General features: G+C 37.0%; 3 protein-coding genes across 5 annotated transcripts; 1 reads left to right on the top strand and 2 right to left on the bottom strand.

The window, feature by feature from the left end:
• The first annotated feature begins 23,499 nt into the window (after window positions 1-23,499).
• Window positions 23,500-26,784, top strand: LOC107797098 (chitinase-like protein 1). The gene is made up of 4 exons (XM_016619962.2): window positions 23,500-23,635; window positions 23,749-24,160; window positions 25,509-25,668; window positions 26,074-26,784. Exons 2-4 carry the CDS (start codon window positions 23,758-23,760, stop codon window positions 26,486-26,488), a joined length of 978 nt encoding a protein of 325 aa, XP_016475448.1. The 5' UTR covers window positions 23,500-23,635; window positions 23,749-23,757; the 3' UTR covers window positions 26,489-26,784.
• Window positions 26,785-33,708: 6,924 nt separating this feature from the next.
• Window positions 33,709-52,258, bottom strand: LOC107797089 (uncharacterized). The gene is made up of 7 exons (XM_016619954.2): window positions 51,440-52,258; window positions 42,508-42,563; window positions 38,230-38,339; window positions 37,979-38,138; window positions 37,010-37,102; window positions 35,747-35,878; window positions 33,709-33,949 (listed from the first exon to the last, which is right to left on the bottom strand). Exons 1-7 carry the CDS (start codon window positions 52,227-52,229, stop codon window positions 33,899-33,901), a joined length of 1,392 nt encoding a protein of 463 aa, XP_016475440.2. The 5' UTR covers window positions 52,230-52,258; the 3' UTR covers window positions 33,709-33,898.
• Window positions 52,259-58,489: 6,231 nt separating this feature from the next.
• On the bottom strand, window positions 58,490-69,793 carry LOC107797067 (CMP-sialic acid transporter 3). 3 transcript variants are annotated; one of them, XM_016619923.2, is made up of 16 exons: window positions 69,458-69,793; window positions 68,208-68,415; window positions 67,824-67,940; window positions 67,667-67,723; window positions 65,683-65,760; window positions 64,733-64,777; window positions 62,978-63,037; window positions 62,716-62,838; window positions 62,523-62,600; window positions 62,116-62,185; window positions 61,210-61,317; window positions 60,910-61,043; window positions 60,751-60,830; window positions 59,725-59,773; window positions 59,576-59,639; window positions 58,490-58,932 (listed from the first exon to the last, which is right to left on the bottom strand). In XM_016619923.2, exons 2-15 carry the CDS (start codon window positions 68,373-68,375, stop codon window positions 59,589-59,591), a joined length of 1,218 nt encoding a protein of 405 aa, XP_016475409.1. In that variant the 5' UTR covers window positions 68,376-68,415; window positions 69,458-69,793; the 3' UTR covers window positions 58,490-58,932; window positions 59,576-59,588. The 3 variants fall into 3 exon arrangements, with proteins under 3 accessions (XP_016475409.1, XP_016475425.1, XP_016475418.1); XM_016619939.2 differs by lacking the exon at window positions 58,490-58,932 and adding an exon at window positions 59,291-59,499; XM_016619932.2 differs by lacking the exon at window positions 58,490-58,932 and adding an exon at window positions 59,291-59,446.
• Window positions 69,794-72,089: the final 2,296 nt, after the last annotated feature.

Below are 72,089 nucleotides of genomic sequence, written 5' to 3'. Positions count from 1 at the left end.
TGACGCTTTGTTCTCCACACCACACTGTATGAATTTTGTTTGTTCAATATTGGATGGTTTAGAAGGTATTGTGTTTGAAGGTTCATAGGGTTGTGGATTCATTCTAGAGGGGATCATACTGAAATTGTTGGATATACTTATAACTATATTTTAATTAATTTTAAAATAATAACTAATTTGCTAATCGCGGGGCGAGAACAATGAATGTGTACCTTATTGATGCAGCAGAAACCGTTGAAATCAACACCAAAAGAATTGCCCCAAATCGTATTCTGAATCTCCAGGAAAGAGAGTTTTTGTTCACAAACTAAATGCCTAAAGTTCACTATGTTCTTCCTTTCTTTAATTTTTTGCACACACGAATCTCTGTATTGAATAGAAGTATATAGAGAAGAGGAGATGGGGAGAACTACCGATGATTACTCCTACTCCATGTTCTCACGTCTCTCAAAAGAAAACATGTGGTAGTTTTTGGGAGTAAAAACCTACGTGTACCTCCTTAGGTTTTATCTCTTTTTTTATCTCTTTTTAAAACGGGTCGGGTCAGTCCACATGGGCGACCCACGACCCAAACCTTATATCCAACATCTCCCACTTCGCACAGGTGGTTCCAAACTAGTAACTACCGTGAAAGCAACACACATAATTCATACCGGCAAAGAGTTCGTGCGACCTGTGATCATTAAGAGCCATAATATTCTTAATCCCTTTACGATTGTTTAACAGCTCTATGTAGAAATACGATCACATGCAGAAGGGATTTACTACTACCATGAGTATCTTATTATTACTCGCAATACCCAGACATTGTTGGCTATTCTAGTAGCTAGTTATCCATCCCTCATCCTAAAAAAAGAGGCGAACTCGAGTTCATGTTTAACTTTGTACCCACAATTACACCCAATACCCTCATGGTAAGTGTAATGGTCGACCTATGAATACAGGTTAAATTATGAAATTTTAGTCGTCTTCCCTTTCTACTCGAATCTTTCCATTCCAAATCAACTGCTTTCCTAGACATGCACTGCATTGCCGAATCACTCATGGCTATTAGTGACATGCTAAAGTAGAAACACTGATTGGCACTTCAAGATACAGTAAAAGGTCAAAGGGTATTCTAATAAAAGTTGATATAACTTCTTTGGGATCTCACATAATGAAGAAGCAGGGATTCATTCTTCCATTATCCCATGGTCGATAGCACACGTGGTATGTGTCACACCTCTTTTTTACCTACACCCCCGGAAGAGGCGTATATAAGGGAGTTTTTTCCAATTAAAGGACAATCAAAACGAGATTATTTTTTTATTTGAAAATCAGAGTCGCCACTTGAGATAATTTTATGGTGTCCCAAGTCACCGGATGAATCCCGAATCGAGGAAAAACTTGACTCTGTTTAAAAGTCCGCGAATCAAAAATCCGGGTAAGGAATTCTGTTAACCCGGGAGAAGGTGTTAGGCACTCCTGAGTTTTGTAGTTCTAGCACGGTCGCTCAACTATTATATTCGGCTTAATTATCTGATTTTAGTACATGTTTTAGCCTATGGTTCCATAGCCGCTTTTCATTTTTAGGAAGGTTGCAACGTCATTTAAAATATGTCTCGAACCACGTCACATAAATGCACCCGTAGTTCGCAGCACATTTCATATAACATTGTTGAGATTTGGATTTGGGTCACATAAATGCGTACCCGAGTTTAGGGAAGTAATTTTTAAATAGAGCACTTAAAGCAACTATGCACTTTATGAATCATTTCCTAACTATATTTGAGGTGTATTGTAAGGCAAGGAATTATGGAACAATTAAGGAAAATGGGTCAGCTTTTTGTTCTTATCAAATTGGGCCTGACATAAATTATTGCGGCCCAACGCTTCAAACCAAAATGCAGCCAAGCATGTCTAATATAGCTACTCAGTACATGATCCAGAAACTCTTGCTTTAAAAATATTAACCCACATTGTCCAATTAACAAGCAATTTTCAAGTTTTAACTATAAGTAAAATAACTAACCATGATCACATATTCAGGAACTACACCATTAAAACAGAATCAAAATAATCGATAAATCCAACTAAAAGATGATCAAATGACAAAAATCTACAACGCAGTGAATAATTTCCACAAGTTTTATGCTTCAAATGATATATTCACATATATAGAACTCAAAAATTTAAATGAGAGTAGAAGGATGAACCTTTTTCCTTAAGTAGCAATTGTAGAAACAACAAGTAAGCTGTCTGGACCCCAAAATCTCAACGAGATTCAGCGGAAAAGAGGCAGGAATGCGAACTAACGCTCAACTTCAACAAACCTTGAATCGACAACCTCACTTTCACGACATCGATGATGAACTCTCTCGAAATTGCATTACAAACAAATACCAAATCTTCATCCACCTGCTGCGAACTCAAATCCGACGACCTTCGGACGGAACTCGAACCGGAAACCAATGATAGTACCTTGACGAACGACTGAAACGGAAACTCGGACAACGACCTCCGACGAACTCGAAGCTCGCCGGAAGATATGCTAAACGAGCTTGAGTTGATAAAACTTACTAGCTCTTCTGTTTCATGGGTGGCTATGGAGGGTGGTCGTTTGGCGTGATGTTTCTGTTACTGGCGGCGGGCAACGACTGGTGAAAGGCTGGGCGCTGGATTTTGGGTCTGTCCGTATGAGTTCCGACGAGTGGGTTCGCGACTGAAGTAAGGTTGTTGGGTTCGAGCGTGTTGCTGTGTGTTTTCAGTGTTTCATGGTGGTTTCAAGCCATGGCTTCTGGTTTACCAGACTCCGACGGAGGTGGGGGCTGTGTCGTTTGGACTGAACAACGTTGGCAGCGTGGTTGAGGAAGGGAGGTGGTCGTTGGTGCGTGTGTGCATTTTCAAGCGAGTTCGGGGGTGAAGGGAGGAGCTGGTCGGTGGTGAACAACGTCCGTGGAAGGGGGAGGTCGTCGAAGAAGACGACGTAAAGGGGGGTCATTTTTGTAGGGCTAGGGTCGTTTGGAGAAGATGATCCGAGGGGGCGGGGGAATCGTTCCTTGCGCAGCTTTTAGCTTTTTTGTTTGTTGTTTTTTATTTTATTTTTTTAAGCACTTATTTATAGGTAGAGTCTAGGTCTAGGTGTATCTTTGTGTATTTTGCCCATTAGTCCCTAGGTTTTGTGTTAAGTCCTTAGGGTCCTCTTTATTTGTTTTTTTATTCCAAAGAAGAGTCTAGAAGGGTCTCTAGGCTTAATGGACTAATCCGAATTGGGCAAAGAATTGAGTTTTAAAACTCTTAAAATTATGATCCAACACCTTAATTGACTCATTTTAAAGTAAAATAAAAATACTACCATATGCCAAAGCTAACATGAAACTATTATATATTTTTTATTTTTAAAATTATATAAAGATAAAAATAAGTACTATTTTTGTATATTTTTATTTAAATTTATTAAAGATACGTAAGCTAAAAATATATTTTTTGTAATTTTCCATTTTTATGATGAAAATAAAGTAAAGAAGTTAAAAATAGTTGAAATAGCTATATTAGGCCTAAATTAAATATTTACATGCTAAAATATAAAAAATCTTGGGGAAGGTCAAAAATCACATGTCTACAGCTGCCCCTCTTTGACTGGAAACGCGAAGCGTTTTCGGACAAAGAATGACTAGACAGGTTTTTGACTTGACCATTATTTGGAGAGACTAAAACTAAGAGAGAGAGGAATGTGACACAGCCCTGGTATCTGAGCTGCCTACATATCCTTGGCTATAAAGGAATCAGGCCATGTGTAATTCAGAAGTGAGTGAGATGATGGAGTATGCCGAGGTGGAGAGCCGATTGAGGTATCGTCGAGGTTTCGGTCCGCGGTCCCGCTATTACATCAAAATCAAAAATGAAAAAGACTAGCTAAGCCTACCAGCTAAGAGTTACAAGATTCCTATCTGTAAGTCTTCTGAAGCTTGATCTTGAGTTTTGAATGGTTCTTCATACAGACTTTGGATTTGAACCTTGATACTTGCTAGTTGCAGGTGCTAGTTCGTTCTTCTTCAGTTTTTCAGACCAAAACGGGACATGCAGAGCTTGTGACGTCAGCCCTGTTTTGAGTAGCTCATATCTTTCATTAACTTCTGTATTTGGATTCACTTCTTGTCTTTCTTTTTGTATTATTTTTTTTCCTTTTTATTCTGGATTGTGACTAACTTCTGTTGATCATCTCGGCTTGCTGACTCGCATTCTTGACGTGAGCTTCTTTTGTTGCTGATCTGAATTGCATTCTGAATTGAATTCTCTTATTTTCCCGGCGGGCACCTGATTACTGAACTTGAACTGTCTTATCTTGTTACTTGACACTATTTTTCTTTGCATTTTGAACCATTTTCCCTTGAAACTTGAACTATCTTCCTTCGAAACTGCTTTCCCTTGAAACTTGAGTTGTCTTCCCTTGTTTTCCAGGTGGGCGCCTGATTGCAACAAAATAGACAAAACAAAAGAAATTTTTTCTGCCCCAGTTTGCACTAGGAAGATTTGTGAGTTGTTAGCAAAATTGTAACTCACTTGTACTATTGATGCAAAGATGAGAGTAAACTAAAGAATAGACTACGAAAACTATAAACTAAGCTTGACTAAAATAAAGACTGACCCTATTCTCCAGGCGGGGCCCCTAATTTCAAGAAAACTAAAAATTGACCCTTTTTTTTAAAATCCAGACTTCCTTCTTTTTTCCCTTTTTTTTCATTTTTTTCATTTTTTTTTCAAATTCAGACTTCCTTTTTAAAAAAAAAATATTATCCTAGGAGAAAATTCAACGGACTAGGTTTTCATATCTTAGGAGAAGGATTCATCAGACTAAGATTTTGATCCTAGGAGAAAGTTCATCAGATTAGGTCCCTTTTCTTCTTTTTTTTTGGTATCTTAGGAGAAAGTTCATCAGACTAGGTTTTTGTATCTTAGGAGAAAGATTCATCAGACTAAGGTTTTTATCCTAGGAGAAAATTCATCAGACTAGATTTTCTATCTTAGGAGAAAAATTTATCAGACTAAGATTTTTATCCTAGGAGAAAGTTCATCAGACTAGGTCTTCTATCTTAGGAGAAAAATTCATCAGACTAAGACGGTAATCCTAGGAGAAAGTTCATTAGACTAGGTCTTCTATCGTAGGAGAAAAATTCATCAGACTAAGATGTTTATCCTAGGAGAAAGTTCATCAGACTAGGTTTTCATATCTTAGGAGAAAGATTCATCAGACTAAGATTTTGTATCCTAGGAGAAAATTCATCAGACTAGGTTTTCTATCTTAGGAGAAAGATTCATCAGACTAAGACGTTTATCCTAGGAGAAAGTTCATCAGACTAGGTCTTCTATCTTAGGAGAAAAATTCATCAGACTAAGATTTTGATCCTAGGAGGAAAAATGTGAAGATAAATGGCAAGATTTTATGTACAATAGCTAGACAAATAAAGGCAAAGATTTGAGAAACTTCCCTTTTTCGGCTCTTCTCGTCTTTTCTTTTTTCTTCTCTTTTTTTGTTTTTTTTCTTTTTTTTTCTTTTTCTTTTTGAATCACTTTCCTTGCACCGCTTTGTTCCTGTTTCATACAAAGAAAAATTTGTCAGTTTTGAAAATGGTGGTCGGTTTGTGGCCTTGAGTCTTGGGCAGCTTGGCTTCTGCTCAATCAACTTGAATCGGTCTCAAAAGACTTTTGTTCTGCACCAACTTTGATTATTTCACACCAGTACCATTTGTATTTGCAGCTCAAACAGCCTTATCCCAATTGGAGATCTTTGTTTAGGTAACCTTTTCCGACATCTTGAATGACTTCCTGCTTTTGAGCAATTTGTCTGTCGGAGAGAATCACCGGTTATCTTTGCTTGTGCCAAGTAGGCTGACAAGAGTCTTTAGGGGGGAGCCTTTGCATGAATCCTCAAGGCATGTTGACAGTAACAACTGAGTGTGCTGGCCAAATTCACTTTGTGCAACTGAAAAGCTAGTAGCAGTTTTGAAATCTTTTCTTGCTTGTTTTGACAAGGACTGACTCAGAGGGAAGGACACAAATGATGTAAGAAACAAGTATTAACAAGAAATGCCCCTATCGGAAGGACAAAAGGAAGAGTTTTTTTTTCTTTTTTTTCTTCTTTTTTTTCTCAATAACTAGCCTTAATGGTCATGACATACATTTTGGACTTAACAGCCTGATCTATCAAACTAATCCAATTTTCCCTTTTGTCATTCTTATGACCTTTGAAGTCGGGCTTGTTTATGCCAATTCTTCACACCAGCTTTATGACTCACTTTCGACTAGTGGTGCCCCGAGGAGTTTTCACCAACAAGTCTCTCTCATTTATTCATCTCTGCTTACCGTCGCCTTACAGTGCTCGTGAGGGTTTTCACCAGTAAGACTCTCTCATTTCTTCTCTATTTTTCTTTTTCTTTTGCTTTCTTGCGCGAGCATCCTGACAGTGTTCTATGTCGCGTGACCGCCATTGCTCATTACATGTTTCTCTTGGCATTCTTGAAGGCGTATCGGGAGGTTTTTATTTGGAAGGTTTTTGGATAGGGTTGGACAAAAAGGTCGGCATGAAGACTCAAAATAAACTCAGAATGAGGGATGTAGACTTACAACTCTTAGAATTGACTCTTTCAAAAAATGAAATAAAATCTTTGCCCCAGTTTTAGCTATTAGGGATTTTTTGAATTTTTCTTTTTCTTTTCTTTGAATTCTTATTTGGCTGGACCGAACCGTGAGGCTGCCTACGTATCCTTTTTTTAAGGAATCAGGTCTAACGTAGTTCAAACATCTGACCTAAACTACTTTTCATCTTTCTTTCTGTTTCTTTTTTTTTTCTCTTTTTTTCTTTTTTTATTCTTCTCTCTTTTTTCCTTTTATTTTTCCTTTTTATTTGCCCCAGCTTCTATTTTTGAGGGCATTGATCTTCGACAGTTCTTTTTTCTTCTTTTTTCTTCTTTTTTTTTCACTTGAACTTTCAAAGAGCTGCCCCAGTTTGTACTCTTGGGGCATGGACTTTTTTTTCTCTTCTCTTTTTTTTTGACTCTAAATTTGATTCCAAAAGAGGGTAATCAAAGAAAAAATAACACGGCTCAAAAGGGATGACAAATGGTATAAAGTGTTTGGATAGCAGAAAAAGGGCCTCCCAGCCTTGAGAATGCTAAACATAGTATCCTTTCACAATCACGGCATTGATGAACATGTCTGTCTTCTTGGTGTGCCGTGGTTACAAGACATTTCTCCATACCTTAGTGACAAACTTTCCAACAAACTTCAATTGATTAAACATCCTCAAGACCGATCTTCACAATAATTTGAAGGTGAATTTTACTCGACCTTAGTTCCAAAGTATTCCAACTCTTTATTCAGCCTCAAAAGTATTTTTTTTTAGTTATCAAATTCCAAATTAAATCAGTTCCTAAGATCTGGCCAAAATTTCTGCATGCATGTCATGTCATTAGGACTAGCGGGAAAAGAACTAAGCATGGAATGACACAAAAGGACAAACTGTATTTCATTGAGTAAACAACAAGACAAACAACCTAAATCCGAGTTACAACCCTAAATAACCCGGCTAATGAAAATAGCAACAGAACATAAAGACAAGACTCACACAAACAGAATAGAGGGATAAAAGGGTTTGACTCAATAAAACAAATAAAATCTGGATCACAACCCTGAAATAACCCAGATAATAGAAAAAACATCAAAACAAACTATCAAGATTCCTTCCTAGTGAGGAGGGAATGACTTTTCAATTGCTAAGCCTGACATTTAGCCACAAATTTGCTCATCAGGATCAGCAGAGCCTTCTCCAATTTCAAAATCATTAACTTCAGTTAGCAAATTCCCAAGAGGATTCTCATACTTCCTATCACCGCGCATCATCCCCACAAAGTGTGCATCATCATGTGCAGGTAAAGGATTCTGCCCGATATTATGGGCGCCACTGTCTTGGATCACAATCAGTTTTTCCTGGATCATCCTTTCTATTTCTCTTTTCAAATCCCGACAGCTTTCAACGTTGTGCCCCTGAGCATTAGAATGGTATTCACACCTTTTAGAAGGGTCAAAGCTTCTTGCACGTGGGTCCATATGATTTGGAGGAATAGGTGCAATCATGTCATGATGCTTTAACTTCTCAAACAAGCTTGCATAGGACTCTCCTATTGGCGTAAAATTATCTTTCAACCTTTGTTCCCTTCTATACCCCTGGCTTGGATGTGGGTTATAGGGCACTTAAAAATTTTGTAGAGGCTGGTGGAGATTTTTTGATGCTCGTGCTCGCCTTCTGGGGTGTTTTGGTGGTTGGATGACATACTGAGGTGGAGCAACAGGGTATTGTGAGTTCTGAGATGGATAGTAGTGCTCAGGGGAGTCATGGGAAATCTGATGAGGTTGCGCATACCTTTGAGGTGCTCTCCTATGACCTCTTCTCGACCCTGTTTTCATCATGATTTCTTCATCCTTCTCGTTTGTGTCACTAAAATTATCAAATTCAACCTGGACAGCCTGAGTTGCGGCTTTAAGAACTACTTGACTTATAATTTTGCCTGTCTTAAGACCATTCTCTACCATTTCTCCCATTTTGATTGCTTCCGAGAAGGATTTGCCAACTGTGGACATCATGTTTTGAAAGTAATCTGGCTCTTGCGCTTGAAGGAAGGCAGTGATTAGCTCTTGGTCATCCATGGGTGGCTTAACTCGAGCTGCTTGCTCTCTCCATTTAATGGCATATTCCTTTAAACCTTCACTTGGTTTCTTCTTCAGGTTTGAAAGGGAAATGCGGTCTGGGGCGATATCGATGTTGTATTGGAACTGTTTGACAAAGGCATGTGCCATGTCATCCCAGATATACCAACGAGATGTGTCTTGATCCATAAACCATTCGGATGCTACTCCCGTAAGGCTTTCCCCAAAATAAGCCCTCAACAATTCTTCATTTCTTCCCGCACCTCTTAGTTGATTGCAATACCTTTTTAGGTGGGCTATGGGATCTCCATGTCCATCATATTTTTCAAATTTGGGAGTCTTGAAACCAGGCGGCAAGTGGACATCGGGGAACATACATAGATCTTTGTAGGCAACACTCTTTTGACCTGCCAACCCTTGCATGTTTTTCAACCGTTGTTCTAAGCTTTCCACTCTTTGGGTCATTTCTTCCTATACCATCTTTTGGGCAGGCTTCTCAATGTTTGCAGGAAGATCAAACGAGTACGAGTGGTACTCAGGAGAGTGGTACTACTCTTGTTGTGTAGAAAATTGTGACTCATGACGAGGCTGTCCTTGACCACTGGCCCATGCTTGACACATTTCGGTCATTTGTTGTTTCAGTATTCTATTTTTCTCAAACACAGTAGACTCTTGTTGAACCCTCTGACCCTGAGTCTCTTGAGCACTTGTAACAGCTTCGATGTTAGTTATCATTTTCCTTGGATCTTATGTTTCCAGCTTACCACAAACCGACCACCTCAACTTTCTTCACAATTCAAAACAAAACATATTAGAATGGACTCAGTCGGTCCTTATTATTATCAATATTTTTTAATTTCCTCATTTTTCACTTCTTTTAAATGGTGATCGAACCTGATGTAGGTTTCCTACGTATCATGTGGGAACATAAATCAGATCTTGCGTAGTTCGGGAAGATCATGAATAAAGTAAATAAACTAAAAAAATTTTTGAATTGTTTTTATTTTATTTTTTCGAAAGAAAGACTTATAAAGAAGAAAGAGAATATTTTTGGATTTTGATTTTTCTTCAACATTTTTGCAAAGAAAGACTTCTAAAGAAGAAAGTTTTTTTTGAATATTTTTCTGGAATTTCGAAAGAAAAACTTCTAAAGAAGAAGAAAATATTTTTGGAATTTTATTTTGAATTCATGAAAGAAATGCTTCTAAAAAAAGAAAATATTTTTGAATTTTGAATTTTCTTTTCAATTTTGAAAGAAGAATAAAAATATTTTTGGATTTTTGGAAGAAATTAAAAGAAAATATTTTGTATTTATTTTTAAAAAAAAAACAATTATAGTCTAAAAGAAATGCTTTCTAAAGAAGCAAGTAATGGAAAATATTTTTGGATTTTTGAAAATTATGGGCCGTAATCGATGAGGTTTGCCTACGTATCTCACATCCAGTAAGAATCAGACCCGCGTAGTTTGCCAGTTTTGATGGAACAGGAAAACATAAGTTATTCTGAAATGACTTTTTCTCCTTTTTTTTTGAAAATTTTGGCAGAGTTTTAGGATAATTCAATTGCCTCTCACTCTCGTTTCTTCTTCTTCTTCTTTTCCTTTTTGATTTTTTTTTCTCTTTTTTCATTTTCTTTCACTATTCTAGAAGCCAGTCAACATGCAAGCCGAAGAGAGGGGTTTCGTAGCAGTTTATATATACAGTTCAGATAATATCAAAGCGGTAAAAAATAACATTTAGCACATTAGGCCCAAGCATATAATAAAATCAGATAACAGATAAAGCCAAATACAACAATTCATCTAAGCTCGAATTCTGAACCCTAAACCAGAGATTCTGGGTTCTTTTCCCCAGCAGAGTCGCCAGAGCTATCACACCTCCTTTTTACCTACACCCCCGGAAGAGGCGTATATAAGGGAGTTTTTTCCAATTAAAGGACAATCGAAACGGGATTATTTTTTTATTTGAAAATCAGAGTCGCCACTTGAGATAATTTTATGGTGTCCCAAGTCACCGGTTGAATCCCGAATCAAGGAAAAACTTGATTCTGTTTAACAGTCTGCAAACTAGAAATCCGGGTAAAGAATTCTGTTAACCCGAGAGAAGATGTTAGGCACTCCCGAGTTTCGTGCTTCTAGCACGGTCGCTCAACTGTTATATTCGGCTTACTTATCTGATTTTAGTACATGTTTTAGCCTTCGATTTTAACTTTATAGCCGCTTTTATTCATTTTTAGGAAGGTTGTAACGTCATTTAAAATATGTCTCGAACCACGTCACATAAATGCACCCGTAGTTCGCAACACATTTCATATAACATTGTTGAGATTTGGATTTGGGTCACATAAATGCGCACCCAAATTTAGGGAAGTAATTTTTAAATAGCGTACCTAAAGCAACTACGCACTTTATGAATCATTTCCTAACTATATTTGAGGTGTATTGTAAGGCAAGGAATTATTGAACAATTAAGAAAAATGGGTCAGCTTTTTGTTCTTATCAAATTGGTCCTGGCATAAATTATTGCGGCTCAACGCTTCAAACCAAAACGCAGCCAAGCGTGTCTAATATAGCTACTCAGTACATGATCCAGAAACTCTTGCTTTAAAAATATTAACCCACATTGTCCAATTAACAAGCAATTTTCAAGTTTTAACTACAAGTAAAATAACAAACCATGATCACATATCCAGGAACTACACCATTAAAATAGAATCAAAATAATCAATAAATCCAACTAAAAGATGATCAAATGACAAAAATCTACAACACAGTGAATAATTTCCACAAGTTTTATGCTTCAAATGATATATTCACATATATAGAACTCAAAAATTTAAACGAGAGTAGAAGGATGAACCTTTTTCCTTAAGTAGCAATAGAAACAACAAGTAAGCTGTCTCGACCCAAAAATCTCAACGAGATTCAGCGGCAAAGAGCAGGAACGCGAACTAACGCTCGACTTCAACAAACCTTGAATCGACAACCTCACTTTCACGACATCGATGATGAACTCTCTCGAAATTGCATTACAAACAAATACCAAAATCTTCGTCCACCTGCTGTGAACTCAAATCCGACGACCTTCAGACGGAACTCAAACCGAAAACCAACGATAGTACCTCGATGAATGACTGAAACAGAAACTCGGACAATGACCTCCGACGAACTCGAAGCTTGCCGGAAAGAGATGTTAAACGAGCTTGAGTTGATAAAACTTACTAGCTGTTCTATTTCATGGGTGGCTATGGAGGGTGGCCGTTTGGCGTGATGTTTCTGTTACTGGCAACGGGCAACGACTGGTGAAAGGCTGGGCGCTGGATTTTGGGTCTATCCGTATGAGTTCCGACGAGTGGGTTCGCGACTGAAGTAAGGTTGCTGGGTTCGAGCATGCTGTTGTGTGTTCTCGGTGTTTCATGGTGGTTTCAAGCCATGGTTGCTGGTTTACCAGACTCCGACAGAGGTAGGGGCTGTGTCATTTGGACTAAACAACGTCGGCAGCGTGGTTGAGGAAGGGAGGTGGTCGTTGGTGCGTGTGTGCATTTTCAGGCGAGTTCGGTGGTGAAAGGAGGAGCTGGTTGGTGGTGAACAATGTTCGTAGAAGGCGGAGGTCGTCGAAGAAGACGACGTAAATGGGGGGGTAGTTTTTGTAGGGCTAGGGTCGTTTGGAGAAGACGATCCGAGGGGAGCGGGGGAATCGTTCCTTGCGCAGCTTTTTAGCTTTTTTGTTTGTTGTTTTATTTTATTTTTTAAGCACTTATTTATAGGTAGAGTCTAGGTGTATCTTTGTGTATTTTGCCCATTAGTCCCTAGGTCTTTTGTGTTAAGTCCTTAGGGTCCTCTTTATTTGTTTTTTTATTCCAAAGAAGAGTCTAGAAGGGTCCTTAGGCTTAATGGACTAATCCGAATTGGGCCAAGAATTGGGTTCTAAAACTCTTAAAATTATGATCCAACACCTTAATTGACTCATTTTAAAGTAAGATAAAAATACTACCCCATGCCAAAGGCTAACATGAAACTATTATATATTTTTTATTTTTAAAATTATATAAAGATAAAAATAAGTACTATTTTTGTATATTTTTATTTAAATTTATGAAAGATACGTAAGCTAAAAATATATTTTTCGTAATTTTCCATTTTTATGATGAAAATAAAGTAAAGAAGTTAAAAATAGTTGAAATAGCTATATTAAGCCTAAATTAAATATTTACATGCTAAAATATAAAAAATCTTGGGGAGGGTCAAAAATCACATATCTACAGTATGAAACACATGTTATGGCGTTCTCACCTTATATTGGCGCGTGTGCCTAATTCTTTTAATCATTCAACACCGTATAGATCTTGGTCTAGACACCTCCAAATGTCTAACCCGAGTTTCTCACTTCAATAATCCTCAAACCATCTTCTTAGAAAAATATCCATCTGGCTTACAAAACAAGTCATAATCGAATAGTAAAATTTGTTAGTCTGATTAATTGTCAAGACCAACCTCTACAAGTAAATATAACCTCACATTATCCAAGGTTCCATAAGGTCTTATCTCTTCACGATTCTTAACGTAAGAGGTGATTGCTCGTGTGAGAGAGCCAATCTCGCGACTTGTTCGACACACTTTATCAACAAAACATCATCACATACATACGAGATATAAGCATAATTCAAGAGTTAAATATTGATGAGCATATTATAATACTTAAGTCATTTTATAATACATAAATATGTTCATATCCTTCTCAAACCTAGAGCCATAACATGTTTCTCAAACATGTCTCTAGATATTGCCTTTGTAAAAGGATCAACTATCATGCTTCGCGTAGGAATGTACTGTAAATTTATCTCTCCACTTGCTACCATGTCTCTTACAAAGTTATACTTGATGTCAATGTTTTTGGTCTTGCTGTGATACTTAGGATCTTTTGTATATGCAATAGCCGTTGACTATCACAATATAAAGTCATAGGACCTTGAGAGTTCTTTGTAATATCCAAATGCTCAAAGAATCTCTTCAACCAAATAGCTTCGTGTACTGCAGACGCACAAGCCACGAACTTAGCTTCCATTGTTGAAAGGGCTACAGGTTTGTTTCTTACTTTTCCATGATATAGCACCACCATTAAGTAAGAAGGCATAACTGGATGTTGACTTTCTATCATTCCGATCACCAGCCCAATCAGCATCTGTATATCCTCTCAAGTATAAATCATTTCCACTATAACATAGTGAATAATCTGCAGTTCCCTTCAGGTATCTGAAAATTCTCTTCACAGCTTTCCAATGATCTCTTCCAGGATTGGATTGATACATGCTAACCAGACCTACAGCATAACAAATATCTGGACGAGTACACATCATAGCGTACATCAAGCTCCCGACAGCACTTGAATACGAAACTTGAGACATGTCTTTCTTTTCATTTTCAGTCTTGGGACACATTTCATGGATTAAAGTTTCACCTCTCGCTATAGGAGTATCCATGGATTTGCAACCATTCATGCGAAAACGCTCCAAAAAAATTTTTATATAAGTTTCTTGAGATAGACTCAATAACCTTTTGGAACGGTCTGTTTGGATCTTAAATCTAAGGATATAATCTGCCTCGCCCATATCTTTCATGTCAAATGACTTTGAAAGCCATGACTTGATAGTTTTCAAATGCTCCAAATTATTTCCGGCCAATAAAATATCGTCCACATAAAGAGAAAGAATTACAAACATCCCATTGGACTTCTTCACATAAATGCAATGGCCTTCATTGATCATGGTGAAATCATATGAGATCACCTCCTTGTGAAATCTCAAATACCATTGCCTTGAATATTGCTTCAGGCCATAAATAGATCTTTTCAATTTACAGACCTTTTTTTCTTGGCCTTTAACAATGAAGCCTACAGGTTGTTCCATGTAGATCTCTTCGTTTAGTTCTCCATTGAGAAAAGCTGTCTTCAAGTCCATTTGATGTAATTCCAAATCCAAACGTGCAACAATAGCCAAAAGTAAGCGAATTGAGGTAAACTTCGCAACTGGTGAAAATGTTTCCTCATAATCTATTCCAGCTTCTTGAGTAAAGCCTTTTGCCACCAATCGTGCCTTGTATATTTCTATTGACCCAACCGCTTTGTGTTTAACTTTGAGAACCCATTTGTTCCCAATGGCTCTACGCCCAGGCGGAAGATCAACTAGATCCCAGACGTTGTTGGTTTTCATGGACTCTAATTCTTCTTTCATTGCTTTCATCCACTCATCTTTTCCAAGGCTCGATAAAGCCCCAGTCACAGACTTTGGCTCATCCATTTCTGTGGGATATACCAAGAAAATATAATCTTCAATTTCATAAGTACATTTGGGTATATTTTTCCTGGAACTCTTACGTAGTTGAAATTCAGGTTCGTCAGAAGGATTTCGGGATTGAGAGTTCCCACTCCCACTCACACTCGGATCAAGAATAAGATCTTGATCAATTTGATTATCAACTGTGTCAGAAGACACTTGCTGACTATCTGAGTTCAATATTTCATAAAGAGGCTCTCCATTATTCACTTTGCCCTTCTTTGGAAAATCGTTTTCCAAAAAAGTGACATCTCGCAATTCAATCTCAATAACACTTCCATCCTCTAATTTACCAATGAGCACATACCCTTTGGAGTGTTCTGAATATCTTATAAAGATACATTTCTTGCCTTTTGGACCTAATTTACCAAACTTGCTAAAAGAATCTTTTACATATGCAGCACAACCCCAAGGTCGTAAATCCTTTAAGTTTGGTTTATGACCAGTCCATAGCTCATAAGAAGTGGAAGAAACTGATTTAGAAGGCACTTTGTTCAATATATAAGTTGTAGTTAATAACGCATCTCCCCAAAAGGAGATAGGTAAATTTACTTGCGCCATCATGGACCTTATCATGTCCAGTAGTGTTCTATTCCTCCTTTCTGCTACAGCATTTTGTTGAGATGTGTATGGAATAGTTAACTGTCTGGTGATTCCCTTTTCATGCACAATCCTTCAAATTCTTTTGAAAGATATTCACACCCTCTATCGGTTCTTAAGGTCTTAATCCTTTTATCTAATTGATTCTTAACTTCATTCACATATTTCTTAAAGCATTCAAGTGCTTCAGATTTATGAGAGATCAGATATGCATAACCAAAGTGTGTGAAATCATCAATGAACGTAATGAAATATAAAGCACCAGACCTAGCCCTCACATTCATTGGACCACAGATATCAGAATGGATTAATTGAAATGGAAAATGAGCTCTCTTAGCCTTTCCAAATGGTTTACGTGTAATCTTTCCAGCAAGACAATTTTCACAAGTTGACATTTCAATTTTAGAGAAAGGACCTAGATGTCCTTCCTTAGCCAATCTATTCATTTGATCCTGCCCTATGTGACCTAATCTTGCATGCCATGTAATAACATCAACATCATTGTTACTAGAATAACATGCCATAACACAACGGTCAACATAATAGTTATACGTAGAATGATTACAATCTAACACAATAAAACCATCATAACGATGTCCAAAATCATAAAAAAAACATTGTCTTGAGTAATTCTAAGACCACTGCAACAAAAGTTTAAATTGAAATCTAAATCTAGAAGAACAGACACAAATACTAAGTTTCGTCGAATCTCTGGAACATATAGGTCGTCATGCAACATCAAAGATCGGCCACCACGCATGTCCATTCTGCAAGTGCCTATCCCTTTGACTTCAAGCTTTGCATTATTTCCCACATATACATGCTTTGATCCATGTGGAACTCGACGAAACTCTATAAACGCTTCTCTATCGCGGATCACATGGTCGGTGGCCCCTGAGTCTACAATCCACACAGGATAAGATTCAGTTAGTAAAATAGTGCTAGAAACATATATAGCACTAAGAGATGCGTTTTGAAATGCTACCTTTTTCGGCTCAGTGCACTCATGAGCAAAATGCCCTAGAACTTGGCAGTTGTAACACTTCATCTTGCTCTTGTCTTTCTTCTTATAGAACTGTTTTCCTTTCTTGGAATTTGGCTTGTTTCTTTTCTTGGAGGGTCCTTCTCCGGTCTCCTTACCTTTTCCGTCATTTTTTCAGTTTCTCTTGCGCTTGAAGCTTGATCTATTTGTACCACTTGATTCTGCCACAAAGGCATTAGGTACAGCTTTAGCAACACCAAGCTGCTCGTCTTCAAGCTCCACATGACAGGCAACATCAGTAAAAGTTTTGATGCTATTATTGTGGGTCAAGGTAACCTTCAAATGTTCCCAATTATTGGGAAGAGACCGAATCACTGCCTGAACCTGCTGCTCATCAGAGAGAACATGGCCAACACTTTTGAGTTGAGCAATCATATTTTACATCACCCTTAGATGTTGCTTGACACTATGATCATGACGCTTTTTGTATGTGTCAAACTTGATTGTCAGCTGACGAAGGCGAATCACAGTCGTACCCTCATATGCCTCCCTTAAATATGCCCACATGGCTTGAGCAGTAGAATATTGCTCACATTCGTGGATGAGATCATCAACAACTGAACTTACAATAATTCCACGTGCAGTGGAATCTTTCTTTTTCCAAACATTGTAAGTTTCTAGATCCCTCCTGTGTTGGGCAGTGTTACCCTCCTCTAGGTGACTCATACGTGGTTAATATTTTCACGAGCATCTTGCTCTTCGAGTACATACCACATCTTACGACTCCAGATGTCGTAATTTTCACCATTCAGTTTGTCACCCTTGTTCAAGTCAGCAATGATACTTTTTGATGCCATGTCTGTTATTAGAGACAATATTACAAGTTTAACTCATCAATATATACTTCAGTTAATTTATGCATGTGATTACACACTCAAGAAAATTAATTATAATATTAATTCTACATTTAGTATAGAATCGAACGGTCACTACGTTTCCATTCATCATCTATATCTAAATATTTTTAATTAATATTAAAATCACTTCTTAGTGTGTACATATTTTCAAGTCTCAATCCATTACAAAAAGATATAATAAACAACGTATGTAACTTAGTGAGACAAATAACATAATATAAATTTCATTAAAATAAAATACATAATAACAATTTACATGTTTGCTAGGACATCCATATACCAATCGAACACTAACTCTTGCTCATATACGCTAAAAGGTGCACTAGGCCAAACATCATAATAAATCTCAGTTAAAATTTCACCCCAAGGCTCTCAAAGAGAGTCCGCTAAAATAGCTAATGCTTTCCAATCAGTAATTTCTACGTAATTAGCCAATTCAACTCTTTTTATCTTAAAAAGGTGTACATGTTCAGGAACGGAAACATCAGGGCCCATCTTAAATTCCTTAAACTCCCTAAATTCTTTTCTCTTTCCCTTCATTCAGCCCTTCGATCCCTCAACGCATTTTGTCTCGCCCTTGGGACATTCTTGATGACTTCAGGCTCCGAGTCTGAATTATTATAGAAATAAGTCCTGCGACGACGTATCTTTTTCCTTGACTTCGAGAACTCCCACTTGGATTAATTCGAACTTGTCCCTGTTCAGCCATATCTGAAATAGGACCAAGGAAACAATAAGAATGGATACAACCACTCAATGTGACAACATATGTCACAATAACTCGTAGAAGTATTTCAATGTAAGGGATAGGGCTAAACAATTTAAATAAAAAAAAATTGTACCAATTCATTAATAATTGTTGTTATATCAACTCAAATTGCTCATCAAGGAATAGACATTGACAGTTATCATCATTATATCCAACAATAATTTTGATACTTTGATCGATTTAGGTACGTTGCTCTTCTTATTTCATATAGTATACTCCTTATTGATTATAGAATCACTTTAGTACTATTCTTATTGTATGGATCACTGCCACAATTGCTACCGGGAAAATACAAAAGCACTTGTTGAGGACAAAAGCAAAGGAGATGAGACCAGTGAATTACATAATGGTCTATGGCTAAATAATACCATAACACCTTTCCATTATCAATAAAATTATACTTTACCAGATAAAAATATAACAAAGGTATCTTCTGGTTTTGTCACAACAGCATGATCTAAAATGATAATGCAACACAGTAATTAAACAAAAATTACATGAAGCAAACAAACTTTTCTTAGTGAGATAAGAGAACCAGTGTGTTGCCTAATGTCATCACGTATTATACATTGATAAATGCAAATAAAGAAAAGATTTAAGAGTCCAACTTTTACATCCTCAGTAGACCTGTTAAATGGGTCGACCCGGACCCGAACCCGTTGACTCTTGACCCATGGGTCCTAAACCGGGCCGGGCCGGTTCACTTTCTTATAGGGACCGATCCGGATTTGACCCATTACTCAAAACATATTGATCCGACCCGCACCCGTAACCCGTAATCCCTTAATCCAGGCCCTAATGGCCGAATACAATTTAATTAAAAAAAGTTAAAAACTAATAAATGATAAAAAATTTAAACTTTATACATATATACGAACTTGAAATTACTACATGTCCTTGAAGCCGGTTAGAATAAAAATGAAAGAAAAATCATACTTTAATAACATTAAGGCTTGAGAAACATCTGAAATTCGACTATTTCTATAACTAATAGTCTAAACTATGGAATTCGACTATTTCGACAAGACGCCTCATAGTGTCTGGTACTATATTCTTTCTTCAATGTTTGGATTCAATTTTTTACCACTTGTCTGAATATATGTGTGTGAGCTGGTCCGGGCCGGTTGACCTGTGGATCAGCAACCGGTTCCGATCCGGTCCGGTCCGGTTCAGTGGGTCAAAATATTATAGCCCGGCCCAGGCCCCTTAAATTAATGAATTGGTCCGGTTAGGATTTCGTGGGTCATGGGCCGGTTAAGGGATCAATTTTAATGGGTTATGTGGGTCGGTTCGTAGGTCGACCCGACCCATTTGACAGGTCTGATCCTCAGAGAAACAGAACAACAATCAATCATAAATTAGTGGAGGATGAGATAATCTGTTTGGGATGTGTGAATAAGAAGTTCCGCACACATGCTTCATTGCACTAAACTCAAAATAGAGCAGACCATTGGCAAACCATGGATTGAAGGGTCATATATTGACTTACAACGCTCTTATTCACGGTTTATTTAATAAACCAATTCCTTTTACGCAAATTGAAACCAAAATTTTGCGGCACCGTAAAAAGTTTACAAATCTATTTAATTTATTCCATGTTTAAAGAAACAAGAAATAACGCTGGCTCTGATACCATTGTTACTTAATAATCGCGGGGCGAGAACAACGAATTGTGTACCTTATTGATGCAGCGAAAACCGTTGAACTCACCACCAAAAGAATTGCCCCAAATCGTATTCTGAATCTCCAGGAAAGAGAGTTTTTGTTCACAAACTAAATGCCTATAGTTCACTGTGTTCTTCCTTTCTTTAATTTTTTGCACACACGAATTTCTGTACTGAAGAGAAGTATATAGAGAAGAGGAGATGGGGAGAACTACCGATGATAACTCCTACTCCACGTTCTCATGTCTCTCAAAAGAAAACGTGGGGTAGTTTTTAGGAGTAAAAACCTACGTGTAACCTCCTTAGGTTTTATCTCTTTTTAAAACGGGTCAGGTCAGTCCACATGGGCGACCCACGACCCAAACCTTATATCCAACATTGCGAATATCTTGGGCCACTCGGACTAGGGCTGTTTATCGGGCGGATCGGGCGGTTATTTACTTTTAACGGTTTAGCTTATCGGTTATCGGCTTGTAAATGTATTAATCCGCTAGCCATCCGATAAGATATCGGATGGATTGGTATCGGTTTAGCTATTATCGGGCGGTTAACGGGCGATTATCGGTTTAGATTGTGCCTTTTTAATTAATAAATTGTGTAATAAACCGAAGTAAAAATCTAAGACACACAGAGATAGCATTTTAGATCTGCACGAGTTCCAGCAGCAGCAACATGTTTGAGCAGCAGGGCCACTGCAAACACCAAGTATAGTGTTACATTTCAGCTAGCTAGTTTATTGGTCTTGTTCACAATTCATAAAAGTTGTGTAGAACCTTGTGAATGTTCTAGTTAACGAAGTATAATGTTACACAGATATCGAATGAACAAGCATACTAATCAACTGCAACCTAAATGATATAACTGTTAACGAAGGGTGTAGGACCTTGTGAATGTTCTAAGAAGATAATTACAGTAAAATAACGTTAGTTTTGTGTCTTAAGTGAAAATACAACAAAGTGTTAATTAGCATGAAACTTGAGAGTAACATGTGACTAAACCCCAAGAAGGATATAAAGCATTTGAGCGGCTTTTAACTAAGGACTGTCCAAAGTAGTCATAAAGCAAATCATAGAGACACCATAAGTATAAAGTCTAAATGTCTAATAGAGGTCCAGTACCGGAAGTGGAAGTGTGGAAGGAATTTTTATTAGGAATTTTTACCTTCTTATGCCACATAGGAAACCTTATTACCCTCAATGTTTAAGGTTTGATTTAATTACACTTAGTATACCAAATTACCAATCTTATACCATACTTAATTAAGGGTCTAATTAATGGGCAGTTTTTACTCCTTAATTAAAGGTGTACATATATCTCACGTTTTTCTATCCCCCTAATTTCTAAGACCTACGCAGTTTTTCCCCTCCCTTTTCTTCTTCTTCTCCATTCCTTCTTCTTCTCAAAAAATACAGAGATAGAAATTGCAATTTTGTTACGTACGAAATAGTAGGGCTCACGCTTTCCTATTTCTTTTCGGATTCAAAATCATATTCTTATGGTTTTACGACATAGAGCTACTGCCTTTTTGGTTCTTTACAGAACAAAAGCTACTCACGTTCTTCATTATTCTCCATTTAAATTCACCAAATATTGAAGATAAATCTTCAAAGTTCATACACACATTTACCTTCAGCTTTAAATTTTCTCAATGAAGAAGACAAACCTTCAAAGAGATAAAAGAGCAATAATTCCACAATTGATAGCCATTAAAAAGCTTTGAATCTTTGAATTCAAATTTGGGTTTTCAAAAATCATTATTTGTTTTGATTGGGTGTTATTGTAAATAATTGGGAATATGTTTTGGAGTTTAAATCTCAATTTTGAGGGGTTTTGGTGAAGATTTAGACTTGGTTTTGGCTGAATTGTAGATTGAAACTCGAAGAAGAAGAAGAAGAAGAAGAAGAAGAAGAAGAAGAAGAAGACATATTGCAGAAATTGTAGATAAATTGTAGTTACAGTTGGATTGATCAGAATTTGAACTAAATACATCTTCTCACATGTTGACTACAAAATTTTTCTCTTCATCTACAAATATACTACAAATCAATTTTAAGTATGTATAAAGTAGTATTATTTGTAAGGGTATCTACATAATTACTACATTTATAATACAATTAAACTACAATCTATGTTGAAAATCTACAAAATATCTACAAACTGGGTACATTAAATTTTAATATACAAATTTTCATTCAATTGTAGCATAATTGGGATTTTTGACATAATTGCGTTTTTTCAGAAGATTTGTAGAAGTTTTAATCGTTTTTGATGTGTGAAAACAGAAAACAAAGCACCTACAATTAGAATACAAATAATCTACAATTTATCTACAAAATATCTACAAACTGGGTACATTAAATTTTTATATCCCAATTCCCATCCAATTGTAGCATAATTGTGATTTTTGACATAATTGTATTTTTTCAAAAGATTTGTAGAAGTTTTAGCAGTTTTTTATTTATGAAAACAGAAAATAAAGCATCTACAATCAGAATACAAATAATCTACAATTTAACTACAATTTATCTACAATTTCTGCAATATGTCTTCTTCTTCTTCGAGTTTCAATCTGAAATTCAGTCAAAACCAAGTCTAATCTTCACCAAAACTCCTCAAAATTGAGATATAAACTCCAAACCATATTCCCGACTATTTTCAACAACACCCAATCCAAACAAATAATGATTTTTGAAAACTCAAATTTGAATTCAAAGCTTTCAAGCTTTTTAATGGCTATCAATGGTGGAAAATATATGGAAGAACAGATGAAGATGAAGAACAGAAATCTCCTTTCTGTTTCAAAACTTGAATTTAATGTAGACTCAATCAATCGCAAGATTTTTTTCTGATTTTTAGCGCGTTAATTATGGAAGATTTTGACCAATTAAGCGTGTATTAAACAAATGGTACATAAATTGTAGGAAAACTGTGGACTGGGCGGGTAATTTACATAGTATGTACATATTTGGTAATAAGGTTTAATAGTACTCGAAGTGGAAGTATGGAAGGAATTTTTATTATTTAATATACATAGTAATATATGGATAAAATAAATTTTATATATATATATATATTCTTAACGGGTTAACAGATTATCCGTTAAGAAAATTGAAAAATCCGCTCCCAAATCGATATGTCGTTAATAAAAAAATTTCAATCCATTCCTCATCCATTAAACCGTTAGTCCGATATCAATAAACCATTAAGTAACTTTTACGGTTCGGATTTTGATTTTGGTTTCGGTTCGATTTTGAACACCCCTGCCTCGGACCCTCTTAACAAGCCTACCGTCTTTCTTTTTCCTCTTTTTTTTTCAGCACAAAAATTGACCAAAAAAACTAGAGCTAAAATAGTGGTTAGCTGGAAAAAAAAAGGAAAATGGTAAGCTGTCGGTGGAGTGACATTAGCTCAAGTGGGGTCAGCCCTCACCTTCCACTGCTTTGCTTGATTCCAAATCCAGCCTGTTTCCCCCGACATCTTCGACCCATCAATCTCCACCGTCCATTCCCATCTTCCACCCAAATCAGACCAATTTCCACCGTTCATTTCCATTTTCTCACATTTATTGTCCCTTTTCTTGAAAAAGATACTCCATCTACCTTGCATTGTTTTGTACCCAAAGAAAAAATAATTCACACAAAATTGAAATTGAATCAATACCCATTTCTCAAAAATCAATTCTTGATTCTCAGTAAGTTGTCTTTTCACTTCACTATATTGTATTTGTCTTTAAATCTCGAAGCAAATTTTTCTTTTATTCTTGTGTAGCAGCTCTCAAAGATTTCATCTTTCCTCTCTTTGCAGAAAAGAATAATGGGGATCTTGACAATGAAGATTTTATGTTTGTTGCTACTAATTTCAATCTCGATTATTGGTTGTGTGAATGGAGATGAGAATGAGTCATTTAAGAAACGACCAACAATAGTGAAAATGGTGAAGGGGACGAAGATGTGTGTGAAGGATTGGGAGTGTAACAAATTGTCAAAATTCTGTTGTAATTTGACAATAACTGATTATTTGGACGTAGACCAATTTGAGCTGCTTTTCGCAAAGAGGAACACACCTGTGGCTCATGCTGTTGGGTTTTGGGATTACAGCTCTTTCATCAATGCTGCAGCACTTTACCAGCCTCTTGGATTTGGTACCACTGGTGGTAAGAGAATGCAGATGAAGGAAATTGCTGCTTTCTTTGGCCATGTTGGTAGCAAAACTACTTGTAAGTTTACCAGCCTCTTGGATCACTATGTGCTTCATAAATATTGTAGGTATATTATCACTTTTAGCCCGCATCAGAAATTATTTACATTTGGTAGCCGAAAAAGTGTATAAAATTTGTATAATTTTTGTATATAATATACAACATGTATGTATATTCAAAAAATATATGAAAAATATACATTTTTTCGATTATTATTTTGAGAACGGCTATACAGTGTCATTTTCCCAATATTTGTGCAATCTGTTTAAAATATTGGGATTCAAATAATTCCAGATTAGCTAAGAGATTAAAGAAGCTCATGATTAGAGAATACAATGTTGATGTGTCCATGACTAGAACTTAATTTTATTAGTTGTACCTCTCAAAAAAATGATTGAAATTGGTGGTCAATTTTACCTCTCACAAATATAGCTTGTACAACGACGACGACGACCTAATAAAATCTCACAAGTGGGGTCTGGGGAGGTTAGTGTGTACGCATACCTTACCCCTACCACGATGGGGCAGAGAGGTTGTTTCCGATAGACACTCAGCTCAACAAATATAGCTTGTAGGTAACTGAATATTGCTTGAAGTTGAGATTTATAATGGATCTTTAGTGTGCAGGATTTTGATTGGGGCATTGGGGATCTGATGCAATCAGCTTATGTTGAGCTAATTACTAAGGAAAACTGAGCAGTTTTAGTCACACTAGTCCAAATAATTCTGTGTGAAATAACTGAAATGGGAAATCAAAACCGCTGGTGCTCCAACTAATAAACCTTCCTAGAACGGTGTATATTATATTTGAGATAGACTTTTTATGGTGAAAAGTGACTTGTGTAGGTTTTGTTTGAAGAATTATTGACTCTTTTACCATCTATGGATGACTTAACCTATTCTTGTTATCTATCTGTTTGTACCTGTGCATGCTCAACTTGTAGCATGATCTGTATGTCTGTATCTTTTGTGCAGTAGTATGTATGCATAACCTGATAAGTACAAAATAAATTTTTGTTTTGTGGAACAAATGGCCTTTTCAGACGTTATTCTTAGTCACTATTTATGTTCGTCAAAAGTTTGACATGATTTCTCCAATTGAGATGATTGTCTTGTGTTATTTCATTAACCGATACAGGTATAGCCTCAAAACAAAAGATTTCGGGACTTAATTTGTTTATGATGGCAATGTTGAATAGTTTTTGAAGCACTTTGTCATCCTACTTAACCTCTGGAGAGATTCATGCTCAAATGTAGTTGGAGTTTCTTTGACCACTTCAGATTTAGCCTGTAGCTTATTTTGCCGTGATCTCTCTTAGGTTCAATTGTATTCTCTCTCTACTAGCTTACAACTCTATGTTAACAGGTGGTTATGGAGTCGCCACTGGTGGACCATTGGCTTGGGGTCTGTGCTATAACAAGGAAATGAGTCCGAGCCAAGATTACTGTGATGAATACTTCAAATTAACCTACCCATGCACTCCTGGAGCTCAATATTATGGTCGTGGTGCCTTGCCTATCTACTGGTACATGTTCTTTTACTAATCTTTTGACAACAGTTATAAATTGATATTTTCCATTAAGCCATTATTTGAGTCAATTGAATACACTCCTTTGTTGGTTTATCACTTACTAAATTTGGCATGAGATTACTTTTTTAGATTACAGAAATATCTTGTTGGTTTACAGAAAGTTTTGTGATTTGAGACTTAATTCACCGAACAATACATATCGTACTAAATGGAGAAAGAAAAGAAAAAAGGCATTTATTCTACTTGATCTGTTTTGAAAAGGATCGCAGGAGTTCTAATCCAATTACTAATTCAAGTAAATGCACCTACTAATGTCATTCTTGATGCCTGAGCTGCTTACATGCTTGACTATATATTTGATAGGTATTAAGAATTTGTTTATATTGGTAATTCTACTAGGAACTACAATTATGGAGCTATTGGTGAAGCCCTCAAGCTAAATCTGTTAGATCATCCTGAATACATTGAACAAAATGCTACCATGGCTTTCCAGGCTGCAATTTGGAGGTGGATGAACCCAATGAAAAAGGGTCAGCCTTCAGCTCATGATGCCTTTGTTGGGAATTGGAAACCCACGAAGAATGATACTTTGTCTAAACGACTTCCTGGTTTTGGCACGACCATGAACATTCTCTACGGTGATAGTGTTTGTGGTCAAGGTGATGTTGACGGCATGAACAACATCATCTCCCATTTCCAGTATTATCTTGACTTGATGGGTGTTGGTCGCGAGGAAGCAGGGCCTCACGAAGTACTCACCTGCGGAGATCAAAAAGCTTTTAACCCATCCGCTGCACCTGCTGCTGCTTCTTGAGACTTATTGTTGGATTTGTGAGCATGCCTTCCTACTTTAGCCTGAAAGAAGCATACAATAATTGGAGTGATATTGTGAACTGTGTGATGCTGAAACAGATTGGGAATCGTAATGTGTACAAGGATGTTGCCTTTCTTGTTGTCTATCATGTAATTTTTTGGAATTCATTTTTTTTTTTACGTTTATGCATTGTGTAGTTGAACAGGTTTGATAAATATATATATCTATGTACTGTGAAGTCTATGCCTCTAGACTGTAATTTGTACAAGTTGAAATTCTACTACCCTATTGCATTTCGTCCCCTGGTTATTGTCTCTATGACATGTTAACCTTATGTTGTCATATTGTTATAAGTTGTTTTGAGGCTATTAGTGAAGACCAGCCAAGGTGAGTTTTGGCGTTTTAGGGCCATAAAATAGGAATCCAGGACGATTTTCACTTTTTTGTAGGCTAGTGTCTACGCCATCTTTGTGAATTCTGGGCTAGTGTCCGCGCCATCTTTGTGAATTCTGGAGACGAACTTCGAATCATCTAATATTTGTGGGCCCATCAGAAACCTCATGAACAATAGTCCTAGCTTAACCATGGTTGTTCCTCGTTTTTTAGCATTTTAAGGCCATAAAACAGTAATTCAGCATGATTTTTATTTTTTCGTGTGCTAATGTCCATGTCATCTTAATGAATGTTAGTGACGGGCTCCGAATCGCCTAAAATTTTGTGCGCCAATCAGATACGACCTAATGAACAATTGTTATTGCTTTGTCATGATCGTTCCTTATTTTTTGGCGTTTTAGGGCCATAAAAATAGAATTCAGGACGATTTCCGATTTTTTTCGTGTGATAATGTCTATTCATCTTCATGAATTCCGCTGACGGGCTCCGAGTCGCATAAAATTTTGTGGACCCATCAGAAACGACCTAATGAAAAATTCTCATTACTTTGCCATGAAAGTACCTCGTTATTGGCATTTTAAGGTCATAAAAAAGAATTCACGACAATTTTCAATTTTTCATGGGCTTGTCCACGCCATCTTCATGAATTCGGGCGACGGACTCTATATCGCCTAATTTTTTGGGCCAATCAGAAACAACCTAATGAACAATAGTCATGGCTTTGTCATGAACGTTCATCGTTCTTTGGCGTCTAAGGGTCATAAACAAGGATTTAGGACGATTTCCATTTTTTTTTTTGTGCTAATGTCCATGCAATCTTTATGAATTTAGGCGACGGACTCTGAATCATCTAAAATTTTGTGTGCCTATCAGAAACGCCCTAGTGAATAATAGTCATTGCTTCGCCATGGCCGTTCCTCATTTTTTGGCGCTATAGGGCCAATAAAATAGGAATTGAGGACGATTTTTAATTTTTTATTTGCTAATTTTCATGCCATTTTTATGAATTCAGGCGACGTGCTCCGCCCATTAGAAATAACCTAAGTTTCTCGTTTTTTAGCGTTTATGGCCATAAAACAGGTATTCAGAATGATTTCCAATTTTTCGTGTGCTCCATGACATCTTCATGAATTAAGGAGCGGGCTCCGAATCGCCTAAAATTTTTGTGGACCCATCTAAAACGACCTAATGAACAATCATCAATTTACACTGATTGTTCCTTGTTTTTTGTCACTTTAGGGCCATTAAACAGGAATTTAGGACGCTTTTCGATTTTTCGTTTGTTAGGTCCACGGCATCTTCGTGAGTTCGGGCAACGAGCTATGAATCACCTAAAATTTTGTGGGACCATTAGAAACGAGCTAATGAACAATAGTCATTATTTCGCTATGATTGTTCCTTGTATTTTTGCATTTTAGGGCCATAAAACAGGAACTCAAAACAATTTTCCATTTTTCATGCGCTGTCCACGCCATCTTTATGATATCGGGCGACGGGCTCCGAATCACCTAAAATTTTATGGGCCCATAAAAAAGAATTTAATGAAAAATAGTTATGGCTTATCCATGACCGTTTTTTTTTTTTTTGCGTATTAGGGCCATAAAATAAGAAATGAGGATGATTTCCAATTTTTTGTGTGCTAATGTCCATGTCAGCTTCATGAATTCGACGACGGGATCTAAATCGCCTAAAATTTTGTGGGCCCATCAGGAACGACCTAATGAACAATAGTCATCGCTTCACTATGATTGTTTCTCTTTTTTGGCATTTTAGGCCATAAATCAGAAATTCAGGACAATTTTTTATTTTTCGTGTGCTAATGTCCGTGCCATCTTATGAATTCAGGCAACAAGCTCTAAATCGCTTAAAATTTTGTGGCCCAATCAGAAACGACTTAATAAACAAGAGTCAATGCTTCGCCATGCCTATTTCTTGTTTTTGGCGTTTTAGGGCCATAAAACAGGAATTCAGGAAGATTTTCGATTTTTCATGTTCTAATGTCCATACCATTTTCATGAATTCGGACGACGAAATCCGAATCACTTAACATTTTGTGGACGCATCAGAAACGACCTAGTGAACAGTTGTCATTGCTTAGCCATGACTATCCCATTATGGCATTTTAGGCCCTAAAGCAGGGGTTATAGATGATTTTTAATTTTTTGTGTGCTAAATGTTCACGCCATCTTCATGAATTTGCATGATTATTCTCTTTTCTTTTTGCATTTTAGGGCAATAAAATAGGAATTCAGGATTCCAATTTTTCGTGTGGGCGACGGGCTCCGTATCGCCTAAAATTTTGTGGTCCCATCAGAAACGAAATAATGAACAATAGTCATTGTTTCACCATTACTGTTCCTTATTTTTTGGCATTTTAGGGTCATAAAATAGAAATTCAAAACGATTTTTGATTTTCGGGTGTTAATCCATGCCATCTTCATGAATTCGGGCAACAAGCTCCGAATCGCCTAAAATTTTGTGGACCAATCTGAAACAACCTAATAAACAATAGTCATTATTTTATCATGATTATTCCTCTTTTTTTGGCATTTGGGCCATAAAACAAGATTTAATACAATTCAAAATGAGGAACGTAATCCTAATGCACACAAAAATCTAGGAATCGTGCTGAATTCTTGTTTTATGACTGTAAATGCCATAAAATGAGGAACGGTCATGACGAATCGATAACTATTGTTGATCAGGCCATTTTTTCATTGCCCCGAAAATTTTAGGCAATTCGGATCCGATGCCCCAGATTCATGCAGATAGCGTGGACTATAGCATACGATAACTTGGAAATCAGCCCTAATTTTAGTTTTTAGCCCTAAAATGCCAAAAAAGAGGAACGATCGTGCCAAAACCGTGGTTATTGTTCATTAGGTCATTTTTTGATTGCCCGCAAATTTTTTGGCGATTCGGATCCAGTAGCCTAGATTTATGGATATGGCGTGGACTATAGCATACAAATATTTTTTGAAACCAACCTGATTCTTGTTTCTTCGCCCTAAAATGCCAAAAAACGAGGAACGATAATGCCGAATTGATGACTATTTTTCGTTAGGTCATTTTTTATGGGCCCTCAAAATTTTAGGCGATTCGGATCTAGTAGACTGGATTCACGCAGATGGCGTAAACTATATAACACACGAAAATATGAAAATCAGCCCGAATTCCAATTTTTTGGCCCTAAAATGCCAAAAAAGGAATGGTCATGTCGAAGCTATGACTATTGTTCATTTGTCATTTTTGATGGCCCTGCAAAATTTTAGACTATTTGGATCTAATAGCCCGAATTCATGCAGGTAGAGTGGACTATAACACATGAAAATTTAAAAATCGACCCGAGTTCTATTTTTTGTCCCTAACATGCCAAAAATGAGGAACGACCATGCCGAAGCCATGACTATTGTTCATTAGGTCAATTTTGATGGCCCTGCAAAAATTTTGGCGATTCGAATCTGGTACCCCGGATTCTTGCACATAGTGTGAACTATAACATATGGAAATTTTGAAATGAGCACGAATTCCAGTTTTTTGGCCCTAAAATGCCAAAAAACGATTCGGATCCGATAGCTCGAATTCATGCAGATGGAATAACACACAAAAATTTTGAAATCTACCCGAATTCCAGTTTTTTGGTCCTAAATGCCAAAAAAATAAGGAACGGTCATGCCGAAGCCATGACTATTATTCGTTAAGTCATTTTTTTGCAGACCTACAAAATTTTAGAAGATTCGGATCTGGTAGCCCAAATTCATACAGATGGCATTGACTATAGCACACCAAAATTTGAAAATCGGTCGCATTTCAGTTTTTTGGCCCTAAAATGCCATAAAGAGGAACGGTCATGCCGAAACCGTGACTATTATTCATTTGGTCATTTTTGACGGGCATGCAAAATTTTAGGCGATTCGGATTTGGTAGATCGGATTCATGCAAATAGCATGGACTATATCACACAAAAAGTTGAAAATCCGTCGTAATTCCATTTTTTTGCTCTTAAATGGCAAAAAATGAGAAACGATTATGCCGAAGCTATAGATGGCATGGACTATAGCACACGAACACTAGAAATCATCATGAATTCCCATTTTATGGCTCTAAAATGCTAAACGGACATGGTGAAGCGATGAATATTATTCATTAGGTTGTTTCTGATGGGCCTGCAAAATTTTAGGCGATTCAGAGCCGGTCGCCCGAGTACATGCAGATGGCGTGGACTATAACACACGAAAATCTAATCGTCCTGAATTCCTGTTTTCTAGCTCTAAAACACCAAAAACTAGGAACAATCATGGCAAAGCGATCAATATTGTTCATTAGGTTGTTTGTGATGGGCCCGGAAAATTTTAGGCGATACGAAGCTGGTCGCTTGAGTTTATGCAGATGGCGTGGACTATAACATGCAAAAAATTGAAAATCGTCTTAAAATCATGTTTTATGGCCTTAAAACGCCAAAAAATGAGGAACAGTCATAGTGAAGCTATGACAATTTTCATTAGGTCGATTTTTATGGGCCCATAAAATTTTAGGCGATTCGTAGCTAGTCGCTCGAATTCATGCAGATGGCGTGGACTATAGCACACGAAAATCTAAAAATCATCCTGAATTCTTGTTTTATGACCCTTAAAACGCCAAAAAATGAGGAACGGTCATGGCGAATAGATGACTATTCAGCGAAATTTTAGGCAATTCAAAGTCGATTGCCCGAATTCATGCAGATGACGTAGACTATAGCACACGTAAATCAGAAAATCATCCTGAATTCCTATTTTATTGCCCCAAAATGCCGAAATGAGAAACAATCATGGCGAAGCGATAACTAGTTCATTACGTCGTTTCTGATAGGCCCGAAAATTTTTCAACAATTCGGCACCGATCGCCCGAATTCATACAGATTGTGTGGACTATTGCACATGAAAAATTGAAAATTGTCCTGAATTCATTTTTTATGGCCCCAAAACGCCAAAAAACGAGGAACTCTCATGGCGAAGCAATGACTATTGTTCATTAGGTCGTTTCTGATGGGCCCATAAATTTTAGGCGATTAAAAACCCGTCACTCGAATTCATGAAGATGGCATAGATATTAGCACATGAAAAATTGAAGATTGTCCGGAATTGAGGTCAATTTGAAAGGCAAGTATCTCGTAAAAATTGCATAGAGCGCCCTATTTGGTCGCCCCCATTTAACCTATACCCATTTTTTAAAAAACTTTTAACTTTTTCCCACTTTTTAAATAACTTCAGCCCCCTTTCTCCTCCTCCTTCTCCTCCTTCGTTTTCTTCTTCTCCTCCTTCGTTTTCTTCTTCTTCTTCTTCTTCTTCTTCTTCTTCTTCTTCTTCTTCTTCTTCTTCTTCTTCTTCTTCTTCTTCTTCTTCTTCTTCTTTCTTCTGCTGATGTTGGTGCTATGGAACTTCAGTTCATGGGATAATTGTCATAAATATGTTTATCAAATTATTTAAAAATAAATTATAAATAATTCCAAATGAACTAAATAACTAGCTGTAACTATATAAGATGAGTAGATTTTTGGTGCATATGTTTGTTTGGGATCTTGGTCATCTCTATTTTGACCATTGTATTATCATTCTCTTTTTTCTTCTTTCAAAGCTATGTAATAGTAAATTTAGACTACGTTACTTGTTGATGTAACCAATTAGTTCAGAGGCACGTTAGTTTCAGTTGCAAGATTTTTGTTGAAATTGGTGACTTTACTGATCAGTGAATGATGATGAGTTATTAGATTTGTGCATACTCTCGTTTTCTTTTCTAGTTGCATAATTACAAACAAAATACAGATGACCAAGATCCCAAACAAACATAAATAGTGCTAAAGATTTTATAAATGAACTAAATAACTTCAGCTCTAGAGCTGAAGTTCGACAATTATAAAACAAAAGCTTCAGCTCTAGAGCTGAAGTTCGCCCGTTACAAAACAAAAACTTCAGCTCTAGAGCTGAAGTTCGCCAGTTACAAAAACAAAAACTTCAGCTCTAGAGCTGAAGTTCGCGAGTTACAAAAACAAAAACTTCAGCTCTAGAGCTAAAGTTCGCCAGTTACAAAATAAAAACTTCAGCACACTTGCTACTTCAGGCCCGTCTACTAGAATGCTGAAGTTTTGCGCGATTGTCTTTGCTACTTCAACCCCGTATGCTGAAGTTATGCGAAAAAGCGGGTGCACTTGCAATTTTTTTGCAAAGCGAGCACAAGTTAAAACGTGACACAAAAAGCGGGTATAAATGCAAATGCCTCTTCTCTGCTAAAGCCTTTTACGGTTAGTGAAGGCTGCTGCAGGATAGCTAGATGATGTTTCGGTCACTAATATAATTAGTACTCAACTAGATTTTGTACTTGTTCCTCTAGTAAGGTAGATTTATTATTCTTCTAATAGAACTGTGACATGAAATTTCCTTCAAAGTTAAGCTTGTCCTCCCCTTACTAGTCCAATAGGAATTTTCCTTCAAAGTTAAGCTTGTCCTCCCCCTTATTAGTCCAATAGGTTTATTTGGATGGTCCAACCTCTGCCCATTAATTGATAATACAAGTTATAATGAATTCAGTGCTGAAAACTTTACAGCATGAATTCATCAAATTAGATCATAAATCCGCCTCTAGTGAACTCGAGGGATGACGGAAATGGTGATGAAAGGGTGGTCGAGAGATGAGCTATTTCTCACCTCAAGCACACGTATAACACAAGCCAAACATAAATCTGAAAATCACTTGGTAGAGGAGGATTAGTTCCAATCCGAACGAGACTAGGCAATTAAGGGGTCGTCCGCAAAATTTAAGTGAGTAGAGTGTAATATACACATTTTCCCTTTCTTCTAACAGTTAACATTACCTTTTACATGATAAATTTGATAATACACTTGAAATACTCTGGAAGGTTGTTGCATACAGTAGTAGTACTAGTTGTTGACCAAAGTCCTTCAGAGTATTAAAACATCATTCATCATCTTTAAAAATCATTTCATGTACGCAACAACAGTGCAAAATTAAATTAGTGATTTACGTATACTTGTTTTCCTGTTGATGAATGATGTTACCCTTCGAGTACATCTGCAGAAGAGAAGAAGAAAACAAATCATCAAGAAGTAGCTAAAGAGCACATTGCGAAAAACCAACAGATAAAGGGTAAAGGAGAAACAGCATATGAAAACACATTTACGAAGGAAACAAATGTAATAATAAGTCATTTAATACTATGAAGGTAATAAGAACCATAATCTATTTTAAAGGTTAACTCAAGCAATAATAACAGCAGATAACCTAGGAGAAAAGCATTGCACAGTCAGGACCAGGTTTTGATACCCATGGTAACAAGATACCTCTTCACGCTGCTCATTTTGGGAAGTATGAAAAATAAAGCAACTTGCCAGAGGTTGAAGAGGTGGAGAGTGAAATTGTGTTGAATAAGAATTTCTTAGAGCCTTTAGGAACTCTTCCGCTGTGTGTTATTGGGTTTGAAAGGAACAAAAAGAAAACAGGAAATGGGGATGGAAGTAGTCACACAACAAGGAACACTGCTCAAACGAAGCAACCGGGGATGGAAGTAGTCACACAACAAGGAACACTGCTCAAACGAAGCAACCAAGTCACTAGCATAAAGCCAGCTTAAAGGTTCCATAGCTCTTTGGAGTTCTAACTCGAGTGATAACGGAATCTTCAGTCCCTTTTTATAGTTTCCCATTTCTTAAACCTTCGTATTTGCAAAAAAGTTTCAAGTCTTTTCTTCTTTGAATTTTGCAATTTTAGAAAATCATCAGTTTAGCCTCCAGGAAATATTTTCTGGAAGTCCACCAAAAAAAATGGATTAGAAGAGACAGAAGGGAGGTATAGAACATGGGGACAGTACTTTAACTAAGAGCCTCTACCAAAGCCTGACATTTGTTTGGTTCTTCTCTCCCGAAAAAAGTGAGGTCCAAAATGTTTTCCAATTTTCCCATGTTAGCTTGACTTAAATGTTTTGGAAAATATTTCCTTATGAACACATTTTCCTCTAATTTCTGAAAAATTACTTCCCGAGCAAGAGGGAAAAACATTTCCTGAAACTATCCAACAGATGGTTTTAAACCCCCCACCCCCACCCCCACCCCACCCCCGCCACCCAACCCCTTAGGTCACCCCTACTTCAACCCCCACCCCCATAGTCTCTTCCTAGATTATATATAAATGCTCTTGGGACAATATTCTCTGCTTACTAACCAAACGCCAAAAAATAAGTAAGAAAATCACTTATCAAACACACTCTAAGTGATTAACATATCAGTTGGATAATTTTCTAACTAATCACTATCTTTAAGTAACTAGAAAATCTCCTCCTAGGGTTTTATAACACAGCTAACAACCAAGGTAGATGACTAAAAGTAATAGAGGAAGACCAGGGTTAAGAATAAAAACCCACCAGCCACGCCACATGACACTAAGTCCATCCAGAATTGAACTCTTTTCCTACTCCTACTAGTTACACGCACGAAGACACACACTTGGGATGAAATAACTTCCATATTTTGCTCAAGGAGAGGACAGAAGAGAGTATAAAATTATTTTTGAAAAGAGACAGGCCCAGATTGAGCAGGTAAATTTCCTTGACGTCTAAAAGGGCACTGTGCACAAAACTGAGGATAGAGAATTGATGCCTTCTCCACACTGCTTGTTCAGATCTACTTTACAAGGCTGAGGGCAGAATTCTCTCTCAAAGCACAAAGAATAGGTAGAAATTTGACAGGAGTCTCCACTTCCCAACAAAAAATTGCCGCTACAATTGGAAATGTCACTCAAATAGATGCCCAATATCAATGAACAACAAATTCTAGATTTACCAGATAGAGAATAGAAGCAACAAACTAGGCATACCAGGCCCAGAGCTTCAGCCACACTTCTCCTGCTCTGATCACCGCACACACGTAGAAGAGTGTTCATTAGGAATTCCCTCTGATCTACTTTTAAGTGTTTCTCAAGTCCACGAGCCACCATCTCCATCTCAGGCTGTAGAAACATGCCAATAAAACAACAAATAGCATGAAATGGCCCTACACTACAGTGCAAAGTGCATCGGCACCTTGAAATAGTGAGACAACTTGGAAACAATGTTTTAAAAGGCATTTTCGGGGCGACCCGTGGGGCGAGGCGCACCAAAAATGCCCCGAGGCAATGGTGCGGGGCGAAAGTCTCAAGAGGCGTACGCCCAACAATTCGGGGCGTACGTCTGGGCTTTTGAGGCGCATTTTTGTAGTGAGGCGTAAGCCCCAAAGTCTTTTTCAAATTAAAACAATATTTGTTGAATAAATCCTTCATATAATACCCAAACTCTCAAAAGTCAGCTTGTAATTACTCAAGTTTTAAAAAGGAACTGAAATGTATTAAATTAAAAAGTCAAGACCTTTTTTATTAATTGAAGCCCTAATTTATGGTATTTCCCAATTCTTTATCTTGTCCGCTAATCTGCTAATATCTCCCAAAAATATTCAATTTTTTTTTTCACAAATACAAAGAGAACTTCATTCTCCTTCGTAATAGCAAGTGCAAAATTCAAATTGCAGGTTAGTCATCCTTGTTGTTCCTCCATATAGAAAACTTTATTCTTTTCGACTCAAGTTATCTGTGCTTGTAAGTAGCGTTTAATAGATTGTTTTGACTAGTTTTTTGTGGGGATGGAGCACATCTATATATAAATTTTTCCCATATTTATAGTTTTCTTCAATTTTTATGCAATTTTACCTGTTTATAAATATTTACTGTAATTATATTATTTTATAAAATATTAACAATTATATACCCATGGGGCTTACGTCTCGCTGAGGCATATATAAAACTCCTCGCCTTACGCTCACGCCATTTAAAACACTGCTTGAAACGATCACTACATAGAGTGAATAATCTAGCTAGGATCATTGATAGCTGATTTCCTTCTTTTTTTCATATAGTAAATTATACCATTAGGCATTGGGATCAAGAATAAATTTATCAATTAGTTTTCCTGGATTTTTGTGTTTCTAATCAACTATCAATGCCGAGGCACTTTTTAAAGAATTAAAACAGCAGACACCATGAGAATTACACAAACAGAGCATAAACCACACGAACTTAACCGAAGTACAAAATGAAGAGAAGACGAACCGAGAACTCTTCAGGAGGAAATATCTGGTGAATTACGCATATTTTAAACAGTTCCACCGCAGCTTCAGAATGCTTTCCTTGTATTTCCAAGGCCTGAAAACAAAAAAGATTCTAGTAGCATCAATACAAGCAAAATATATTATATTTATGACCATCAATTAATTCATCATGCCAACTGTTTATTTTAGAGGAAAAACAAAGATGGAAGACAAGCTTTCTTCTTTTGTAAGACAATAATTCTCTCAATCCCCAAATCCAAAACCAGATGTACTGAAGTTCACATGCAGATACATTCAACATACCAGTGGCAATTGATGGATTGGTTGGAATTAGAAGAAACTACAGTAGGTGTTTAGTTTCCTACTTTTACATATTATACAACAGGGCTTCAAAACTGATGTTTTATTATCTCATCATAGAGGTTTCTATTTTTAAGCAAGGCTTAATTTCTTCCCTTATTAAAGGTAAAAGAGGAAGTATGACATTGATTAGCAACTGTTTATTTGCTAGCTCCCTTTTATTTTACTAGCCATTCAATAACATAGGGGCTTATCCCATGCACAAACATTGTACCAACTAGTCTTGGTTATAAGGAGTGTTCCGGGGATGAAAAAGGAAAGAGGGAGGAGAATGATCAAAAATTGCTCTTGGGTTTAACTCGCCAAAAAAAATTGTTCTTGGGTTAATTGTAAATCTCCTTTCTTGTCATGCCTAGAAAATGGATGAGGAGGTTGGAAATTGGTAATTAGGAGGGTTGGCTGGTCCATTAGGTTTTAACGGATCTCCATTTAATTCTCCTCCTTTGCTTCCAAATTCTCCCAACCATAGTTGAAGAAGAACCGATAGCTTTATCAAAAGTAGATTTATGCAGTACAACTTTATGGATGGATTAAGGTTTTTAATAACATAGCCTGCTTCAAGAAGTCCAAGGGCATAAATAATTTAATTCCACGTGGAAGAAAAACTTACCCAAGCTTGCAAGAACCTTGACCTAGTGCGTGCAGCAACAGCTGCAGAAACCATTCTTGCAGCCCGAGTATTGTCAAGTCCAACATTATCAGCAAGCCCAGCAATGAAGTTTTGTGCTTCTTCACCACCAATTAGAACAAAAGCTGACTGATTTGCAGTGCTGCAGATGCAAAGAAACAGTAGCTATATGAGGGTAAAAAGGATGAAAAAGCAGGGCATTTAGCAATCAAGCGTCGAGCTAAGCGAGCTACCTTTCACAGTAATTAAGAACAAAGTCGATTGCCACACGATAAAGGGTATCCCGTGCATTCTCAGTATCAAATGAAACTTTCACGCCTGATACCCTCCCTATACATCGTAACTACAAATGGACCAGCATGTTAGCACAAATTGGAGCATAGCTTATAAATTATTAAAAAGTAAAAACTTTGTCAACAAGGAAAGTGGATATGAGACAGTACCATCCAAAATATAAAGGCTATCTAACATGTAGTTCCACTAAAATTTTAAGTTTGAAAGAACATGGACACCTGCAAGGACAATATTATAAAGGTAAGCCATCCCGCCTAATAACCTTTCTGTCTTGCCCTACGCCCCTACCGCACTGCCTTCCAAATAAAGAAGGCTATCTAACATGTACTTCCACCAAAAGAAAATAGAACTGTTCCTAGATCGCTATCTTGAATTGTCAAAGTCTTGAAGTTGACAAAGACTAAGAGCCCGTTTGGTTTAGCTGAATTTAAGTAGCTTTGAAGCACCAAGTGCTGAAAGCATTTTCCAAGTGTTGGCTGAATTTATGAGTAAGCAGTTACGTTTGTTGTGTTTGACTGAAAGTGCTAAGCTTAACAATCGATGTGTTTGGTGAAAAAGAATACTGACAACCAAGTGCTGAAAGCATTTTCCAAGTGTTGGCTGAATTTATGAGTAAGCAGTTACGTGTGTTGTGTTTGACTGAAAGTGCTAAGCTTAACAATCGATATGTTTGGTGAAAAAGAATACTGATAAGTATTTTTCTGCTAAAATGATTGAAATATGAGCTTATTATTGCAACCTTCTTTATTTTAAATTAATAGAAATACAAATTAAGTTGGATCTCAAATCACTTTATATATACAATATCTAATTTTTCAATATTTTAAAAAACAATATCTAATTTTTCACACCATTAAATTAAGCTACTAATTATCAATTATTGTACACGTTTTCACATGGTTTTATCTCGTGGCAGTATTACATGAAATTAGGACCTCTTCTTTCTGCTTGCAACGAATTTTCGACACACGAAAAAATAACTGCAATCACAAAAGAATAAAGTAATTTTATTAATCAATTGTGAGTACAATTATGTTTCTCCCTTGATTCTTCCTCCAAATTGTTCTACGTGATTCGAGGGCTGAATCATCGTATTTCTCGAACTTGGGATAATGCGGAGAAAGTCGAGCATTGTGTGGATCTTCTTCTTGAAGTATTTTACTATCAAGAAGCGCCTGACTACATCTTGATCTCTTTGTGAGTATCCCAAGAAGAAGTTATGGGGTATTCAAGATGATCTCCACTTCTGAGATCCTTTTTTTAAGGGAATATGTAGCCGTTTTTATAGGAATGACCTAGGGTTAGGGTAGGTAGCCTCCAAGCTAGGGTATTGGTAGAGCAGCCTCCAATTTACGATTTAGCCTAAATGTCGTATGCGCTTGATCCGTTAAAATTTCGATGTCTATAAATGCCCCCTACTTCAAGGTTTGTCGAAGTGTAGGCTTCGCCGAAATTTGAAGACGAGACTTGAAGTAATCGACCATCGCAACAGATGATCTCGAAACTTGTAGTTTTCGATTTGCAGGAGGAAGAGATGAAGAGCAGAATTGGTCCCACTGGGCGTGTTTGTTTGCAACGAATTTTCAACACATGAAAAATAACTGCAATCACAAAAGAATAAAGTAATTTTATTAATCAATTGTGAGTACAATTCTGTTTCTCCTTAATTCTTCCTCCGAATTGTTCTCCGTGATTCGAGGGCTGAATCATCATATTTCTCGAACTTAGAATGATGCGGACCTTCCGAGATGTATTTGATCTCCATGAAAGTCGCGAATCTTCTTGAAGTATTTTAATATCAAGAAACGTCTGGCTACATCTCTTTGTGAGTATTCCAAGAGTTTATGAGATATTGAGATGATCTCCATTTTTGAGATCCTTTTTTAAGGGAATATGTAATCCTTATTATAGGAGTGACCTAGGGTTAGGATAGGTAGCCTTCAAGTTAGGGTATTGGTAGAGTATCCTCCAAGCAGCCCTAATAGACTCCTAAAATATCAAGAGTAGTGTCTTGAATGTAGGATTTAGCCCAAATTTCGTATAGGCTTGATTCATTAAAATTTCGATGTCTATACTTTCTAATTCCAGAAAGAAGATTCTCTTCTCTGAAATTTATATGTTATCTATTTCATCTGATAAAGATCCTGTCTAGAAACAACGATGCGAGCGGCTTTAATAATGAAGCAAGATCAGATCTGAAGTAGCGTCTTCAAAAGAGAATATTCTAATGCAAACAAGAAGCATAGATTATCAGCCAAACATTTTTGTTAGCAACTAGATGGAGGAAGAAAAATAAGAAAACGGGATTTGGACTTTCAGTTAGGGAGGGTACTGTGAGGATTATAAACACATATAAGGGATAGTAATGTAAATTACTAGGCCAAACTCATCTATCTTTTAAGCAAAAAAGCCATAAGTTATCCAACTTATAGCTTTTGGCTTGTTTTCCAAAGTTTTGGTTTAAAAGCACTTTTTGTTTTTGCCAAATACCAAAATGAGCCAATGCTTTTTGGTTTGACTAGCTCTTAAGCCAATCCAAACACCCTCTAAACTGAAACCTTAAGTCCAACTTAAAGATCCACATTAAGTTGAGGTGTGGTGGAAATGCACCCACGGAATCAAGATATGCATTACACATTACTTCAAATCTAGTTTTCATGAAAAAATGATGCATATAGAAGTTGATTGTCATTTTATTCGATAAAAGATCGAATCGGGGTGCATTGTGACAGGTTTCGCCAACTCGAATGATCAATTAGCACATATTCTTACAAAATCAGTTTGTTGCTCCACAATAGAGTATATTTTTGGTATTGTATGCTCTAACTTGAGGGGGAATATTAAAAACTAGAAAACTAATATTGCAAGAGCCCATTCCTTGTATACCTATAGGAAAGATTTGGCATCCTAATTATGGTGTAAATAGGAATAGGAATTACTTTCCTTTCCCTTTTAGAATTACTTGAAACTATATCAACCCCAACATGCTTGAGCGCAAATCAAGCAATTTATTCCCAACATCTCTTTGTATCGTTCTTTACAAGGGTAAGCATTTTCCAATGTTACCCACCGGTCCTATCAAAAATTTAAAAAAAAACATGTTATCGGTCTTACTATACAGAGAAGGAGAAGCAGGTGTGGCATTCAAAAAGTTTAAGAAGAAAAGAAAACGGAACCACCAAAAAATTGTTTAGTATGGCTTTGACAAAAACCTTTTGACGTTGGTCTTCATCATATTATAATTTTCTTTCCTGAAGGGTGGTCCATTCTTCTAAGAAGAAACCTCAATGAGTGGGGACTCAAGGACTAGAAGCAGTTGATAATGCCCCTCCTCTCTTACTACACAAAGAAGGAGCAAGAAGTGTGGCATTCAAAAAGTTTAAGAAGAAAGGAAACCGAAATAACCAAAAAGATTGTTTAGTGTGGCTTTGACAAAAACCTTTTGACGCTGGTCTTACTTCATTATTATAATTTTCTTTCCTGAAGGATGGTCCATTCCTCTAAGAAGAAACCTCAATGAGTGGGGCCTCAAGGACTACATGCAGTTGATAATGCCCTCCTCTTACTCCCATCCCTGGCAACATATTCTGGAAACCCCACGCTAACGAACTTTTCTCGGTTAAAAGTTGTAATAACTCCATCACTATTTCCTCCCAAGGCTCGACTCCTCGACCTTGGAAAGCAATCTAGAACAGCCATGCCCCTTGTAAGGTCAAATATTTCCCTTGGAATTGTAGCTTATGGGAAATGCCTCAATCTTGATAATATTCCAAAGAAGGAATATTCATTATGCACGGGTGCTCTCTTTGCAAGAATGAAGAAGACGTAAACCATTTATTCCTTCAACGCAAAGTCTCTTCCAGCATCTAGAACTTCATTTTTAACATCTTATCCGCGATGCATGCCAAGATCTACTTTGGATTTCCCCCTAGCTTGGCATAAAAAATGATTGACTAAAGCTTCTTCCAAATTTTGGAATTCCATCTCCGCCGCTTTGGAAGGAAAGAAATGCTAGAGTTTCTTAAGACAAAGGACAATGTAATTGAACTTAAATTCAGTTGTATATCCTTTTTTAGTTTTGGTGCAATATGGATGCAGCAAACTCATTAAATAAAAAGGGACTTCCAAACAAAATCAAGGAACTAAACAACTATGCAAACATTTCGTATTTTGTAAGAAAAAAGAAATGAAAAATGAGAAGCCATTAACATACTGACTTGAATTATATCATCCTCCAAAATGTCCTTCCCCGTCATTCTATTGTCCAAGATGGCTGGAAAGCAAATTTGTAAACTGTGATTTAAAAGGAAAACCATAACTAACAATTATCGGGGAAGCTTGAAAACGTCAAGATCATATGTTCTTCCCATATGAAACACAATATGCAATAGTTACACGTATAACATATAAGTCACGCGAATCTAAAACCCATTCAATATGATAACTATCCTGCGACTGCAAAACTGCATTTTAAGTTAAAGCTTCAAGAATGTGGTAACTAAACTTAAGAAGCCATGACCGACTACTTATTGTCTGCTTGATATGTTTTTGATAAGGTTAATTGTATTAATCAAAAGGGAGAGAACTCCCGTATACCGGAAGTATACCAAAAAGTAGAGAATTTACATCAGAACATGATTCTCTACAAAAGACGCACAATCTTCTATACAAATAGGGGCTATATTCTGCTTGATATGTTCTTTAGGCCTTCATCCACACAATAATTCAACTTCTCTATGAGTGCCCAATGAGAAAAATGACAGATGACTGGCAGACATACACAGAGGGGGAGAGAGAGAGAAATGAGAAAACCTAGTTGGAGATACGTATTCACCTTTGATGTTGCTAAATACCAAAAAAAATGCAATTGATATACCACCAACCAAAAGAATGAGATGAAGAGATACGAAAGAACCTTCAAACGAAGACCTTTACTCTCTTTTTTTGTAGGTCCAAAACAAAGATATTTCCTTCAATTAATAGAACCGAACAAAATGCAGCTCTTCACCCGTACAAACCTATTCTTGAATTGGCAAATGCCAATCACAGACAAAAGATCAATACACATTGTACAGGGCCTAAGCCTTCATCTAACACTATTTTACTAGCTGCACGATTTAGAAATATCGGGAATAGGATTGAGCGGGGGTTTTGGGGGTGTTTCTAGTCCTAAAGGGGAGGGGTCTAAGGTAATGTCTTGGGAGGAAATGGCGGCAATTATGGGGAGTGGAATATCCCATGTATACATGGGGATTGTAACACCATTACAGTCCCGGAAGAGAAAGTGAATTGTAGGGTGTTGTCAAGGGCAATGGAGGAATTCTCAGCGTTTATTGAAACCCATTTTCTTATTGATCTTCCTTCAACAAATGCTTCTTTCATTTGGACTAGGTTGGAGGATTCTACATCTAGATTGAGACTTGATACATTTCTAGTGTCTACAATCTAGGAGCAGTCAGCCCCGGCTATGATACAGATTCCTTTCGAGGTTAACATCGGACCATTCGCCTATCATGCAGGATAGAGAAAGAAGTACGAGAACTCCTTTTAGATTTGAGAACATGCAATTACAAGCAGCAGAGCAAACATTAATGAGAAAATGGTTGGATGATGCAGTAGCTACAATGGTGGGAAGCCCGTCTTCCAAGGCTGGAAAGGAGTTGAAGTTGCTCCAAAAAGATATAGAGGTGTGGAACAAGGAGGTTCTAGGAAGGGTAGAGCTGAAGACGAGGCAATTAATGAATAAGATCAGAAAGGGTAGAGGAGGGGAAGGAGTTGGAGGAGCGGGAGAGAGAGAATAGGGAGTTTGAAGAGGGAGCTAGCCTCTTTGGCATTAGCCCAAGAGAATAGTTGGAGAAAAACTTCATTGTGGTGGGAAAAAGGGGATTCGAATACAAAATTCTTTCACATTATAGCAATTACTAATAGAAGGAGGAATTACATAGAGTAATAGAAATTAATGGAGTAATGCATGAGTGGGAAGAGGGTGTAGAAGTGGCAATTGCAGACTATTATGAGTGTTTTTCAAACTGGAAGCGAATTGGAGGCCTAATCTAGGGGGTGTGGGGTTTAACCAAATAGGAGAAGATAACAAGGACTGGTTGGAAGGGCCATTGGGGAAGGAAGCAAAGAGTACCAGGTGTTTTGTGCAAATTGCAGAAGGCCTATGAATATGATCATGGATAGCCTTATATGAAGCATGCCTCACACATGACACCTCAACACAAGGAGTATACCAACAGTGATTAGGTGTTACATGTACTAAACACCTACTTCACATTGTATAGTAGCAGCTAATATATACAATATGGTTTTATCTATTTTTGGACTTGCCTAGGTCCAGCCTAACAACATTAAGGAATAGGAAAGTTGGTGTTCAAACAACAACAAAAAATCCAGTAAAATCTCACAATTGGGGTCTGGTGACGATAGTGTGTATGCATATCTTCGAGTCAAGGTTGAAAGCTGGTGTTATGGAGATAAAGCCCAAAAAAACCACAAGTATTGCCATTCAAGGTTCAATAAAGCCCTATCGGAAAAGTAGTTATGGAGATTTAGGAGAGAGAAACATACTTTTTGGAGAGAGGAGATAACTAAAAATACAAAATTTTGGAAGGGTTTGGACGACTAAAAATGTAATATGCTTGATGGATCATGGATGATGTTTGTGGAGAAACATTTTAAAGAAATGGGATGAACTTAATGGATATGTATTCTTTAGGGTAGGAGATGGAAGGGTAATTTTTTAAGGCATAAGTGGTGCGAGGGCAATACTTTAACACTCACTTTTCCAAATATTTACAGAATTTCAAGCCAAAAATCATATGACAGTCCAATGAAATCGAAGGATACAAAATGGAGAAGTTTTTCAGATTTGAGTTTTAGGAGGAACTTTCAAGACCGGGACAATAGAGTGTTTTATGTTAAATCATATTACGAGGCGGTTTAATTCCACAAAGATTGATTTAGACCCCTAAGTTTCCAAGAAAAGTATGTTACTTCACTTGGCTAGCAACAAGATAGGTGATATTTACGGCCAAAAATCTAAGGAAGAGGAAAGTTACGTACATTACTGCTTTATGTGTATGGGATCGGGTGAAGAGTTGACCATCTTCCCCCTGATTGTCGGGTAGCCTCGAGGTTAAGGTGGCACTTTTGTGTTGGTTTGAAATAACTTGGGTGATGCCATGCACCATGAAGGACTTAATGTTCAGTTTGAAGATAGACGGAAAAGAAAACACGTGGCTTGGAATATTGGTCCACTAGCACTTATGTAGACGTTTAGATAGAAGGAAAAAAGAAGAGCTTTAGAAAGTGTAGAGATGAATTTTGTACAATTGAGGAAAAGCCTTTTATTTTTATTTTTATTTTTATTTTCCTTTTGATGCACTCAAGAGGTTCCTTTATGTATAGAAGATTGGATGTCATTTGTATTAAATAACATTTTTCTATAGGTTTTATACATTTTGGTATACTTCTTGTCTACAGTGTTTTTGTGCCCAAACAATAATAAAATTATTACTTTATCTTAAAAAAAGTAAAGAAAGTGGAATACCGTCAGTTAGTGGAGAGCACTGACGAGGAGCAGAGGAGAGTGAAAAGAGAAAGATATAAGTAAGCTAGGAGGGAGGCGAAATTAGCGGTCACGGAAGCTAAGACTCCTGCGTTTGGTCGAATGTATGAGGAACTGGGGGCAAAGTCGGGGATAAGAAGTTATTTCAGCTGGCCAAAGTGAGAGAGAGGAAGGCTCATTTCCAAAGCGAGAGGAGGAAGGCTCGTGACCTGGATCAAGTGAAGTGTATCAAAGACGAGGAAGGTCGTGCATTGATGGAAGAGGCCCAGATTAAGCAAAAATGACAGTCGTACTGGGAAGGAAACATTGTGTTAGGGGAATTGGGGCGCTCCGAGAGTCACCAAGAATTTAGGTACTATAGGCGTATTAAAGTTGAGGAGGTCGTGGGAGCGATGCGTAAGATAAGTCGGGGCAAAGCGACCGGACCAAACGAGATTCTAGTAGAATTTTGGAGGTATGTGGGTAGAGCAGACTTGGAGTGGCTGATTGTGCTGTTTAATGTTATTTTCAGGACGCAGAGAATCCCAGATACGTGGAGGTGGAGTACGATGATTCTGATGTACAAGAACAAGGGGGACATCTAGAATTGTAACAACTATAGGGGTATCAAGTTACTAAGTCATACCATGAAAGTTTGGGAGATGGTGGTGGAAGGGAGGATAAGGAGGGCAGCGTCTATAATAGAAAACCAGTCCGGGTTCATACCGGGTCGTTCTACTACGGAAGCTACCCACCTTATCAGGAGGTTGGTGGAACAGTACAGAGATAGGTCGAGGAATTTGCACATAGTGTTTATTAACCTAGAGAAGGCGTATGACAAAGTCCCTAGGGACGTTCTTTGGAGATGCCGGAAGGTAAAAGGTGTGTCGGTAGCTTATATTAGGACGATAAAGGATATGTATGATGGAGCTAAGACTCGGGTTAGGACTGTGGGAGGTGACTCAGAGCCTTTTCTGGTGGTTATGGGGTTACACTAAAGATCTGCGCTCAGCCCGTTCTTATTTTCCCTAGCGATGGACGCACTGACACACCATATTCAAATTTGATTAGAAATTTGAGAAAAGAGATAGTAAAAGCCGGGATGAAACACACAGCCGTTGCAAAAACATTTATGAATGTTTAACTATTAAGGTGCATTGCATCCCCAATATGTGATTCCCTATCTATTAAATGTCTCAAACTGACAAGGTTGTTGTATGTCAAAAAAAAGGTCCTGTTTAGGTGGTTGGTTTTGTTGGTAATCTGGCTTCCATCCTTACTTCACAAGATCAAAAGGCAGTGTTCCTATGGCCTTCGAAAGTCAACTACCAATTATCGATCCTGAGGATAGCCCGATATCGGCTATTCCACAGCTAGAATCAGCAACCACCGAAGAAAATAGGAGATTGCATGTTCGTATGCTGGAGATGTGGGACGCCTAGTCCAATGGCAAAGAACCACCCAGTACAATCCCCAGGTTTCTGAACTGCTCCCCAGGACGAGTGGAACCACCAACGTTCCCATCCCCGTGACCAACCCATTCGTCCCGTTTGAGTACCTCATTATATCAGCCAACTTTACCTGTATGCCTTTTGAGGTCCGCCCCCAGATACCGTTTTCAGGGGTACCTTCTACATTATTCACCGCACCACCAATCTCTACAACGGCACAGCCAACAGTGCCCAAGCCATGCTTCGAGCCTTCAGCTTTCACTTTTCAAGGCCCACAATTTCAGCTAGACACAACTCATGTTACCCAAACTCTTACTCTCAGCACCCGCAATATGTCCAATGGAGCAGGAAAGAACAGTGAGAAACCCCGAGCAGGAAGAACTAGCTCGGAAGATGAAAAGCCTGGAACAAAGTTTGAAAAACATGCAAGGCCTGAGTGGCCAAAAAAATGTCTCATAATCCGACCTGTGTATGTTTCCCATGTTCACTTGCCTGTTGGCTTCAAAACGCCAAAATTTGAAAAGTACGACGGGCACGGAGACCCGATCGCTCATCTGAAACGAAATTGTAACCAGCTGAGAGGTGCTAGAGGAAAAGAAGAATTATTGATAGCTTATTTTGGGGAAAGCTTGACGGGAATTGCGTCAGAATGGTACATGGACCAGGACATCTCCCATTGGCATATATGGGATGATTTGGCCCGAGATTTCGTCAGGCAATTTCAATACAATGTTGATATAACTCCAGACAGGAATTCCCTGACTAATATCAAGAAGAAAACCGCGGAAAGCTTCCGTGAATATGCTATCAAGTGGCGCGAGTAAGCAGCCAGGGTGAAACTGCCTATGGATGAGGCAGAAATGGTTACTGTTTTCTTACATGCCCAAGAGGCCGATTATTTCCAGAATATGATGTCTGTCATGGGCAAACCTTTTGCAGAAGCAATAAAAATTGAAGAAATGGTGGAAAATGGTCTGAAAACTGGCCGAATGTTAAGTCAATCTGCTTTGAGAGACACCTCCCAAGCCATCCAGAACGGCTCGGGAGCTTTGGTAATGCCCAACCCTATACACGGCCACAGCAGCACTACAACCAAAACTAAGCTCCACCTCCCAGAAATAACCATCCTCACCAAGCTCCATATAATCCCTGTCCACCACATAACAACTACCAACATAATTCACGCCCTCATGAGCCTCCTAGGAGAAACAACTTCATCCCTATTGGTGAATCCTACTCCAGCATGTTCCCGAAGCTAATCCTGATGTATCTATTGCAACATGTACCCCCAAACCGGCAAAATCATGAATCCCCATATACCGGCTCGGTGCCAGATGTGCCTACCATTCGGGAGCAGAGGGTCATGATACGGAGGACTGTTAGACCCTGAAGAGAGCAGCTAAAAGTTAGATAGAACAAAAACGAGTGGTGTTGAGGGATGAGGAAGTCCCTAATGTGACTAACAATCCATTACTGGCTCACAATAATGGGCCAGTCATTGGAATGATTTGTGATGATAAAGAATTTAATCCAGCATCGAAAGTCATTACAGCCATCGCCAATCCAGAAGCAAAACCCAAAGCGGCGGTGAAACAAACCAGAATTGAGAAGAAAATCCCTCCAGCTCCTCAAACTGTAGAAAAAGTTGTAGAAACAAAAACTTGGACAGCACCTGCTAAGAGTGCAATTCTTTATGTTCCTAAGGCTCCAAGAAAAGAACAGCTCATTTTGAGCACTCCCAAAGGATTCGAGCAAAGGAAAGCCACGTTGAATGTGCCAGAGTTGTATGTGCCAAAAGGGACCTATGTGGCGCGGGGGGCGGTAATTCCACCAAGGCTGACTGAGCATGTGGTTATTAGCCGCGCACCACAAAGCCCTATGAGGGACTCCACCGCAGTTCCCTGGAATTACAACAAGACAGTAGTTACTTACAAGGGGAAAGAGGTCCGTTCTTATTCGCCCTGGTGATGGACACGTTAACACACCATATTCAAGGAGAGGTGCCATGGTGCATGCTATTCGCCCATGACAAGGTTCTGACTGATGAGTCGCGAGTCGGTGTTAACGAGAGGCTAGAAGTTTGGAGACATGCTCTTGAGTCTAATGGTTTTAAGCTGAGCAGGACGAAGACGGAATACCTGGAGTGTAAGTTTAGCGCTGAGCTGGGGGAAGTGGGTGTGGATGTGAGGCTTGAATCACAGGTTATCCCAAGTAGAGGCAGCTTCAAGTACCTTGGGTCGGTTATCCAGGGGGAGAGGAGATCGACGAGGATGTCACACACCGTATTGGGGTAGATTGATGAAGTTGAGGTTAGCATCTAGAGTCCTGTGTGACAAGAGAGTGTTACCGATACTCAAAGGTAAGTTCTATAAAGCGGTAGTTAGACCGGCCATGAAGTATGGGGCTGAGTATTGGCCTGTTAAGAACTCACATATCAAGAAGATGAAAGTAGCAGAAATGAGGATGTTGAGGTGGATATGTGGGCATACTAGGATGGATAAGATTAGGAATGATGATATTTAGGAGAAGGTGCATGTGGCTCCCATTGATGACAAGATGCGGAAAGCGAGGCTCAGATGGTTCGGACATGTTCAGCGGAGAAGCCCAGATGCTCCGGTAAGGAGGTGTGAGCGGTTGGTTGGGGAGGGCACGAGAAGAGGTAGAGGGCGGCCTAAGAAGTGTTGGGGGAGAGGTGATCAGGCAAGATATGGCGAGGCTTCAGATTTCCGAGGACGTGACATTTGATAGGAAGATAGGGTTGTAGGTTAGGAGATAGTTGAGTCTTGCCTTACTTCGTATATTTGTGAGAATAGTCTGGTAGGGTTTTTGTCTAATATAGCTAGTGGCCAATGTTGTGTCTTACTATTTCGCTTTTCAGTGCAAGACTTATTTACTAGCTATTGCTTTTGTTTGCATCTTTCTTCTGGATTTCACGTTATTCCTATTTTTCCTATGATTTCTATGGTAATACTAATATTTTCTCCTTTTGTCTTTTTGTTTTCTTGAGCCGAGGGTCTTTCGGAAACAGCCTCTCTATTCCTTCGGGGTAAGGGTAAGGTATGCGTACACACTACCCTCACCAGACTCCACTAGTGGGATTTTACTGGGTTGTTGTTGTTGTTGATCTATTCCAAAAAGAATGGCACTAATCCATATTTTTTGTAGAATGCATACAAACCTATTGTATGGAGCAAGAATTACTGGAACGCCACTTTGTTGGCACCAATCTATATTTAGAAACTTGTTAACTTTAAACTTATATCCAAAGAAATATCATGGTATATGTAAGACCAAGTTCCAATGCACTTTTAGCATGTGCCACATTTCTTTCTTAAACTTTGTGCACATAAAATGAAATAGAGAGAGTACAACATAGTTGACTACTTTCCGATTTGTTCCATCATTCCAATCACTTGAAAGGCAACTACTCTTGCAAATTAGCATCGTGTCTTTCGGGTCTCTTGAAGGAGAAGTGTTGTAACTCTAACCAACTGGAAAAACTTATGTGGTTATATCCCTTTTCTTTCTTGCCTTATTAAGATACACAAATAGGAGAATTTTTGTGGAAAGTCACGTGAGAATCCCTTTTACTTTTCTTGTTGGGGAAGTGGGACCTTCGAAGAGGGAAATGTTGAACATGTCATTGAGAAGAAATCTGCAAAAGTACCTGCTTGTGTGTGAAAGATGGATTAATAGCGTGCCTTGCACCGATAGCTTTGGTTACATCGACATACCCAATATTATCTCATACCATGGAGTCTGGGAAGGGTAATGTATACGTAGACCTTACCCCTACCTTGTGAGGACCTTACCCCTAGCTTTGGCTACACCGGCAAGGACAGGAGAAATGAGGGGGCATGAAGACCTAGATCTAGTCTTCACATGACAGGTCCTTTAGTTTTTAACTTACGGCGTTAGGCATTAAGTTAACCAAGACAAAAAGTACTCATGTTTTTATAGACGTTAAAAATTAAGTTTCTATTTTAAGGATAGATACTCTCAAATTTAAGGACCCTTTGTATTAAAACTCACTCTTTTACAACTACCATATGACTCATTCACTTAACTTAGAAAATATAAACAATATGATTATTAAGATGGAAAGAAACAGTCACATAACTAACAATAAGCTGGAAATAAACTTACCTCGAATCAATCTATTGGCCATTTTCTGATACTCCTCTTGATTCTCTGCTCCAACTTGATCCGAACTGGAAGTCGAAACAGGCCACCATTTTGGCAACTTCTCCACCGAGCTCTTCTTCCTTCGCCTCCTCGAAAACCTAATTCGACTTCCCCAATCCCAATTGCTGTCTTCACTATCCAACACATTTGGTTTGTTCCTATAAACTGTCTCATTTTTGGCAACAAGTACTTCTTTTCCACCCAAACTACGGTCTCTTTTATACACTAATTCAACGTTGTTGTTTCGTTCGTTGTTCATCCGTAACCCTAGAACTAGAAGCTTAAAAATAGCCCTAAGAGTGAAAATAACTACGAAACTGGTAATTACTAGAGTACCTAGGAATTGAACGGTGGACCTTCTGCAGGAGAACAGAACTCTACCGTTATTGCTATCTATACGGATGAGAGTTTGCAAGTCTTTAATGGCGGCTCGGCTAGAGTCGACGAATTCGCTGAGCTTCGAATCAAGAAGGTCCTTGACTGAGTACAAGGATTTGGTAGGTAAATCATCAATGGTGAGAATGAAGTGGAGGTTTTGATCGGACGGTGGAGGAGAGGTGGTGTCTTCGGTGAGATTAGGATAGAACTTTTTAAGGAGACGGCGGCGCAGATGGCGGCGACGGGGAGGAGAGGGGGAAACTCGTCGGGAAATGACGTAGTGACGGTGGTGGTGGAAGGAACGACATCGCTCTGTGGAAGTGAAGTGAACGGACCTGGAGGGTGAGATATACAGAGAGAGGTTCATTGGCATTTGTGTTAAAAGTGCAATTGCAAAGGGGAAGAGCTGTATTACTTGACATGCCAATACAAAAACATGAGAATGAGACAAATTATTAATTAATAAATATTAATTAATTAAATTATTATATCCTTATTTATTCTTTAAGATATAATTTTTCTTTATTGAATATTTATTCTATTTATGTGTTATCTCAATATTCAAGAACAATTATTACTAAAAGTAAAAAAAGAAAAGTTTTGTCTTGAACTACTAAAATAACAAATAATTTGAGACAACTATTTTTAATAATTATGACCGTTAATATGAGACTGAGGGAATAGCTTTTAGGGGAAGGCTTTGAATATAAGCAAAACAAAATAAGTGCTTGTTTGACACATTCATTGATAATAAAAATAAATTTGGAAAAATAAATAATGACTTCTTAGTCTCCTAAAGTGACAAAGTGCGTGACCAATATTAAGCAAGATAAAGGTACAAACCCAACCACTATATTGCACAATATCATACTTATTCATGTCCATGTTGCGAAGCAATCTTAATTTGTAGGCAAAATACATAAGTACCCACCTAATCTATGGCTCAAATCACCTTTACACACTTTCTGTGGACGATAATAATATTACACACGCAACCTTTTAAAATTGTGCCTAATAAACACTACGTTTGCTAGATGGCACGCGCGTGTTTAACAAAAAAAATCAGCGCGTCAAACCAATGCATTATCTGTCCAAGTCCTTATATAAGCACACGTGTCTAAATCTTATTTGTCCACTTATTTTTGTTAATTTAATAATTAAATGAAAAGAAAATGATATCCAAGCCCTTCTTCCCCATTTGGAGCCCTCCCCGGAAGCCGGCGACAACCGCAACCTCCTCATCTCCTCCCTTTTGCATCTCCTTTAAGAAGATGTCAGCCATAACTCGTAATACCGGCAACGACCTCAAGCAACAAGCCGAGAACTCCATTGCCAGGTCATTAGTTTCACTGTCAGTTCATGATCGATGAGCTCAGATCTTCTACGCGTGGGTGGAGCTATCAGATCTTTCGGCAAGCTGGTGTTCTTCGTTCAAATCTGGTCTCGTTTGGTTAAAAAAAGGCAAACAACAACGACCTCCATTTTCGACCACTGTTACAGTGGCAAACCCATCGGTAACAATGGTGATTCCACAGCAAAAAGTGAAATTTATAGACTAAAAAAATGGTGAAAATTCATGTTAATATTTTGTTCTGGTGGGGATTTACCATGGCTGATGGAGTTTAGAGGAGGAGGTCGACGGGTATGGGGTTCAGAAGAAGATGAGAAACGTGGTGGGGGGCTTTGTTTCTTTTAAATATTATCAATTGGTGTAAATTTAGTATTTTCTTTTTTTTCTTGAGTTAGGACACGTGTCACGACCTTATTGGCACGTGACCTCACACATATTTTGAAATGCTGGTCAAGAAAAAAATGGTGTGTACTAGCTACACTTTAGAAAGATTGCATGTGTAATATTATTATCGTCCACAGAAAATGCGTAAGGGGGATTTGGGTCATAGATTAGGTGGGTACTTATGTATTTTGCCTAATTTGTACTATCATATAGAGCAACTTAGAAAAATTAACGTGAGCTTAAATAAAGAAATCAAACTTTCATATTGTTGTACTATGCCTAACATGCTTTCCTGAACCAAGGGTCTATTGGAAACTGATAATACTGGGTATGTTGTTGTTGTAGTATGCCTAACAGTTGAAGCCTCTTTACAAAGAGGATATCAACGTGATATATACAACTATTTTGGTTGTCCAATCAACCAGAAAGATTGATCAACCTAAAAACTGTGCCCGAACTAGGGCTGTGCACGGATCGGATCGGATCGGATTTAGCATATTTCGGATTCGGATTTCGGATTTCGGATTCTGAAAAGGGCAATCCGAATCCGATCCGAATTAACATTGGATCGGATCGGATTTGAAACTTTGGATCGGATAAATTTTCGGATTGTCGGATCGGATTGTTAATTTTCAGAACTTCTTCGAAGTATATAAACAAATGTTGGAAATTACTTTCCAAATACAAATTGAGCAATCACTTTTCAAATACTTGTTTTAACTGTAAACTTCGAAATTAAGTACTTAACATTGTTACATGTAACTGAGTACACAACTGACTGAACTGAATGTTCAATTTACAGTACAAAATGATTTAAACTGAATGTTCAATTTACAGTACTGAATGTTCAATTTACAGTACTGAATGTTCAATTTACACTTTACAGTACACAACTGAGTACTGACTGAACTAAGTACTCATAAAAATTAATACCTGAAATTTTTCTGAAATTTAACACAACTGGACAGTAAACCAAAGTACCAAACTGAACACCCCAAAACAAAACACAATCAATTGTCTTTCAAACCAAATTTTCATAGCAAAATAAAACAAACCAAACTACTAAAGTCCCAACAGTTCTTTAAAATATTACACATAACAAAAGAGTTCCAAGTTCCATGTTTTGGGAAGCCGCAACAGTCAACACAAACCAGCAACTAGGCCAAATGTAGCTCTCAATCTCAGATTCTCAGTAGGACTGTGAGACAAGTTAAAAATCTGCAATTTCAAACAATACAAAGAGCATTTTCAGAGAAAGAGAAAGATAGCTCATGGTCCAGAAATACCTGTATAATACAAAGAGCTTGTATAATGAAATACATGAGACTGAGAGCAAGTGTATAATGAATCAATACAAAGATCATTTTCAGAGCAAGTGTATAATGAAATACATGAGCTTGTAGCCTTGTACAACAAATGGAACATCACTATATGTCGACAATGCAAGGCTCTCTTCCCGTATTCATAAATTCTGTATAATAAGATAGTAACACAAGAAATTAGTTTAGAAGTAATCTAAATAAACATACAAATAAAGTATACATTAAACACAAGTAATAAGATAGGCTTACCAGCTTCAAGTTGTTCAAGATTATCTAAATCTTCTTCAATTTAATCGAAGTTGTTGATTCATTACGAAGCCAATCTTGGACACACACAAGAGCTTGAACCAATCTAGGAGTCAATGAACTCCTAAATGGATCAAGTATGCGTCCGCCGGTGCTAAAGGCTGATTCTGAGGCAACACTAGAAATCGGAATGGCTAGCACATCACGTGCCATCTCAGCAAGAGTGGGAAATCTAGGTGAGTTCAACTTCCACCACCCCAGAATGTTAAACTTTTCATGGTCTTCCTCAACATCTTCACCCAAATATTTATCTAACTCCGTTTTAGAATCAACTCCGCCACATTTCTTATGCTGCTTTAAATCTAGCATGAATTTTGAGAGCAATGATGAAGAAGATGGAGAAGATGGACCAGAAGACGGAGAAGATGGAGAAGAAGTAGATGGACATGAACCAGAACCACCATTTTTCATTGCATACACATTAAACAAAGTATCCATGTATGTTTTCACATCCTCTTGTATTTTCAAACCTACTGTTTCTCCAAACATAGAACCAAGTGCAAATGAAAGAGTATTAAACTTATGGCGTGGATCAAGCACACATGAGATAAAAATCATTTTGTTCATCTTATGTGGATCCCCCCAATACTTGTCAAATTTTTCTTTCATATTCTTTGCCATTTCTTTCAAGAAAGCATCTTCATTTTGCATCAACTCTTTCAAAGAAGAATCAACAACACATATTTCAAGAAAGTGCACATTAGACGTAATATAAAGTGTACCTGATACTTTCAAGGTGAGTTCATAAAAAATTTCCAGAAACTTCACAATACGTCTTACACTATCCCAATCACTACTTAAAAGTGGACCTGCAGGTTGTCCATCCTCACAAATGCAGTTAGAAATACATGACATCAAACCATAATCAATATCACAATACTTTGTAAAGGCTTCCTCATAAACTGTAGCAACCTTCAACATCAAATATGTGGAGTTCCACCTAGTAGGAACATCCAAGCACAATGATTTTTTAGAAGTTATCCTATCAAGATCACAACATTCTTTAAACTTTTTCCATCTTGCGGGAGATTGTCTAATGTACCTAACAGCTTGTCTTATTCGTTCAACAGACACACTCCCATCTCTCAACCCATCTTGAACAACTAGATTGATGATGTGAGCCATACATCTCACATGAACACGCTTACCTTCCATCAAGTTAGTGTTCCATCTAGTAAATTGCTTGGATAACTCTCTAACCATCACATCATTAGAACTCGCATTATCAACTGTCACAGTAAATACTTTATCCACTCCCCATTCAAGTAAACACTTTGCAATACCACTAGCTAAATCTTGACCTTTATGACTAGTAATTGGACAAAAATTCAATATCCTTTTATGTAATTTCCAATTATTGTCAATGTAATGGGCTGTAACACACATATAATTAATTCTTTGAATTGAAGTCCATGTGTCAGTAGTAATACATATTCTCTGTTTTGATTCTTTAAGAATAGACTTCAAAGCAAGTCTAGCTTCATGGTAAATCTCAAGACAATCCCTAGTCATAGTAGTACGAGATGAAATATGAAATAAAGGTTGAAGACTTCTAACAAAGTCTCTAAATCCATCTTTTTCAACAGAAATAAAAGGAAGTTCATCTTTAATAATCATACGAGCTAAAGCCCTCCTACATGCCTCTTGATCAAATTTCCAAGGGATAACTGAAACATCACCTGTTAGACCTTGCGGCTGAAAACCTAATGTTGTCTGGCTACCTTCTGCCTTGTAGGGGTTGGTCGGACATTTGGGAATATGCAATAACAAATTGCTTGTGCCGCTATGCTTAGTATCAGCTACATATTCTTCTGAACAAAACTTGCACCTCGCTTTTTTCACACCCTCGGAATCAGTGAACTTGTTGAAGTAGCGTCAAGCCATTGATCTTTCTTTAACCATTTTTCTTTTCTTCGAACTAGGTTCAGATTCAATGTTATTGGTTGTTGAATCTGAATCAGTTGAAGCATTACTTTCACCAACTGTTTCAACAATTTGAAGTTCATTCACTGTCTCTGTTTCGTTTTCCATCTACCAAAGGTCCAAAACAAACAAAAAAAACTAAATAAAATCAGAAATAGATGTTGTAATAGAAAAAAAACTAAATAAAATCAGAAATAGATGTTGTAATAAAATCAGTATAGAAAATGAAAGAGATAAAAAACAGAACATAAAGACAAATCGATACATACATAAAAATTGAAAAAACAGTATGAACAATAGTAACTAATAGTGAAGAAGAAGATTACTTTACTGGCTTGATAGTTGAGACTTCGACACTGAGAGGACTGACTACTGAGTCACTGAGATAAAGAGTGAAGAAGAAGAGAGGCAGAACCGCGGAATCTAAGGCGAAAGATCTCTGAACTCTGAAGAAGAGAGGCGGAACCGCGGAACAGTATGAACACTGAAGAAGAGAGGCGGAGCGGAACCCTGGACTGGTCAGTTCACTATGAACTTTGAAGAAGAGAGGCGGACTCAGTGGTGAACGAACAGCTAGGGCTGGAGGTGAACGACTCAGTGGTGAAAGAACAGCTAGGGCTCGGATCCTAAGTGAAAGAGGCGGAAAAGAAGATTTAGGGTAGGAGAAATAGGAATAGTATTTAGGGTAGTATAGTACTATTAGTATAGTATACTAACTTAACCGGGTTAAGTTATTTAACCCTAAAGAATTTAACTATTTATATATAGGCCCATATAATTTCGGATTTCGGATCGGATTAAAATTATGCCAATCCGAATCCAATCCGAAAATCCGAAATTTTATAAAACATAATCCGTATCCAATCCGAAAATCCGAAATCCGAAATCCGAAATAGAGTATGTCGGATCGGATTTCGGATATCCGATCCAAATGCACAGCCCTAGCCCGAACAATGTCCATTGGATAGACAAAAGATTAGACTCCCAAAGACCCAATATTGTCATTTATGTGCAAACTTCAGTTGAACAACTGAATATTTCATGTGGCCATTCAGTTAAAAGAACAGAGTGGAATTTGAGCATAAAATACGACCTGTCCAAGTGAAAGACCGGATAACTATGCATTAATGCCCATACACATATGCATTACGAGAAGAACTAACAAGGATGGCAATTCAAGTATCATTCAACAATTTGCTTGAAATTAAAAAATGAAAAATAAACTGCAATGGTGAATCTCACCTTCTTAATTTGACTACGTTATAGGCACATTATATCCAAATTCGGAGATTTTCACAAGGCGGAGATAAGCATAATTTAACACAGATAGGAAACTACCAATATTATGAACCATCGTATGCCTTTTAAACCAGGATAAACCAACATCCTTCTTGAAAATAAACATCACAAATTCTATGGCACAGTTCTATCATCAAAATTTACTTGATTACAAGAATGTATGAAAGAATTGATATGACAACTGTTTACAAGAAAATCAATGTGTAACACTACATGTCTTTTTGTAAGTGGTATGTAACTTATACAACGTCCATCGCACGTATTTGTATTGCAGGAGAACTATATTGTTGTTGTCTACCTAAAACTCCTTCATCAACATATAGTCCTCTCCGGATGAAAGAATCCCGTGAAGCGTAGAGGGATTGACCAAATTTTGGAGAGAAGAAAAGAGAAACAGCAGAACCTTCTTTATTTCTTCTGGATATTAATCTGAATGACCTCATATTCTACACTCCCTGTGAATGCTCGCCACAAAATGCCCTAGAAATGACCTACAATAACAATTTTCTGGTAAGCAGCTTGTATTTACAGAAGAAAGAGGTCTAATAACAATAGAATAAGCACCATATGAGATCAGTAATTGCAGATGACAATTACTAAGACATGCAGGATAAAGTTCTCACGTTAATCTGGTGGTACATGATGCACTTTAACTGTGACATTCAATATAGTTGCAATCTGACAGCGTCAACGACATCATACTTTCTTGGTATCTATATCTATGTCTCATCAATATCATTGCTAACTGAAAGCAGCATTATTTACTGTACTCAACTTCAGATTTGGAAATTATTTGATATAAACAGTTCCTTAATAAGTATAAAATAATATAAAAATTACTGGCCTCAGTTGGTCGTCAAATTATTTATTCTTCTTGTTTAGTTCTTTTCATACATATCAAAATAAAAAGAAAAACAGGACATGATAAATAATTCCATGAGATGACCAAGGTGCCAACCAAACTCCCCTAGTCTTCTTTTTAGTCCTCCAACATGCTTCGCAGCTCTCCAAGTTTGCGAATAAGAAGTGCAACCAAGAGACATATCCATAAATCAACTCTGAAAATGGTCTTAATTTATGTGTATCTAAGTCAACAACTTGGATCAGAAAGTATAGAGACACTAGCAGACTTACAGTTCAAATAACTTCATCTTGGAAGAAGTGGCTGTCTTTCATCAGGTCCTACTAGATGACTAGCCTGGAAAAGAAATTAATATGAAATCTGTCATAGGAAATACAGCGAAAACTCGGCATCTATAAATTTCTGATAAATAAATCCATACCTCCTCATTTGCTCCTGCTGCCATATTTACGAAGGATGAATCTTTAGAGCTGAAAAACAACAGAAAAGGGAAGTATTAACAGATGCATCATTTTAAACTTTGGAGGTGAGTAAGGGTTACGAGGGGGTGAACATGCATCTCTGTGATGTACACCTAAATTTTTTAGCATTTAGTTCAGATCCATCTTTTAATAGATGGATTTGATGTTATGGTTGGCACTTGCAAATAGCAGGTAAAGCTTTCTGGCCAACTCAAAGCAAGGGAAAAAAAGACTTGCCCAATTGAGGTCTCACGAAGTAGTTACCAGCCTAAAAAGAGAAGTTATTTGAATGCTTCTGTACATAGTATGGACAATGCCAATCATCACCTAATAGTAATTGAAGTATGGCTTGTTGTCTTAGTAAGTGAAGCTGGGACATATCTTGCGTGGCAAAGGACCTTATGCCAATAATAACTTGTAACTTTTTTTTGATTATTATGAGAAAAAGGGTCATCATTCGTTATATCAAGCAACAAGGAGATGATATTTGCAGAAATAGAAAAAAAAAAAAAAAAGACAGAAGCAGCCCTTCAGCTATGCAGGGAGCTATCAATTCATACACATTCTCTAAATTGGTTACGTCTGAACTTTGACACTTAAAAGTACAAAAAATTAACGACAAGAGTACTTCAATGATATGATATAAACTTAAAATACAAGATATAAGTCGTATCACAGAGAAACTTTCAGTGTTATTTTGCCCTCTTGGGTGGAGTAGCAGCTGAATTAGGTGCAGAACTACATCCGCTATAAGAGGCTATAGTTGGAGTATCATGTTACTCATTCCACCAGACAAACATTTTAAACGAACAGACAAACCAGGAGCAAGCCATCACAACCTACTTCCTATCACATACTCAGTATGCATATATAAGAACGAAAATAGGATACAGAAAGCATTATTCTAAGAACCAGTAGCTGACAAAGAAAGACAACTTACAGCTGAGACATAATTCTACATTATACTTAACAGGTAAAGTAGGTACCTATGCTTCTCCCCGACATCAATCAACTCCAATGTCCCATTTTGTTGGTCATCTTTAACTTTTGCAAGAGGTGAAAAGAACTGAAGTATCAAAGTAATATGGTCAGTCCAAAGAGAGAATGGGAAAATATCAAAGGGACAACTCTCTCAATTTTAGTACCTGGTGCATTGAGATGAAAACAACAGAAATCCCAAGAAGAAAGTTTATGGTCAGTGTATGACCAAACAACAAAGCAGATGCTATGCCTGTAAATATCGTTGCAACGGTCGACGAATACTTCTTCAGAATCGTATCTAGTATGAACAAATTGTGTTATTGAGTAGAATACCATAAAAGAAAATTTTCTTGTTAAAAGTAGGAGATGGCTTAGAGCTAAATACAAAGATATAATAATCCCATTAATGGAGGATATGATGAGCCAAAAAGAAAGGGTGGAGCATATTGAGTAGATAATCTCACCAGCATATTTGAAAAAAAAGGAAGACAGAATTCCTTGTGCCGCGTTGTTAACAATTAGAAGCATGGTTGCCTTTGAATGCCCTTCAAATATATCCAAGCTACTAGGACCTGAAAAATTCAGAAGAAACATTTCAGGGGCTGGAGGAATATTGTCCAACAAAGGCCTTGCTCTGAAGTACCATAATTTTTTGATTGGTAGTCTGAAGTAGGATTGGCTTCATCCATGATCTCATATGTTGCCACTTCAATTACCTCTACGGAAAAACCAACCATGGGATTTTGTTTACCACAATTTTCCTAATGTATTTCAGAGAAGTTTTTTAAAACAAGAGCAGAACTTTTGCACAGGTTACAAACATAGACATATATGTCATCATGAGGTTCCCTATAACCACTCCTATCAAAGTAGATATATACATCTGATTGCTTCCCTAACTATAAAGCATTGTATTTGCCATTAAGAGATTTACTAGTATGATTTGTCTAAGAGGTAATATGATTTTGCAACCACTATGTTGGTTAGTAATATGATTTTCAACCACTATGATATTAACGTATAGTAATATGATTTTCAACCACTATGATATTAACGTATAGTAATACGATTTACACCATGAAAGAGTAATGTCATTTGCAATTTTGCAGGTTTTCTTTGGCAGTACATTCTAATCCAGGGCAGGTGTAATAATATGGTATATATAACTGTAACAGTTACTTGAAGATAAAACATGAAAGCAAGGATCTAAGCACTATAATGAGATTAAAATAACAAAGTAACAATGTTATTCTTTTGACAAAACGGTGAACTCAGTAACGTCAAGAGCAGTTTTATTAAGTCAGTTATTATTTGCCTTGTCATGTGCCAAATTTTGATTTCTAGGAAAACCCTCAGAATCACACCATTACCTTTAAATATAGCAATCCCAAGAATTGCGAGAAAGTTGAATATAGCACCATATCCATACAGAAATAAGTTCTGCAAGTTAAACAGTAACATGTCAGATGGTTCAGGAAGAGGGCACTAATAGAAGCCACGTCCACCCTTTATGAATAGAGAAATTCGCATAATCTATATTGCTCGAGAGACAAGATCTGACATGCATCAACTGAAAAGAAATGCTCGAAGTCTCAAACATTGTATTAAACTGGCACTCAATAAGTACTTAAGTACAGGTATATAAAAATGTTACGCTACTCAAACGTAACAATCGTCCCGCGAAAGAAGGCAGAGGAAAATAATGAGCCAAGCTAACCACAGATCATTCTGCTGATAAATAAATAAGAGAAATGATAACCAACCATGGTGAAGTTACCTGGAGATAAATGCTAGTGTCATATTGACTCTTCAAAGCATACTCATTGAATACTGAGGCCATAGAAGGAACAGTTACCTGTGTGAAAAACCCTTCTTTAGCCAGTATCTTAAATGATGTCCAAGGGTTCACTAATGCCTCTTCAAATAACAGAACAAAAATGAATCGGTAGTAGAAGCTTTTAATTACTTACAAAAATCAGTGTATAGATGTATGCAATTGTGGTAACTGGAAGAGCCAAAGAAGTGGTGCCTTCAGGAATGGATCGAAGTTGATTAATGCTAATCCCAATTAGCAACAAAGCAAGAGCCTCCCACTGTACCATAATAATTCCTATTATATGGGTATACAACTTCTATCATCCTGCAAGAAGTTACACAGGATGCTTCGCTCCTTCCTGCCTTCACAATCAATATTGCAACACCAGCTTATTTTACCAGTTTGAAACCACTAACCTGAATTATGGAAAACCGTCGTTTCATGATAAATTTCAAAAGCACGGCAATAACCAGAACCTGCACTTTGACAACATAGAAACAAATATTGTAAAAATTAAAGAAAAGTTCTACCAGAGCATAATATCCAAGAAAGTATTCTGAGACATATCCTTTTGCTGGTATATAATAGTGAAACCAAGATACTCGTCAATTGATATGTAAAGTCTCAGGTATCGAAAAGAAATAACCACCTTAATAAATTTTTTGGCTTTAGGTAATATTCAAGGAGAGAGAAAAGTGAACAAAAAAGAGTAGTCCTTTTTTCGGCCACGTAAGAAGGATTCAGACAGATAACTTTAGACATTCTAGAATAGATGCTAAAAAAACTTTCTTTCACTAGATTACCCAATAAAGGAATAGCAGACTAGTTGAGTCCGACCCTTGTGCATAATATTATCTTGGAGAAAATTTATAACCACCTCAAAAATTCCTAAGAGAACTTAAATATAGCACTTTATGGATGCTCCAAGCTTTTCCATGTTTTACTGAAGGGAACAAGGGAAAGATTAACATGATTATAACAGAAACCAAATTACTAGAAGCATTCTTCCTTTTACCACTAACAAAAGAAAAATATGCATACGAAAATCTAGCAATTATGAGATATCTAGTTTTTCTCTAAAGTCCAGTCACGAGTAGATTTATTCATAATATCAAAGGAAGATTTAACCACCTGCTAAAGACTGCAAGCTGTTTTGAAAGAGTACCACACAGACTATCAGCCCATATTGCTTAAAATTTCAAGAAGATATATAGTGATTTACACTGGAAGCCTCCATGATACAGATTAAATGGGAGCAATTTCAGAATCTAATCAGGATAGATTTGGATCAAGAAACAATGGCGATAACAATAACGCTTCAACCCAAACTGGCTGGTGATATATTGGATGCAAGTTGATCTAAATTTAGGCTTAATCCAAATTTGGCTGAATTCAGGGATGAAGTTGGATTGTGCTAATCTGAATTTACCTACACTGTATTTATGACGGAATAGGTTTACTGTTGATCATCTTGAACTGCGAATACAGGATTCAGACTAAACTCAATCACAGCCAAATGATAATTTAGAATACATATGAGCTCTTGATATTACATCACTTTGTCCAGTCTAATATTTATTTATCACAATTTCTGATTAAATATAATTAGATCAATAATAATTATAAATTAAGATAAAAAATTTATAATTGTAACTTTGTTTATATATCAGCTAATCGACGGATCAGCATGAGATTGTCAAGAATGAAACTCCTGATGCCCCTGATGATGGAGACTTGAAGAAGTATAGAATAAATCAAATAGAAGGCTCATTCGTAGATCAGCATAAAATTATTAATCCAATCCAAGATGAGTAACCGAGTTCTTCTTCCTATGGTTGGCACCAACACATGCATTGCTAATACACTTATTGGCATTCCATACTAAGTCAGCGAAGTAGCACAGATGCTGGTATTATTGGTACAGCAATAAATAATGACAATGGAACACCTGTCCATTGATACCAAAATTAGTACCGTAATTATTCTAATGATACCCTTGATACATAGCTTCATGTTTGAGATCAAATAAGCCACTAACTAATCTGGAATAACCAAAAATTAGGAGATTGTGCAAAAGAAAGAAAAGCAATCAGCGTCAGTAAAGCAATTGAAGAATTCAGCAAAAAACAATCAGATGATATATCGTAGCAGTGGTCAACTATAGCAGTTACCTTCAGATTGCTTAGCATCTTCACAGTTGCTGGGTTGAAATATAACTGTACAAAAATATTAGAGGGAAAATGTCAAGAAAAAGGAGAACTGTGGTAAAAGAAAATCCCCAGTGTATAGTCTCGTAGCTAGCAAGCTAGGACTTAAAGATTATATTGAACAGTGAAAAGATCTTAATAGTAGTAGAACAGTCAATCAAATATATATACATGACTCAGTAGCTTCAAAACCAAACATCAAATCAAGTTTTATAGAGGTGTCTCAATAACTGTTAAAGCGAATGAGGACATAGGGCAAAGAATCCATTAACCAAAACAGAGTTACCAAAGATGAATTTTATTCTCCGTTTACATCTTAGCCATAAGCAGAAAGAGTTAAGACTGTCACTTGTCTCCTATAGCACCATGGCATGGCAAGTCTACACCTGCCAGACCTTCACCCAGTAGGGCATCTAAACAATGGTAATTGGTTCTTCAGCAGCCTCTCTTATTTGGAATTTTTAGTCGTGCTAAGGACAAAGCGACAGCCAGCAGGAAGTATTGCGCACAGAAGCATTCTTGCAAAACCAGAATAGTCCTCTGATTTGTTGAGTATTAGTTATTAAGAAATAACAATATCTATGGAATCATCACTACTGAAGAAGAATTCAAGATTTCTTATTTTGAGGCAAAAATCCAACTCCCTAGCCCAGAAGTCATTACGTAATCTTAGAAATTAGTACTGGATATATCCCAAGTTTTGAGACAAACAGTCAAGTTCGAGACAGCAACTCTTCTCATGCCAGACCTGTTATTCTCGATGAATGAATGGGTGAAACTAGACACTATTCCAACTTTCTAGCAATTTACAGTACAAGAAAAAATGCAGAGACAAAATGTGCCATGCTGGACGAAATAACAAAACAATGGGAATAATCACTCAGAGAGCTGACAAGAACAGCAACAAATAGTACCTGCATGATGAACTTTAGGTAGTTATTTATGGCATAGAGTAGTGCTGGTACAGCAAGAAGCACATTGTTTCGTGCAGCCTGAAGAAAATATAAAATGGTCATGAGAAATTATCAAGTAATAGTAAGCCTGTTAAATGTTAGTAGCATGTTTGTACAAAAAATACAATGGACGACTAACTAATGAATGCATGTCAAGCCAATAAGATTTCAGTCACACAGAACAGATATCAAGCAATCAACATAGAATCTGAAAGCTATACAAACTGACAACATATTTCAATTCTCGAAGAAGCTGAAATAGATTGGTGCAAAGTAGTGGTTTTAATAGAATGGTGAAGGAAAACAAAAGTTAGCCAGGATGCAGATAAGAATTAGTTAATTTTAAAATGAAACTGACACTGCAACAAAGAAAAGTGGAAGCTTTCATGCAGTCAACAATCTAGGAGGAATCAGAAGTCTTCGGTTCTATTATAAGTCAAAATTTTCATAACTAGACACCAGGCCGGTGTCAAAAGTATGTACAAACTATTTCTTTGACTCAACTGGAGCTATTCACTGGCATTTATCAAGTTGCCAACTACATACACAACTGTGAAGGTAACAACTGGAGGTCTTTCAACAAGTATGCTACACTTTTCCTTTCTTTTTCCTCCCCACCCCTCACTGACTCAGTTTCGTTGTTTATGGACCTTAGGTCACATTAGAAGCTTAAGAAAGAGGAAAACCAGTATTTGCAAGCATCAATTAGTAACTTAAAGGATGTTTCCATTTTACATCAGACAAACTGACAAGTGAAACAAAAGGAACAAAACTAGGTAAAAAGGTTGAAGTTTTCTTTTTCCAGCCAAGTGTGCAAACTTGAATTGTCTTTTGCGAGAAAACCAAAACTCATACAAAACTTGGCAGCTTGAAACAATGTAGAAATATGAAGAGGGTCCAACTCCCGAGCTCGGTCCACGAAAACTCAGCTATGATAAAACATGGCAGTTTGACACTATGTAGAAATATGAGAAGGTTCCAACTTCCGAGCTTGGTCCAAATTATATCAATGTTAGGCATGTCATTTGCAGTTGTCCCAATAAAACTATTCTTTGACAATACTAAAAGAGTTTAAGCATCTCTGGGTCAACTCAGTGTCTTCATCCTTTTCTCCACATTATGGATCAACTCAGTGTCGTCATCCTTATTCACCACGTTATGTTTATTCTTTTTTCCCTTTTCTGTAGATAATATTCAACACTTTAGAGCCTGGGATGTTGATATGAAGAGAGGTAGAACTCACGGCAATATATTGATCCTTTTGTGGAATGAATAAATGAGGGCGTCCTGATATGCAACTAGAATTGTAGGATTTCTTGAAGTTTCTTCTCAGTAGACTATACCCAGTGAAGAGAAGCATTTAGTTCGTTTATCCAATATAAACTATATACATCATGCCAGGCACCTTTTGTTTACTGCATGATATCATTAGCAGCTCTTCACGATGTGAATTCCCGTAAAACCACTAATTCGATCTTTCTTAACACTTTATATGCTTGAAGGCCCAATCTGTTTGCATCAAGCTCAAATTTCCTTCCTGCATGTGTGGCCCCCAACTGGGAGCTTTGCCTAACTCTATTGGAGGTGTGGTAAAAAGTTTACAACTCATGATATCTTTCTTCTTTGCAGGTTCATACACATAATTTGAATTGATGATTGAGAAAACTGTTTCGGTCTGTCTGCACCCAAAAGCGACAATTCATTTGTCCCTTTGTCCAAGACAATCATCCAGGCTAGGCATCTTCCTCATCCTTAATGCCATACATATGGTAGGTTAATCATGTAAGAAGAGGACTCAACTGAGAGACTGGCTCCTCAGATACTGCATCACTTACAAACTTTATACTATAATAAAGAACAAATGCAAGAATGATGATATTATATGGACATGATGAGCAATAAAGAACTAAGAGCAGTTACAACACTCACATCAATAACATTTTACCTGTACAAATGTGGATATTGAAAGAAGTGGCTTTTCTCCAACTTTTTGATGCCTGGCCTACAGAAACAATCCAACAAGACACATAAATTGAGCTTTCTAAAAGAAAATATATGAAGAAAATATTATGAGTAAAACCAAAAACATAGATAAAGTGTACCTGGATTAAAAGCATTAGTATTGCAAAGACGACCTTTGTCGCCTCCGTCAAGAAGTTGACACTTACGGGACTAAACTTGAATTTTCCGTCCACTTTTGACATAAATACTAAAACAGGCTGAAAACGAAATAAATACGGAGTTAAACCTATGTCTTTCTCATAATTAAGCAGAAATTTTGAATGCCTTGCTGATAGATATGTAATAACAGCAATCAAAATAACGGTGATTGTTTGGGAAAGGAGCACAATCCACACGAATTCAAGTAGCTTAATAAGTTTCCAGTTTACACGTAAGATATTACCATTTGCATGCAAAAAAACAAACTTTTTTTGAGCGCTGAAAAGAAGATGAGTAAACAGTTAACATGTGAAGAGGACCGCTACCTGTAAACCAACCAGCATACAATCTCCTACAACCAAAAGGACATTAAGAGCACGCTGCTTTGATGAAATCTTGCTTCTATGTCGATCATATGCCCTTGAAATAGTTTTTACAGTTGGAGAAACAAGCTTGGAATGACAGACAGCGCATTCTGCCATACCGTTCTTCATGAGTCAACTGCTTAATATTTCAGATTTAAAGAAATTTCACCTAAATACAAGAAACATTGTGAGTACAACAACCACCATATATTAGAATAAATATTGAAAGGGCAAACAAGAAAATAAAGTAAGGCAACATCGTGAGAAAAAATTCTGTTAGTTCTACTTGTAAGATATACTAAAAATATGAGGAATTAAGGATCATATAGCTCACCTTCATCTTTCTAAGACTATTTCATTTACCTTTCACTAAAATAGTCAGCTCAAACAGCTTAAGCACATCAAATGAAATACAAGCACAGGTCATCCAGATCCTAAATTTTCTCAACCTTTTTAACCAACTACAATCCAATTCAAACTGCAACTGCTGCATACAAAGACCCATATTACATGGATCATTCATTCCCCTTGACATACCCGTGTCAAATCGGTGTAATTAGGATGTGGTTACTTAATGCATATTCGACTTGATGTATCAGTAATGGTATGCACACACCTATAATGGATACATACCCATAAATGAATCCATGTAACATAGACAGAGATAACCACACATGAAACATTACTATGACGAAGCCATATAACCAATCCACTAACCAATGGTCTACAGCTGGTGACTCAACTGCAACTAAATAGAAAAGCTAAATCATGACACCGACAACATCATCCGCATACATACGTACATAGTATATAAAGGGCAGTGCCCACTAAGTAACTTACTGAACAAAATGCACTTGTTAGTTTTCAATTTTTACTGAATGAAGTTATTCAGCAGCATAAACCCTCACTTCACCTCTCTCCGGTATCAAAATCAGAGATCAACCAAGTCACTTTTAACGCAAAATTTATGGAAATTAATTTAATAGATCTCACTATAAAACCAGCAAAAAAATCACATCTTTTTGCATGACAACAACTTTCATATCCAGATAGTATTGAATTCGACACGGATCAAGCATGTAACATCCGTTTTAATTAACAAAAGCCAACAAAATGTAACATCTCAACGTATCTCAAATAGATCTACATCTCAATCTTTTTTTAACAAAATTCAACATTGCTCATAAACAAAAAACAAAAAAAGAACTGACCTGTGAAAGAAGTGATTAAACGGAGTTAGAGTATGTATAATTTCTTGGCGGGAAACGGTCTGCCGGAAGACAAACTTTTCCGGCGAGATCCAGAGAACTCCGACCGACTTCAGCTGAGACAACTAGTAAGGACTAGAAACGTGGGCAATTGTGTAATTGGAGAAGATTTCTGAAAGAGTTTGTTTGTTTTAAGATGCGGGGAATATGCAGGGGAGAGAAGAAGGGAGTTGGAAAGGGGCAATGAATTTAATTTTTACTCCAAAGTTTATTTTTAATTTAATTGAATAAAGGGAGCCACATTCTTTTGGTGTTTAAGTTTCTCTATCACTTTGCTTCAATAGTAAAACATAATAGGTGTGAAGTTCTTGTCACATAGTAGATTTTTCATTTTTCTTTGAGAAAAATGAGTAAGCTTTTAATACGAGTGAATTTCATTTTCAAATTCTTCTCCAACCCAACAAACATTCTATACCATCATTGCTTTAAGGGAAATTCATCTATCAAAATATTTGGAGCTTTAAATTAAATAATAATTACTCATATTTTGAATTTTATTTTTGATTCATAACTATAATTTAAGACAAAAGGGGTTGCTCTGATGGTAAGCAACCTCCACTTCCAACCAATAGGTTGTGAGTTCAAGTCTCCCCAAGAGCAAGGTGGGAAGTTCTTGAAGGGAAGGATGTCGGGTTTCTATTTGGAAACGGACTCTCTACCTCAGGGTAGGGGTAAGGTCTGCGTACACACTACCCTCCCCAGACCCCACTAAGTGGAATTATACTGTGTTGTTGTTGTTGTTGTTGTTGTTGTTGTTGTTCTTAACTATAATTTTTAATGTTCGAGCTTTCAAAAACTACTTAATTTCAAATTAGACGTAATAAAAATTGTCCAAGCCAACTTAACTAAACATGTAACAAAATACAAGGGATTAAGCCTAGCAACTTCCCTTGTGTAGAGCATCTAGATTGAATCCTTGAGTAATATAAAACTATTGAGTTTTTCTTCTTCTTTTAATATCTCACCAAATAATTTATATGTAAAGTTTAGTGAGAAATCACTTGTAGTACTTCTCTTTAGATTCAATATTTACTTAGAAGTAAAAGATTCAACCCTCACTCAATACTCCGCTCTTTTCCTTAATCTCGGACAACAATATGCAATATAGCTGCCTTCTCCCTCTCTAAGAAGAAAACAAGAAAGGAAAGGAGTATTTATTGAAAAGAAAAGACACATATTTCCGAAGAATTAACATAAATAGTCGCTCATTCAACCGTTAAAAATAACTTGTGCATGTACAATATATGTATAATTAGTATAATTTATGTATACCGGACAGAAAAATAAATAGCAAACCTAGTCGGCTATTTGTGTAAAGATTGTAGAGTTCTTTTGTATATTTTTAGATTATGATGATGTTGGTGTATTTTCGTCTATGAGAAAATGACATTATATAGCCGCTGTAAAAATAATAACCGAAAAATATATAAAATTTATATATTTTTTGTGTATATATACATTCTATATGTTATACAAAAATTATACAAATTTTATATATTTTTCGACTACCAGATATAAATAGTTTATGGTACGGGCTAAAAATGACAATACTCATGTCTATTGAGAAACTTTTAGAAAGCACTATGTTTTAGTGAATATTAGCTAGTCGTAGCTACCATTTACTATATTACTTCCTATAGCTATATTTTTAGATTTTTTAGAGTGTATTCGATGTATTTAAGCTATTGTATTCATGAATAGAGTAGCATTTCTAGGCGTGAAACAGGGGATTACAGCTAGACAGATTTTTGTATTCGAGTGTATTCAACTGTATTCATGGCGTGAAACATGGGACTACAGCTGGACAGATTATTGTATTCGACTATATTCGCGGCGTGAAACGGGGATTACACTGTTTTTAAACGGAAAGTGAATCAATTAACAGAATAGACTCCTAATATAACTCAACAAACTCAATTATAACACACAAAATTTGTATTTCCATTTATAAAAAAGATTCTCAACCAAAAAATACCCCAAAAAAACATAGCACTCTTCAGAAAAATTATATAATACATCTGAATACATAAATTATATTAATTAAAAAAATATATGAATACATTTATGGAATATAGCGAGAGAGTGAATACAATGAAATGCATAGAATATAACGGGATACATTGAAATACAATGAAAAAAAAAGACAAAGAATACAATGCAATACATAGAATACAGCGAGATACATTAAAATACAATAAAAAAAAGACAATGAATACAATGAAATACATAGAATAAAGCGAGATACATTGAAATGCAATGAAAAAAAGGTAACAGACTCTTCAAGTTGCTCAACCCCAAACTCCGTCGTCTTTGTTCAAGAATAACCCTAATGTCGTCTCGTCTAGAGCGTCCAAAGAGCACAATCACAAAATCACACAAGATCTATATTGCCGGTGATGAGCTTGATGAGGGAGAGCAGATAGATGGAGATATTAGGGCTTCCAGGTAGAGCTATTTGCAAATAAGTTTAAAACAACTCAAAGTTGATCTCAGAACCAATAATTTGATAAAACATGTCTTCAGAAACTTCTGGAAAACTTTCCTTTTGAAACTATTATCAAACTTAATTCCATTC

Source organism: Nicotiana tabacum, chromosome 7 (assembly GCF_000715075.1).
Source record: "Nicotiana tabacum cultivar K326 chromosome 7, ASM71507v2, whole genome shotgun sequence".
NCBI lineage: Eukaryota > Viridiplantae > Streptophyta > Magnoliopsida > Solanales > Solanaceae > Nicotiana > Nicotiana tabacum.
This window is presented reverse-complemented; position numbering and strand designations above follow the sequence as displayed.

Excerpts from the sequence above, each read along its gene's own strand:
- LOC107797098 (XM_016619962.2), top strand. The coding sequence starts at position 23,758 with ATGGGGATCTTGACAATGAAGATTTTATGTTTGTTGCTACTAATTTCA. Across the intron at positions 24,161-25,508 it reads TGTTGGTAGCAAAACTACTT|GTGGTTATGGAGTCGCCACT; the intron begins GTAAGTTTACCA and ends CTATGTTAACAG. Across the intron at positions 25,669-26,073 it reads GGTGCCTTGCCTATCTACTG|GAACTACAATTATGGAGCTA; the intron begins GTACATGTTCTT and ends TAATTCTACTAG.
- LOC107797089 (XM_016619954.2), bottom strand. The coding sequence starts at position 52,229 with ATGCCAATGAACCTCTCTCTGTATATCTCACCCTCCAGGTCCGTTCAC. Across the intron at positions 42,564-51,439 it reads GGCCAATAGATTGATTCGAG|CCATCTTGGACAATAGAATG; the intron begins GTAAGTTTATTT and ends TTTGCTTTCCAG. Across the intron at positions 37,103-37,978 it reads CAAGGTTCTTGCAAGCTTGG|GCCTTGGAAATACAAGGAAA; the intron begins GTAAGTTTTTCT and ends TTTTGTTTTCAG.
- LOC107797067 (XM_016619923.2), bottom strand. The coding sequence starts at position 68,375 with ATGAAGAACGGTATGGCAGAATGCGCTGTCTGTCATTCCAAGCTTGTT. Across the intron at positions 63,038-64,732 it reads AGATGCTAAGCAATCTGAAG|GTTCTGGTTATTGCCGTGCT; the intron begins GTAACTGCTATA and ends GTCAAAGTGCAG. Across the intron at positions 59,774-60,750 it reads GATGTCGGGGAGAAGCATAG|CTCTAAAGATTCATCCTTCG; the intron begins GTACCTACTTTA and ends GTTGTTTTTCAG.